The sequence below is a fragment of the Rhinolophus hipposideros genome (assembly GCF_964194185.1).
Source record: "Rhinolophus hipposideros genome assembly, chromosome: 5".
NCBI lineage: Eukaryota > Metazoa > Chordata > Mammalia > Chiroptera > Rhinolophidae > Rhinolophus > Rhinolophus hipposideros.
In genome coordinates this window covers 44,320,272-44,382,302 of record NC_138051.1, presented here as the reverse complement: position 1 = coordinate 44,382,302, position 62,031 = coordinate 44,320,272, and the positions used below count along the sequence as shown (strand labels likewise).

General features: G+C 37.2%; 1 protein-coding gene across 2 annotated transcripts; it reads left to right on the top strand.

The window, feature by feature from the left end:
• Positions 1–7,089: 7,089 nt before the first annotated feature.
• On the top strand, positions 7,090–57,050 carry SECISBP2L (SECIS binding protein 2 like). Of its 2 annotated transcripts, XM_081049959.1 has the most exons (18): positions 7,090–7,474; positions 14,628–14,806; positions 17,237–17,561; positions 18,924–19,059; positions 22,687–22,916; positions 23,179–23,203; positions 23,554–23,669; positions 29,251–29,385; positions 31,345–31,425; positions 31,932–32,099; positions 32,241–32,382; positions 36,256–36,425; positions 37,219–37,351; positions 38,905–39,067; positions 41,697–41,917; positions 42,895–43,049; positions 46,141–46,360; positions 52,768–57,050. In XM_081049959.1, exons 1-18 carry the CDS (start codon positions 7,451–7,453, stop codon positions 53,448–53,450), a joined length of 3,306 nt encoding a protein of 1,101 aa, XP_080906085.1. In that variant the 5' UTR covers positions 7,090–7,450; the 3' UTR covers positions 53,451–57,050. The 2 variants fall into 2 exon arrangements, with proteins under 2 accessions (XP_080906085.1, XP_080906086.1); XM_081049960.1 differs by lacking the exons at positions 36,256–36,425; positions 37,219–37,351 and having other exon boundaries at positions 7,228–7,474.
• The last annotated feature ends 4,981 nt before the right edge of the window (positions 57,051–62,031 follow it).

Here is a 62,031-nt window from a genome sequence, read left to right as displayed (position 1 = left end):
GATTTTCTTGCACCTGGGAAAATATATTAACAGACATATGGACATCTGAGTCTTTGGAGCAGCTGTGCTGCAGTAGCTGCCACACTCTTTGATACCAGTTCGGGCGGGGGGGTACATCCAAAACCACTTTCCTGTGATAGGTGCATGAACTTGCCAGAAGGACCCCTTCCCTGCCCAACACCTACTTCCTCTTTCTGTCCCAGTCTGATTACTTCACTAGGTTTGAGATTGTTTTCCACTTCAGGGCATTTCAGGCTGGAAGGAGGAGCACAGTAAGACCAGCCACGGTCAGGATGAGGGCATTCTTGATGATAGGCACCATTTAGGAGGCCTTGCCCAGCTCAGAACCAAACAGGCTTGAGATCCAAGGCAAACTGTTAAGGGTTTCCTGCATTAGTTTCACCAACAGCAAATAGTGGTCTCCTTCTGTGCAAACTGCTTTGCTTGCTGTATTCAAATTCTAGTTCTGCCACTTTTCTTAAAATTTATTTTTTTTCCTAAATTATAATTGACATATAATACTGTATTCAGGTGTATAACATAGTGATTACACATTTATATAGCTCATAAAGTGTTCACCCCAAGAAGTCTAGTACCCAACTGACACCATATATAGTTACAACATTATTGACTATGTTCCTCATACTATACTTTACATTCCGAAGACTATTTTGTAACTACCAATTAGTACTTTTTTTTTTAAAAGATTTTATTGGGGAAGGGGAACAGGACTTTATTGGGGAACAGTGTGTACTTCCAGGCCTTTTTCCAAGTCAAGTTGTTGTCCTTTCAATCTTAGTTGTGGAGGGTGCAGCTCAGCTCCAGGTCCAGTTGCTGTTGCTAGTTGCAGGGGGCGCAGCCCACCATCCCTTGTGAGACTCAAGGAGTTAAAGTGTCAACCTTGTGGTTGAGAGGACGCATTCCAACCAACTGAGCCATCCGGGAGCTCAGCGCTCAGCGGCAGCTCAGCTCAAGGTGCTGTGTTCAATTTTAGTTGCAGGTGGTGCTGCCCACCATCCCTTGTGGGACTCAAGGAATTGAACTGGCAACCTTGTGGTTGAGAGCCCACTGGCCCATGTAAGAATTGAACCAGCAGCCTTTGGAGTTAGGAGCATGGAGCTCTAACCGCCTGAGCCACCGGGCTGGCCCCAATTAGTACTTTTTAATTCTTTCACTTTTTGTACCCAGCCCCCCAACTCCCCTCCCTTCTGGCACCCATCAAAATATTCCCTGTATCTATGAGTCTGTTTCAATTTTGTTTGTTCATTTATTTTGGTCTTTAGATTCCATATACTGTAAGTGAAATCATATGGCATTTGTCTTTCTCTGTTTGACTTATTCCACTTAGCACAATGCCTTCTAGGTTCATCCATGTTGTTCCAGATAGCAAGATTTCATTACTTTTTATGGCTGAGTAATATTCCATTGTATATTAATAGAATACTAACATACAATATTCTAATAATTAAGTTTGTGAACTTGTTGCAATGACGTTGCTAACCTTTTTTGATACAGAGGGATTATTCATTATGAATCTGTACCAACTGGACAAACAGTTAACCAAGTTTGCTATTTGAAAGTGCTGAAAAGGCTGCGTGAAAAAGTTAGACGACCTGACGAGTCAACAATTCATGACTCTTGCATCACGACAATGCAGCAGCTCACACAGCACTGCCTGTGAGGGAGTTTTTAGCCAGTAAACAAATAACTATATTGGAACACCCTCCCTACTCACTTGATCTGGCCCCCAATGACTTCTTTCTTTACCTGAAGATAAAGGAAATATTGAAAGGAAGACATTTTGATGACATTCAGGACATCACAGTAATGTGACGACAGCTCTGATGGCCATTCCAGAAAAGGAGTTCCAAAATTGCTTTGAAGGGTGGACTAGGTGCTGGCATCGGTGCACAGCTTCCCAAGGGGAGTACTTCGAAGACAACAGGAGTGACATTCAGCATTGAAGTATGTAGCACTTTTTCTAGGATGAGTTCTTGAACTTCATTGTCTATCCTTGTATAGCTGTCTATGCATATAGATGAACAGAGACTATGAAAAAATTCATATGTTAGAAAGGTGAGTTGGCAGGTGATTTTTCATCTGCTTTGATGTTATTTACGCAAAATCATTTAAAACTCAAATAAAAGAATAAAACAAATTCATCTGTAATGTATGCTTCTTTTGATGGTGTTCTTTTGAGTGGGGATTTTTTTCAGAGGCTTTGTCTCTACCAACGTTAGTTATTTAACTAGCATTTCTTATTTTCCCTCCCGAGACCGGTGATACATGTCTTGCTCAGTAAAATTGATTGGAAGCCTTAGGGAAACTTGGTAACATACCAAGGCGAACAAGTGTTATACATTCACAGGTTGAGCTTCATAAATTCCCAGCTCCAAAAATCAGACCCTGTTGATGAAGTGAGCTCCTACTGGTTCAGAAAGGACATTCCAGAAAGAACTAAGGTTTAAGGAACTGAGGATATGAGTCACTGACTTGAAAAAACTAGATAGCTTGTTAACAAAGGTTTTTAAAGGCAGGACATAAACACATTGAGTTGAAGGAGATTTTTCAATTTCAAATTATATAGCACTTCCAAATGAAGGGGAAATGTCAAAGATTTATTGTTTTTTTACTGTCATAAGATAGTGTCCTCCAAAAAAGATTGAGATTTGGAATAGTTCATAAAAAGAATCTGAAGGACATCATATTAAATCTGGGAAGTTATTTCCTGTTTTTAGCTGGCTTGGCCTGAAGACCTCACTGCCATAAAGATGAATGCCATGTCTAACTTTTTATCTGGCTCTCAGAGTCCATTTATTCAATAAACTCATTCCTTTTCAACTCATTCTTCCCTAAACTAGGATTTAACTACTTAGTTAAATCCTAAACTACCATTTAATTATCTCTCTTCTTCTGGTGAATGTCTGATCAGCTACAAAGGCAAACTCATTTGTTCATTCAACAAACGTTATTGAGTAACACTGTTCTCAAGGACAGTACACTCCAAGAATGGAAATAATTGCATAAATAATTACAGACAGTACACAAACATTTTAAGGCAGTATGTGGCACAACAAGCTAGAGGAATTTTGAGGATTCTTTCATCCAGGAAATAAAGGAAATGAGTTTTAAGATGGGAAGAGTATGCTAAGTAGGAAGAACCACATGAGCAAAGTCAGGGATGGAGGAAAGCACGAATACATTTGGAGTAGGTGGTGATTCATCACTGAAGTTTTTTGGCTGAGTAAGGTGCATGCTCAGAGTGTCCATTTGGAATAGCAACCACACATATTTACTAAGGGCTTGTTATATGCTAATGTTCTAAGCACTGGGACTTCCCAGCAGTGGATGAAACAAATAAAACCCCTGCCCTTATGGAGCTTTCATTCTAGTGGAAAATGATAGTCAACAAATAAACCAGACCAGTAAAATAAATAGCATTTTAGATGGTGATTAAGTACTACCCTGTTTCCCCGGAAATGAGACCTAGCCGGACAATCAGATCTAATGCTGAGCAAAAATTAATATAAAACCCAGTATTATATTTTTGGAGCAAAAATTAATATAAGACCCACTATATATCATATCATATATCATATCATATCATATATCATATATATCATATATATCATATATATCATATATATCATATCATATCATATCATATCATATCATACCTGGTCTTATTTTATAATAAAATAAGACCAGGTCCTATATTAATTTTTGCTCCAAAAGATGCATTAGAGCTGATTGTCTGGCTAGATCTTATTTTCAGGGAAACACGGTATGGAGAAAAAGCTGGAAGGGAAAAGGGATTGCACACATGCATGATATGTTAAAGAGAGTGGTCAGGGAAGGCCTCACTCAGAGGTCACATTCCAGCAAAGGCCTGAAGCAAGAGCTTGAGCCATGTGGGATGACTGGGGGAAGAGTGTTCCAGGCAGTGGCAGCAGCAAAGACAAAGTCTCCCAGGCGGGAATATGTTTGGAATGTTGGGAGAACCCCCAAATCACCAGTGTGGCTGAAGCTGACTGAGTGAGGGTGAAGAGTAGGAAACGAGGCGCAAGGTGGGGGTCTGATCATGGGGCCTCAGTTACCACTCTAAGGACTTTGGCTTTTACTTTAAGATGGGAAGTTTTATTGCAGGTTTTGAAGAGAGGAGTGAAATAATCTAAGATTTTGTGGCTGCTCTGGTTGGCTGTACGATTTGCTCCAGAAATTCTGACTTAATTGGTTTAAGAAGGAGTATAAGCACCTTAGTTTTAAAAGTGCTCCAGATTGAGAACAACTCCTCTAGAGCTTGCAGTGTGTTCTCACATTCCTTACTTTAACTTGAATCTCTCAAAAACCCTAGGCCATGTGTAGATGAAGAAACTGAGGCTCAGAGAGGCTTAAGTGACTTTTGAGGACACATAGCCTATAAGGGGTATAGCTACGATACGTTAGAAACTGTGGCTTAGCATTATTCATCTCTCATTTCCAGCCCATACGGGGTGGGGGTGGGGGTGTGGTGACTCATGAAGAGTATTGCTTTGGAGGAGATACCTGATACCTACTCACACCTGCCATGGGAAGAAAAGAGACGCTTCCTTTTACTTCAAGCTACATGAGAGCTTTTAGAGAAACACTTGTAGAACTTGATCATGTCGCCTGGGGTCTAGGGGAATACAGGGACCTGGGATCTGATACTTGCCTGAGAAAACCAGAGGCAAACTAGAGAGAGACAGAGAGGCACTGGAAACAAGTTGCACTTTCACCAACTGTAAATACATAAATGTTTCCCAGGGAAAAGTGTGCTGATATTGGCAATTTACTTTGTTATACATCCAAAATAAGATGAATTGATGGGCTAATAGAAGGATGGATGGGTAGATATGTGATCAATCAAGTGTAGCAAACTGTGGAATTCTGCCATTTTAAAAGGGAGTCCAGCTAAGAAGGCAGCTTAGCTGACCGTCTAAGGGCTCAAGCAGAGGATTGAACCTTCAGAAGCCCAAGGACTGGGGACTAGGGTCATAGTCCTCAGTGGTTACCCTTGCAAGTGGTTGCCCGTAAGTAATTTCATGCATGTCATGCATCTGAGACATCTGAGAAGTTCCACTACCCTCCCCTTCAAAACCCAAACCTCGAGGAATCTAAAACTTAATTAGCAAGTAGATAAGGTGGAGGAGATGGAGATGTAAAAGAGAAAACAAAAGACCACTTTCCCCATTGCAGGCTTCCAGCCTGAAATAGGACTGAGCTTGGGAAAAGGAAAAGCTTTAACTTGGAATGAAGTTTGCATGACCTTCATGAGATTTCATCCAGGGCAGAAAAAGTAGCTCTCAGAAAATGTGAAGACAGTGGGGTGAAAAATACAAGAATTTTGTGCTCGCATCCTACTGAATACCATGCACATGCCTAACAAAACCCAACCCTGGATGAAAGAATTCTGAGTTAATATCATAACACATGTTCATTTATTCAACACATATTTATTGAGCACCTGTTGTATGCTAGGCATTGGTACAGATAGTGAGGATGCAACAGTGAATAAGACAAACCTTTGATATAAGCAGCGAAGTTTTTAAAGCCACTGGGAATAATGATAACACTCTATATCTTGATAGAGATTCGAGTTACATAGGTATGCATTTGTTAAAACTAGAGTTCAGTATTTACAGTTTTCCCCTGTTGATGTAAAATTTACATATGACGTGCACAAGTCTTAAATATATGTTTGCTGAGTTTTGACAAATTCACGATCATCACAACTCTCCCTCCCTCTATTGTCAGCAGATAACCTAGCCTCCTGCTTCACTGAGAAAACAGAAGCCATTAAGCAGGCTATCCCTACTCCCATCTGAGGCCAATTTCTGCCCCTGGCTTTTGTATCGTATCCCCTTCCACCTTCTCAGAGGTCTTGCTCTACTGGATTATCCCTCTCATCCTGAACTTCATTTCAAGAAATGAGCTTGTTTAAGTACTAATGGTGGACTCTCTTCTCTCTTACCTCAGAATCCTCAGACGTGCTATTTCCTTTTCTTGGAACAACTTTCCTACTTCTCCTTCACTTATCATAACTCCTACTTTGTTCTTCAGGTCTTTGCTTGGGTGTTATTTACTAAGATATGAATTCCCTGACGTTCCGTCCCACAGTATGGTAAAAACCTATTGAACTTTCTTTTTCATGACACTCAGTTCACCATAATTACTTGTTCTGTGTATGTCTTGCCCACAAGACACACATGTTCTCTTCTAGTGTCTTGCTAACTGCAATACCTCCCGTACTTAGCATAGCACCTGGCACAGTATATATTTGTTGCTGCGTAAAATAATTAAAATTTAGTCATATCATCTGTAACACATGGTATTTAAAAAATGTCTTCTTTTTCTTCATAGATTTTTAATTTTTTTGTATTCTAATAGCTATTGCAATCTTTTCTAGGGTTGTGTTACAAAAGAAGGGCACTGTGACATTTTGTTACTATACTTTCTTATACTTCTATTCTGATAGTTTAAATAAATGTCCTGCACATAGAAGAATCTCAAGGAGCACTATTTCAGAGTCATAAAAACCCTTTACTCACGGAGCTAATGAACTGGAGATAAAAGGAACAATAAGTAAGTACAGTGGAAAAAGTAACATACCAGGGTATACCTAATTATCTGTTGGGTGGTGTGATGCAGACTCTGGGTAAAAGTAGGGATTCCGAGATAGGCGAGATCGGCCTAGACGTGCGCCTAGGGCCCGGACCCGGACACTGCGTCACCTAATCAACAAGTGTTTGCGGGGCCTCCTGACTCGGTTTCTCTCTGGTGGCCGTTCTGTACTCTTTTCCTTTAAGGTCATGACTTCCTTTTGCTGGGTAACATCAAGAAGGACCATATGGACGGTGGGCAGCTAAAAGCATTTCTAACTTCACTAAGAGGTAGTTTGGGATAATGAGGCGGTCTCGGAGGTCCCTGAAGTGCGGCGCGCGGGGGTCCCGGGTCCCCAGGGGCCCGGCACCCGTCCAGTGCCAACATCCAGGGCGCAAGCGGAGTCCCACGCCGAGCGCAGGGAGGCTGCAGCGCCCGCTGCCCGGAAGCCCCGCTGGCCTCGGCCTCAGGCGAGCGCGCGGGTCCCGCCAGCGCCGGCCGCACTCACTCCGCCCACTGCCTGCCTGGGCCCGTCTCCCTCCTCCTCTCCCTTCCGCGAGCCGCCATTTCCGACTACGCCTCCGGCTCCTCGGGGCCCTCCTCGGCTTCCGTCCCAGATGATCCCTCCCCGAGGGCGCCGCCGCCTCCTCCATCTCCCGAAGCGGTAGCCACCTCCTCGGCCAGTGGCGTAGCCGGACTCGGGGTCGGGACCAGCCAGATAGGGGCGGAGGTCCGGAGCCTGGTCTAGACCCGAGCGGGGGGCCATGGAGAAAGCGGCCCGAGGCGCTGTCCACACCGACTGAGCGGGCCCGTCGCGGCTGCAGGCGCCATGGACCGAGCCCCCGCAGACCAGGTACGCGGGCTCGGGCTGGGCCAGCCGGGCCCGGGGCTGCGGGTCTCCGCTCCCCCCGAGGCGGGCGCAGGTCTCGGAGCGTGGGCCCGGACGGCCCGAGCCCTTGGCTTCCTGGCGGAGCCGACGTCCCTCGCCCCGGAGCCCCGCGGCGCCCCGCCGTCCTGCATTGTTCCCGCTGCTGCCTCGAGCACCGGGACTTTTCCAGCCCCGGTTACCCCCCACGGTTGGGGACTCGAGTTTGCCCCTCCTCCCGGCTTGGTGGAAGGGGCCAGAAGACTCTAAGATTGCCGGTGCTCTCCGGAGAGAAGGGTTTATAACTTGCAGCGAATCTTCTCCCCCCTCTCCCCAAGCCATTGCCTTCGGTTCTGGAATGTGTTTTCAAGGTGGAAAGTCTTTGGAAGGCTTCTCATCCCAGAATGTCAGAGAATGTGTGATAACTGCAGGGGAGGAGGGTTAAGGGCTTTTTGGATCTCCGTTCCATTGAGCGAAGCGTTGTTTGTGCAGTGGTTGTAGGGAGGTGAAACAGTACGGTTTCCCCTTGCCCTTCTACCCAGTTATTTTGCAAAAATTAGTGTGTGCTTTTTTTTTTTTTTTTAAATCGAGCCTTATATCATAAGGGTGTAGGACCCGAAGCATGAATTCATTTCCGAGCCCGTTTTCATATTCACAGGTAGTCCCCATTAGTGTTCTGTCTTGTTTTTAATTGCATCAAGTTCTTGGTTATCCATACTAGGAGGTGCTGGGAGGCAGGGATTTTACTTTGTCATTACAGGATAAAAAACAAACTAAAATAAGGGTTCTTGTCTCCGAAAAAGTTTCAGTCCTTGTGACTTCTGTGAAATATAGTTCCGTTCTTGTGACTTCTGTGAAACAAACTTGATGAAGTCAAAGTTTATTCACTGTCTATGCCCCTCTTCAATTGAAGGCCTTGTCCAGTGATCAACTCGGCTAATAGATGAAGGAAAAAGAGAGATTAGTGATTTGCCTAATTATTTTACAAATGCATAGTTTGCACCTTAGTAAATGAGACAGGATTTCCCAAATTCTCGTACATGACTATATGTAGCTAGTGAAAGCCAGTTTTGATTTTGAAATTGGCCTCTATTAGCAGGCAAAGTAGTTTCCTAGTTGTGTATATTTGTTTTTACAAAAGCTTTAGTTAAAAATAGCTTTATGTGAATATGAGTCTGAAAACACTAATGAGTTTCGTAAGACAATACATGGATTTATCAAAGCAAAATTGATTGGAGCCTCATGGGAAAATATATAAGGCTTTCCTGTGACCCATAGTATTCTACATAAGGCCTATATCCAGTTTAATATAAAACACATTTTTAAGGTATCTATCAAAAATGCCTGAGATTTCAAAGCCTGACGAATAGGAAATTTTCTGTAATGGTTTTCTTGTATGTGTGTCACTAATGAAAGGGTTAAACATTTTGGTCCTTCATGATGCCAGAGCTATAACCAGTAATGCTACCATATGTATACTTATGGTTACTTTCATCCTAGAGGAAATGTAATTAACCATTTGGATGGTAACTCGTGGGTGATTATCTTAACAGCAAGTGCTATGAGCAAATTATTTGAACTGGAGAGCCTCTTCTCCTTTCATCATACACCTTTCCAAAGTCCACAACCTTTTAAAATCTTGTAGAAATCTAAGAATTAGAAAAAAATCACAAACGTAGGTTTTTCCTTTGAAGATTTTTTTTCTCGGGTACCTCTTGCCTCCTTCCCAGCCTAATCCTAAATGACAGAAAAATTTCAGCCACCCTTCTCCCCTCACACACACTCACAGGAAACTGACATCCAAAAAAGAGATGCTACTTTGCCTGGTTCATGCTGTAGGCAGTTAATTCAGGGGTCTCTGGATGACCCGGATGAAGGAGTGCGCTTCATTTTAGATTAGCATTTTTCTGGAGCAGGATTCTATTATTTTCATAATATTCTCAAAGGGATCCATCATTGAAAAAAGCTAAGAACCATTAACTTAATGCTAGATAGTGGCTAGTTGAGATTTCTCAACTTTGTGGAGTTTTCAATTGTTTCCACTATACCATACATAGAGTAATATAATGGCTTTTACAGGTTATCTGGAATATACTTTTATATTTTTACTAATAAAGTGAATTCAGATAAGTAAAAGATGTGAAAAATATGTATAATATGTTAAATTTTCATTTTTTGTACAAATATGTTTTTTTCATTTTAAATCAGAATTAAATTCATAATTTCTGGGAATGCCTACAGCATTATAACTTACTCATTATAATATTCTAATGGTTAGAAATTCAGAGAAGTTTGATTTTTTTTTTTTTTTGATAGTACTTATACAAACTTTCTGCATTCCATCTTAACCTAATTGAAATCCCTGGAGTTTTGCACAAGTATAACTTAAAATAAAATCTAAGTATGTTTTTCCTGCAGGTATTCATGTTGTTGTTATTGGATTACTTAAAAATGTATATATATAATTGCAATAATGACTATTTGAAAGAATGTTGTAACTAGAAGAGAATCTCAGGAGTAATCTCTTTTGGCAACACTGTGTTCAATCAAAACAAATGGCTTAATTTTGACTGCTAAAGTTAGATGTTCTAAGAACAGATACTATTTGGTGTAATGCATTTTTTTTTTTTGTCTTTAAAAATAAAAAGCTGGAGAAAAGGATGTAGAGAATAAATCATGGAGTTCATATTGTTTACAAAGGCTTTAGTGTTTCTATTTTTAGGAAATTTAAGACGTGTGTTTTGAGAACTCATAAAATAAACAATGGCCTTAGAAGTGGCAGAACACTTGAGGTTTATAGTCTCTTTTGTATTATCAAATAATTTAAACAGTGACTTCATTTTTAGTACATTAACATTAGATAGGTTCTTTTAAAAGAATTTACAAAATTATTGATCACTAACATCTTTAATTCATAGAAAAGCAAACATGTAACAAATATATAGGACTTCTAGCAAAAGACTTTTCACCGATAAATATACAAAATTACCTGGCTTATAATTCTTTCCTTTAAATAATGTAAACTTCAAATAATAATCAGCACTGCAAGCTAAACATATTTTAAATAAGTTACTATAAAATGTATATCATACTTAGTTCACCTTTATGGATATGTTAGTGATCTGTCTTAATACTTTTTTTAAATAATACTTTTATAATAAAAAAGAAAGTAAATAAATCTCATTTAGAGAAACTACCATTTGAAAATTTAAAAGGCATTATTCCCCAAGCCTTTAAATCAAATAGGAAGTAAAAAAGTAGAATTATAGGTTATTGAAAAGGTAATGATATTCTACATGTGAAAACCTACGGGATGTGGCTGAAGCTATACTCTGAGGCAAATGAATAGTCATAAACGTTAAACATTTTTAAAGGAAAATAAAAATTAAGCAAGAGAGTAAAGACATGTAAAAACAAATTAATACGTTAGATAATACAAAAACTACTTAGAAAACTGGTTTTTAGAAAAAGTACCATCAGATTTTAACAGGATTAGATGCAGTCTTTTTTAAGAAAAGGGGGAAATGTCTGGATAGCAAAGCAAGTGGGCAGAGTATAAGTTAAATACTTTGATTTTATCCCCCTCACTATTTTCTGAAGTCTTGCAAAACATAAAACTACTGCAGTTTGTTTTGGCAAGTAGTTTGTTTTCAGTATAAGCCATTCCAATCAGAAAACAAGACAGTGGGCAGGTATCTATCTCTTAAACATTAAATTTTTTTTCATTCAGAAGACATTTATTTTACCTTTGGCCATGAGATATAAAATATCTTAGTGTTTGGTATATCATATTTTTACCTTAACATAGAAAAAATGTGGAGGGTTTCCATGGTCGTATTTTTTCTGTAGGTGTGGTACATATTGAAAAATCACTGTGGGAGAGTGCATTATTGTGTTCTAGTTCAGTTTTCATTTTAAGTGTGTGTCATTTTCCTGTTGCTTAATCTGGGAAGATTATTTGCACTCTTCTAGAGGTTCTATCTTGGAAGAGTTTAGTGTATATTTCCTGCTGATGGGTGCTTCGTAGTAATGTTTGCCCATTTTCCCAAAACCTGTCTATACAGTACTCTTTCCAGAATATGTGCTTAATGCGTATTTATTGAATTACATAGGCTCTTAGAGCTCTGAATGCATTTTTTCAATAAACTCCTTTAAACATTATTTTCATAATTTCATGTTTGGATAAATTCTTGGGTTCTCTAGGTTATTCACGTTAAAGAAGTTTTATTAACATTTGCTTTAATATATGCAAAACTTAAGATGAATGTGTAATTTGTTCAAATACAGGTTTCTGGGATTGATTTTTCACTTAATTTGGAAAATTCTGAAATTTCTAAAATATATAGATAATTTTACTGTGTAGTTATTTGTAAGCACATAGTACAGGAATTTGTTTTTTGTAGTTTAGACGTCTTCCGTGTTTATATTTTCTTTAAGGAGACAGTTCCTTGCTGTGTAATTTCTGATTTCTAAAAAATAGATCTTGGCAAAGGTAGAGACTAAGCACAGAATTTCAAACTGAAGCATATTACCATATGAAGTAACTAGTCTAATTTTCTCATAATGTTTTGTTGTCCACTATGTAAGGCGTTTTTCTTTGATTTCTATACTAATATAATTGAAATATTGCCAGAATCTGTTGTTTACTTAACATATTATCTATATGGGCTTTATTATGTGGAATTTTAAGAATAGTTCTGGATCTTAGCATTATTTTTCAGGCCTGAAAACAACAGATGCTGTATTTTGATGTACGATACTGAAGGCCCCAAAGTCACAATAAACAACTTTAAAAACCATACAGAGTTGTAACTATAGGAGAAAGTTTGCCAGTCTGTTCCTACTAGTGACATCTTCTGTTTGTACAGCTGTTGACTACAGCAGCTTCTCTTTTTTGCTAAACACAAAGGATCCATTTCAGTGTTTGTGAATTTTATTGTTGAACTCAGATACCTAGGATTGCACTTAAAATAGAAACAAATACAAACTTTAATATTTAAGGGTATATACTGTGTATATGTGCAGACATTAGTTATAAATTATGCAAGACAGTGTCTGAACAGTGGCTTGCCTAAGTTCATAAAAGTTTTAAGTAAAAGTACAGATGAAACTAAATATAAAAAACTTGTTGCAACTTTTGACTTGAGCTAGAATTTGAATTTGTTGTTACCAAAGCAACTTATGAGTTGGTATTATTTTTTGAGGGGAGTGTCAGGAAGTTATTATTTAAAATTTTTCTTATTTCTTTAGAATTATATTAGTATTGTTCCTTTTTTATATTAGACTGAGAATTTGATGTGACCATATTTCTTGCTTTAAAACAAACCTAATGTCTTCTAGTTCAGATTTATAAAACTGTTCAGAGAGTTCTCATATGTTCAGAAGGACTTTTTGATTTTAAAAAGAAATCTTGAAAATTGCATTTTTAGTATGGTTAAAATGTGATTTAAAATTTTCCTTTTTTGTATGCATATGTATGAACAATACAAAGTTTCCATTATCTGTGCATAATTGTTGAAATCAGCTTTTTTCCCCTAATTGGATAAACTTTTGTTAGGTTGATATTTTATACCTTATTTATAAGTAAGTTTCAGTTCTAATGAGTATCACAGTGAAAATTACTGACTTATTCTATTAGTATTTGAAGGAGTTTTTGCATTCTGTGTTGAAATTCAAGAAACCAAGTTCAGTTCACAATTTCTAAGTGTCATTACTATGTCTACTTCAGATTTGGTTAATAGTAAAAAGTAGACTTCAAAGTTAAATCAGGTAAAGAGAAAGGATATTGAATTAGTACTGCTATGTAGTTCAGATTTGTTCTCTCTCCCTCTCTTTTTTATAAGCATTTCTGAATATTTACAGTGGAATCTTTTTGGAGAACAATTTTTCTGAATAAAACTATATTGAGCACATCAGATCTTCTTTTTAGATTTTCTTGGATTTTTTACTGATTACTTTCGTGAGAAACATGCCTGAAATTTATTCTTAGAACTATGCTTTGATGAGAGCTTCTAATAAATGCCACCCTGGCATGTTGGTTGGGAAAAAGTTCTGGTTAGAATTGTTGCTTTGAGGTCATTGGTTTGAGTGGTTGAAACATGGGATTGCATTTCACTTACTGGTTTCATTAAGAAGTGTTGAATATCTTTTTAGATTATAATATTTATATGGTTTTTAACATTCTGTTTTTATAGAATGCCTTATAATTTTTTTATAATTAAATTTTTAAAATTTGTTGTTAATAATAAGAAATGCACAAAGAAAACTGCCTCAAACCAATGTGTAGCCAAATAAATTATTATAAGGTGAAGGAGTACCTTGGAAATATCACCCAAGTTAGGATGTAGAGCTTTGCCAGGCACCCCAGAAGCTCTCCAGCTATCTCCTCTTTTCTCCCTCTTTTCTAATTCCTATCCTGACTTTTAAGGATCTTACTTTTCTTTATAGTTTTGTCACCTACATGTGCATCCTTACATGTTACAAGAAAAGATACAAAACAAAGTAAAATGGAGTACATATTCTGGATTACTTTAGTTTGCTCAGCTTGTCTATGAGGAAACTGAAGTACTCATTTTTTCCCAGTTTAATTGTGAACTAGAAGTTTTTTTCCTCCTTATGTTGTTTTTGTTTTTTTAATTCGTCTCAGACTTTTTCCTTCCTTTTAATTTCATCATACTAATCTAATTTCCTGAAATGGGCAGAAATAGACTACTTTTTAGTTTATTCAAACAAATATAATTATCCGTCAGAACTCTGTTTAATGCTTTTTTTCCCCTAACGAAATTAGTTAGAAACACATTGTTATGTCCGAAGAGCTAGATTTCTTCCTACCAGCTTTATTTTTGGACTCTGTGGTATGACTTCCTTATACTCTTGATTGTTTTAACAGCTTCGATTACATAAGTGATTTCATTGAAATGTAGTAACCTTGGATAAGTCATTCCCTATTTTATTTAATGGCTTTGTCTAAATAACTTAATCATTTAATTATTTGAATTTGTCATTGGCTGTTTGGATGTTTGGCAAATACTGAGAAGAGATCCAATTACTATTTGCAAAAACAGACTCTTATTGTTAAATTGTTAACTTATTTAAGATTTTTGCTCATTTGTTAATAACATGTTTCACTTTCTCTTTGAAGAATGTCAAGCTGTCAGCTGAGGTAGAGCCATTTATTCCCCAGAAGAAGAATCCCGATGCATTTATGATCCCTATGGCACTCCCAAATGATAACGGAAATGTTTCTGGTGTGGAACCAACTCCAATTCCCAGCTACTTGATTACTTGTTATCCGTTTGTGCAGGAAAATCAGTCTAATAGGTAATTTGTTTATTATTATTTTCTTGGGGGGAGGGGTTAAGGAAATACAGAAGTTGCCAAAGCACACTATTTAATTTTTCCTTTTATAACTTCTAAACGTTAACCATCTCTCTCTTTTTTTAAGAGGAGTAAATAAAACCAGATGATGTGGAAATTTGAAAATTATTAACATGGATTATTTTCTCATTCTTTCTGAGTTCTTTGGCTGTATCTCTTATAATAAGTAATTGAAATTTGTTTGAAATAAATTGACTTAAAAGGAGGAAAAAATTACTCAGAAAGAGGTAATAGAATTCCTTTTTTGGAGATGAGGCATCTAATCATAATTACCAAAATTGGCATAAGAAGAAAATACCAAGAGATCGTCTTTAACTTTGAAGCTTTTATGGTTTATCAGCATATAACTCTAGGCACTGATTCTAGTTTAAGTTTAACTCTGTGCTATTGTCACAGGGTGAGTTAGCAATCTAGATAATGTGTGTGACCTTCGTAACCACTAGGGTATGACTTGTGATAGTTGTGATAGCCTTTCTAACTCTGCTTAGATTGTCTGAATGATTGGCACTTCATTGGTGCAGTTCATTTTATGCCATATAAAAGTAATTTTAGACTCTTTCAAGTTATATCACACACAGAAAATTGTACTTCTGTATTCTCTAGCATTATGGAATAAATGGATGAAGTAGCTGGGCTCTAGCCTCTGCCCAACCACCCCTGAGGACTAAAGCAATATTTCTACATATCTGTAACCCATTGTGGTGCACTTGTGTGCCAAAGCACATTCTTGAGAAATTCTGGATACGTGAGATATGAAATCACTAAACAACTTTCTCAGAAATTAAATATTCAAGTCAGTAATCTGAAGATCAATAGTTTTGGGGATTGGACAAATAATAGAAGCTAAGGGATCCTTCTCGATTAAATTTAGCATTATGTTAAAAATACAGAGGGTGCCAATAAAATGTATACACACTTTAAGAAAGAAAAACTGGGGCTAAGATTGTGAACAGCAACTCTCCCTGGAGCTCGGCTGCCATGAGCTGCTCTGAGCAGCTGACCTACTGCCTCAGTTGGGGGAGCGCAAGGCTCATGATACCAGCGTCCATCAGGGAGCTGTATCCTACACAACTAGACTGAGAAACAACGGCTTGAACTGGAGTAGGGGGTGGGAGGCAGAAGAAGCAAGGGAAATAAATAAATAAAAATAAATAAATTAAAAAAATAAAAAATAGAAAGGAAAACTATTAAAATTGTAATAATATATACTGATAACAAAAGATGAATACAAGTCACGTTTGACTTCTGCAATTCCAAGAGGTGCTCAAGTGATTACCATCAGCATCCAGACACTTCTGATTACGGCGAACTACAGCTTGAGAAACGTTGACCAATGTGTCCACTTGTAGGTATATATTTTTTTGGCACCACCGGTATTGACCTGTATGGACTCTGTTCAAAGTGATTTGTAAACTACATTTAATAATACTATTTTTCTATTTGACAAAGTGACCGAGTGTATACAGTATGGTAAATTAAATTTTTCTTACCTTACCAAATAGTCTTTTGAGAATTCATGAGTAAGCCAGCAGCATATTTTTTAAAATACTTTTAAAATTATGGCAGTAGACATTTTTCCTTTTGCTTTGTCATGGGAGTAGTGAGGAAAAGCCCTATGCTCCAGCTTCCCAGGACCCCTCTTTCGTCAGCAGTAGCCTTCCATGAGCAGTACTGCTGAGACAGGAAAAGTCTTGCTGGTGCTTCACAGGAACTGCACTGGAAGAAGCTCTGATGCTAGGGATAAGATCGCAATAGACAGGCTTGTCTTTTTCTTCTTTCCCTTGGACCTGGAGCCTGCTTCCATTGCCAAGGAAGGGAGCCAGGAAAAGAGCTGGACTTGGCCAAGTAGTGAGGGGAGTGTGGGAGAGGAATAGGAGGCCCTGGGACTGAGCTGAAGAAGGAGAGGTGGAGCAACCAAATCACCCATTGTAATGATCACCTTACACAATGATCACGTTACCCTGCTCTTTTACCCTGCTCTTTGCGGAAGGCTGTCATCATCGTCATTAGCATTGGATGGGAACTTTGGACTGTTGGCAGAGCCATCTGCTAAGTGTGTAACTGTTAGGCAGAAATATCTTGAGGATGTGGAGGGGAGAATTACAAATAGGAATGATATATATACTTTAAAATTTTTGGAATGCAGTGAAACTATCAGGTTGAATTCCCTTATACTGTCATTTAAATTGTTATTACATGTACATAATTCTATAGCAAAGAAAGTTAGATGATAACGTTATCTCCTTTTCCAGAATTATTATGAAGCCACTGTTCTGTACTGTTTTTTTCTTTTATTAAAATGAGAAGAGATTTTGCTTTAGCATTACTTTTAGAATTGTCAATGGAATTGTTATTTTTGATTTGGTTTTACAGACAGTTTCCATTATATAACAGTGATATACGATGGCAACAGCCCAATCCAAACCCTGCTGGACCATACCTTGCCTACCCCATTATATCTGCTCAGCCACCTGTTTCCACAGAGTACACATATTATCAGCTGATGCCAGCACCATGTGCCCAAGTTATGGGTTTCTATCATCCTTTTCCTACACCATACTCCAACACTTTTCAGGCTGCAAGTACTGTAAATACTATAAGCACAGAATGCACTGAGCGTCCACATCAGCTTGGACAGGTCTTCCCATTGTCCAGTCATCGAAGCAGAAACAGTAACAGAGGACCAGTGGTACCAAAAGTAAGTGACTGATTTTGGGGGGCTTTTATGTTTGATAATTTCTGTTAGTGTAAGTAATTTACTACTTGTAGTGATTAGCCTTTAATGCAGAATTTACTATAGAACATTTCATTCACTATTATAAAATAGTTAAGGGTATATAGCATTTATAAAATAATTTTCCCCATGTTTTTTATGGTTCCTCATTTTTAATTGATAATATGATTTACAGTCATCTTTAAGTTCCTTCAGAGAGTTTTGCATAAATGTAATGAATAAAGATTTCCGTATTGATTTCGTGATAAACATTGCCTAGTGACACTAGTGTTAATCGGTGGTCAGGTTGGACCCTGTGCTCGCAGTACTGACTGGCTGATGCACTTCAGGATACGTCAGTCTTCCAAAATCAGCAGGAGATACTGTGGAGAAGAACATTTCTGATTCATTAAGTCCCTTCAACTTCATTGTTTCTAGCCTGTGAATTTTTAGTAGGAATAGCATTTTGTTATTTAAGGGGTGCTTTACTATATGAACACAAGGTCTCCTAGGGTTGAAAAAAAAAAGAGAATGATAAATGTGTGAAACCACCTTTAGTCAGGACCACCCTTTTGACTAAGTTGAAAAAAAAAACACCCCAAAACATGAAGGCCTTGAAATCATAAGAGAATTAAGGTTTGTTCTAGGTAACCCCATGGGTCAAGGGAAATCCTTTTGGGATTCCTGAGAATGAAGAGAAATAAATATTGGATATGAGATAATAGTATATAACTTACAGATGTTGAAATAGTATGATTCTCAGAGTGCATTCCCAGCACTTTAAATTAGGAAATTAAATTCAGAGTTTTGTTGTATAAATTGCTATTAAGCGAAGAATACTCATATTTTTAAAAAATAAAAGAAAGGATTAGCTGTTTTATATTTGTAAACTCTAAAACAGAAATCTTTTGTACTTTGCTGCTATCGTGAAACTATAATTTGGCTTTTGTATAAGTTACCACCCTTTTTATTACTCTTTTAAATAAAAACTTACATCCCCTTATATATGACATTTTACTCCTATTATTTATTAATTATTGATTGAGAAAATTAAAAATGCAAATAACAATTAAAAATGAATTCACATTTTTAAAATTATAGTAGTGTTAATGGTTATTTGAAAAATTTATATAAATCTGTGTAATACCTTATTTAGCCTCTTTGATTGGATGCAGATAATTTCATGAAATCCTAACAATAACCTGTTTCCCCATGGATTGGAAACCATTAATTTGGAGCATACATTTAGGTGTATTTTATAGTGAATGTATTTTTTGTGATATGTAGTACACTGAGTAGAATCTTAATTTTTTGTTTTGTTTTATTTTGTTGTTTTTATTAAATCAGCAACAGCTTTTACAACCGCACATCAAAAGCAAAAGGCCACTGGTGAAAAATGTAGCTACTCAGAAAGAGACAAATGCAGCAGGTCCTGATAATCGATCAAAAATTGTGCTTCTGGTAGATGCTTCACAGCAAACCGGTAAGACAAGGGTTCTTGTATATGATATACATCACTGATTTTCATCTGTTGTCATGCATTGACTTTATAACTGTGGACTGTACCACTTTTCATGATTCTGGATTTTCATCCTTCCATTTATCCTGTCATTTTGTGAAATTCTCTAGGAAGGATGAAACAGTCCATGTCCTTAATATTCTTTCAACTTGCTTTGCTGGTTTATGCACAATTTTTGAGAAGGGTTTGAGGTTTCTTTATAAAATAGTGAAGCAGTTCAGAAATCAGAGATGGAATTTTGCAGACATTGTAGAAATATGAGGGACTCATTTTGGTAGAAATCAGGTTTGTACATGTTTTCATAAGTAGATTAAAACCTTTTATGAAACATCTTAACATCCTATGATACTTACATAGAAAGAATTTAGGAAGTTTTGTTTCATACTTTAACATAAAACTGAACCAAACTTAGGAGTGACAACTCCTAAGAGGGTGCCAAAAAAAAAATGTATATACATGTTAAGAAAGAAAAACTGTATTAAAATTGTTAGTACTAAATATATACCAATATCAAAAGATGAATACAAGTCATATTTGACTTCTGCAATTACAAGAGGTGCTCAAAGTGGTTACCATCAGCATCCAGACACTTCTGATTATGGCAAACTACTGCTTGAACAATTTTGACCAAAGTGCCCACTTGTATACATTTTTTTGGCACTCCCGGTATATCCTGTCAAACAAGTAAAAATTTTGGACCAGTAGGATGTAATTTTGTCAGAAGTGTTCTAGAGGATGGTATAAGCATTAAATAAAAAAGCTTTATCCTGGTACTAGTCTTACAATATTCCGCCTATTTTTCTGTTTATACCATGAAATTGCAGTATGTATCTCTGATCTTAGCCTTATGGCTATAGAATAGGTATCTATCTCTTCTCACCATTGTCTTTGACACTAGTAAAAAAAAAGAAAAATCCTTGTTAATGATCAAAGACCAAGAATTATATCTGTTCAAAGGCACATTTGATTTTTACCCCTTTACTCTCCACTCAAATGCAGTCTGCCTTAAAATGAATTGGATGGCACATACTTTCTTTCAATTGGGCTGCACCTTTTCGTTTCAACATATAGTCAGTTATTCTTTTTACAATTGTTTAAATGCATTGGGACCAAGAAAGGATCTGGGAATGAGTTAAAAAACAATCTTGTTGATAGTACATTCATTGTATGATTTGTAGGGCAAACAGTGAGAGGATTAATTGGTATCAGTCAGAGGTAGAATGAAATACTATAGTTTAAAGGAATTTGAAACAAATTTTTACTCTTGAGCACAAGCTTGTATTATTCAATAAGAATTTAGTAAGATGGGTAGATGTAAGATACTATACAAGTTAACTGCATTTCAGTATGCTCCGTACAAAGTTTAAGAAAAGATGCCATTTACAGTTGCAACAAAAATATAGTTTCTGGCAGTGAAACTTATACAAGATGTACAAGACATTTATGTAAAAAACTAACTTCATTATAGGACATTTAAATAAAATCTAAATATCATGTTCATGCAGGACGATTTGATATTGCAAATGTCATTCTTCCCTAAGTTAATCTGTATATTCATTGAAGTTCCAGTCAAAATTCCAATAGAAATTTTGGGGAACTTGACAAACTAACTCTGAAATAAAGGAGTACTAGTCTGAGAAGAGCCAAGACATCCCTGGAAAAGAACTTTTTCTGTAGATATCAAGACCTATTAAGCCATCTTAATTCCTGTAGACTTATACAAAAATATATATACAAAATGCAGTATACAAAAATGGAACAAGGAGACCAGAAAAAGACTCACGTGTGTGGAGACACATACATAAAAAATGACAGAGATAGCACTACAGATCCCTAACTTATACCCTATGCTAATCTATTCCAGATGGATTTAAATGGGAAAACCACATGTAGAAGAAACCACATGTAGAATAAAATATAGATAGATCATCTTTATGACTGCAGGGAGGGAACTGTTTCTAAAATTCAGAATTTCTACTTATCAAAAGTGAATGAAAGAATAAGCTATAAACTTGGAAAAGATTTTTACCATGCATATAACTGACAACAGATTAGTATGAGGACAAACATATAAAGAATTCATATGAATCACTAAGAACATGATCTCACCTGCCCTCAGGGCTCCTGGGACACAGTGGGGGCCGGGAGGTGGGATGAAATAATTTGGCGGAATTATTGGAATCTTCCCTTCACTCCTGTGAATGTATCCAAATAGAATCTCCCTCTAGAAAGAAAAGGGGCTATTTGATTAAAGACGTGCAACAAAAACACAGAAAACTTCCCAGGGTCCAGTAGCAGGTGACAAGTCAAGAGCAGTACAGGACATCCACTCAGTGGAATAATATAGAACCTTCTTATAATTATGAAGAACATATACATAATATTCAATAGCACAACTGAAAATTATATTGAGGATTTCTAAAAATTATGGGCAGGAACGTGGAAAAAGAAAATTTATGAGTTGTTGGGTTGGGAGGAAATTGTTAAGTGTTTTTTTAATGTCTTGTGATTACAATTTGTGAAATACAAAAATAAGAAACAGATAACTCATTAGAAAAATAGGCAGAAGTCAAACAATTCAAAAGTAAAATTAAAAAGTATTTCACAGAAGGGAAAACATTAGTGGCTAAAAGCATCAGGAAAAAATGTTCAATCTCATTATTAAGCAGGAAAATGCAAATTAAAACTCACAACGAGCCATCTTTTTATACCCAACAATTGGCGAAAATTATAGCCTAGAATACAGTACTGGGTGAGTGTGTGAAGCAGTGGGGATATTTTTATCCTGCTGTTGAAGTGTAGACTATTTTAATCACCTTTGAAAATGATTTGACATTACCAAGTAAAGTTGAATGTATGTTTTCCCTAAGACCCAGCAATATTTACCTTAGAGAAACTCACATATACACATATACATTCATAAATGTCTGTATAAGAATGTTTACAGCAGTATTGTTCTTCATAACAGCAAAAACCCAAAACAGTCCAAGAGAGCCATCAGTGGTACAAAGGGTAAATACATTATGGTAGTCATACACAGGCCGTCTGGATTCCAGGGACATTAATGAATTACAGCCACATGCATCAGAATCTCAGAACCAGTGTTGAGGAGGCAGGGTGGGAAGCAAGTCACAGCAGAATAAGAACAGTATAATTTCATTTTTATAGCTTGAAATTTCAAAATTACATGACTTGTGTTTTAGGAATACAAAAATTCATGGTAAATCTATTTTTCAAAGTGAGGGAATGACAACTCAGAATTCATAATAGAGGTAACCTCTGGGGGGGAATGGGATGCAGCCATCGAGGGGGCAGGCAGTGTACTTCAAAGGATTAGTGATGTCCTCAAATAGGTGATTTTAAGATTAACATATTAATATTTTAATATGCTAGTATCTTACTCACTTTTCATAATAAACATGTTATAAACCAACTTGTCAGGAATAGCTCACCTTTTGATGGTCTTTTCAAAAAGTTTTCACCATTTACAATGTTAGCTATCTTTATTTTCTTACAACCTCAACGATGGTGTAACAAGAATTTATCAACTGGATCCTCACAAAGAGCTGTCATGCTTTGCTCGCCTTGTAGATTTCCCGTCCGACATCGCCAACAGGTCTCTTTCGGAGAGCTCTGCCACGATGCTCTGGAAGTGCAAAGGCAGGAGGAGAAGAACATCTCACCCTACTGCCGAATCCTCCAGTGAGCAGGGGGCTAGCGAAGCCGACATTGACAGCGACAGTGGTTACTGCAGTCCCAAACACGGCACCAACCCGACCCCAGCAGGGGCTTCGCGAAATCCCGATTCTGGCACCATGAATGTATGTGTGGCATTGCTTTGTTTGATCAGTGAGCTACATCAGTATTCTTGTGTCCTGTGCTGAAGCTTAAGTACCTATTTTCATTAACAATTCCTGTAGTAATACGATGGTTACAAACATTTTTGTGTATTTTATTAATATGAAAAATATTTATGAAGTATTTTCTTCTAAGATTGTAATAAGTATGCTTCACGCTAGACTAGATAATGAAACATTATGAAACTTAAGTGGAAAATAATTGTCTTTTTGTTTCTATTTTTAGCATGTGGAATCATCTGTATGTGCAGGTACTTATTTTTCTGCATAGTGTTTTTCTTATACTTTCTTCTTTGTCATGTCAAAGTTTTGCTTTTAAGCATGAAGCTTGTTGATGCTGCATAAAAGTTAGAACTCTTCCAGAGAGATTCAGGTTAATTTGAAAGTATAATTTTGCGGATAAAATTGAGAAAAGGCCAGCCAGAGGTATTCTGCAAATGATACTTTTATTACTAACAACTAGAATATCACTTAAAGTTTATAGAAACATTTCCACTATTACGTTTATAGTGACTGAATTTCAGTCTATGAATTTAGGGGGCAGTTTAGGTTTTGGCATCCTTTATACGTAAACCATATGTTTAAATCTCATTTGTGACAGGTGGTGTAAATTGGTCCAATGTAACTTGCCAGGCAACTCAGAAAAAACCTTGGATGGAAAAAAGTCAGACATTTTCTAGAGGTGGAAGGCAGACTGAACAAAGAAATAACCCACAGGTAATTTGAATTAGGTTGGAGAAATTTGATTAGTGTGAGATGGATTATTGTAAGTGGTATAGTGGTTTTGGAGGGTAGTGTCCTTTTGTAGAGATGCATATTGAATTATTTAAAAGTAAAATATATAACTTTAATATGGCTTAGCCAACAAAATTATTATTTAAGTAATGAAGCAAAATGGCAAAAATGTTGAAAGTACGTGGTATATATATGGGTGCATATTGTACCATTTTCTACTTTTCTGTATTTACGAAATATATTTGGATAGTTCATAATTTTAAAACAGAATACCCTCCAGTCCTGGTTCACCTGCTAACTTATCCATATAAAAAGTTTTAATGCCTTAAATATGGATTCTTGAACTTGTGGACTGCAGCCTTGTCCGTGTGTCGTGACGTGACTGCAGACACCACAGGCCTTAGTGATGCCTTAGTGATGACTGCCTCCTGCCACAGTGTGGCCAGACGGGCAGCTCCCTGGGCGTGGCGAGCGGGATCGAACTGTAGTACTGCAGAGCGACTTCCCTGCTGCCACAAGCTTCCAGTCACTGGCTGTCTGCATTTGGTGGTCTGCGAAATCAGGACCTTTTCATTGGTCAGTATTTTTCCCTTTCCACTTTTAGATAAACTTCCTGGGTTCCTTAAGGAATTAAAGTTATATGATTAGATCTGTGGATGAACTAAAATTAGAGTAAGTTACAAATGGTTTATGTAGACCAAATACTTGCCAGTTCCTTTCCTCCCTAAAATGAAGTATTTCAGATGTGCCCTAACATTAATTAGGGTGTCAGGACAACAAGTAGAAAAACGCCCTCTTCCCTATGGTTATTGCAAAAATGAGTCATTGTTTGTGGCAGGCTTGTGAGACAGTCTAGCTTTATTTGATTAAACACAAAAGAGCTAAAACAAGAATTGTTTAAATAGATTAGATCAGGGGTGTCAAAACTGCGGCCAGTGGGCCAACTGCGGTCTGCAAACCATTGTTAATTGGCCCGCAGCAAATTCCGAAAATATGTTTAATTTACTTAAATACACCAGGTGAGGCAATACATACTTCACCTCGAGTGGAGTGGACCTGCTGTTTGTGTATTTTACCGCATGTGGCCCTTGGTAACAAACATTGAAAAAAGTTTTGACACCCCTGGATTAGATAAACAAAATCTACACAATGTTTAGTTAAGTGCTAAAATTTTATGTTGAAATTCTATTAGAACTGCTAAGTTTGCAGCCTTGCTACTATTGCTTTTGATATCAGTAGCCCACTGGAGAGGAAATACTACTGATAGGGAAAAACATCTCTCTACCTCAAAACTGGTAAGAAATGGGAAAAGAACAACAAAAAAGAAAATTATGAAGATACGTGTAGTACGAGTATGTTAAGTTTTGTTTATTTTGTATCTCTCTTCACTCCAAAAGAACTGGAGCAAGATGTTGAACAATGTGTTTGCTTTCTTTTCTACTTCTGATGTTTTGTTGTAGTTTTCTTAAGCTTGTATTTGTTTGATTTTTGACATGCAGAATCTTTTTATTTTAAGTCAAAATAATTCCCCCTTTTGCAATTTCTGATCATTTTTAGGCTTAAAAAGTCTTTTAGTAATGAAATATTCACTTGTATTTTCTGCCTATTTATAGCATAATGTTTCCAGAATTTTATCTAAGAGTGATTTGATGCCTGGTACAACATAATGTTGTAGATTCTCAAAGTAGTTAACCAGTTGTCCTAACATTGTAATCCATTATTTTCTCTGATTTGTGCAGCCCTTTTAGTCATTTGCTATTTCTAGGCTGTTTTGTTCCATGTATCAGAAATTTGCAGCTGTACCATGCTATTTTAACTACTGTACCATGCAGTGATTTTTAATATTTTTGTGAGTATTTTAACATTTGAAAAGCAGATTCTTTCTGTACCAGATAAAGCTTTAATTTTAAATGATTGACATAATCTAAAACTTAAGTTTTTATAATGGTTTTATTTTGTGAATAGGTTGAAAAATAAAGGTTATACAAAATCTCATTTTCACCCATCTCCTCTTGTCTTCCCCTCCTCCCTATATCTGTCCCCTATATATGTTTCATTTTAATTAGTTCACTGTGTATTTTCCCAGAGTTTCTTTATGTAATTACAAGTACATACAAGTATATATCTTATTTTTTATTCACTCCATTCTGTGCTATGTGCTATGCTTTCATCATCCAGTATTCCTTGGAGACATTTTCATATTATTACGTAGAGAGTTTCTATACGTTTTTAAAAAACAATGCCTGGTGAATATAGATACATCATTATTGATCTCTGTAGTTCTATTGATGGACACTCAGTTGTTTGAAAACGTGCTGTTTAGACATGCTGCAGTGTCATTTAGAAATGTGTGTCTGTATTGCAGTAGAATAAATTCCTAGATATGGGACTGGGTGAAAAGGTAAAGTCATGTGTTATGTGGTAAATATCATCAGATTGTACCATTTTAAGTTCTCAACAATAATGTAGAGAGTGCATATTTATATATCCTAAGAAATCATGTGGTTTCAGGATTTTGGATTTGTGCCAATTAGGTTAAAATGTGTATTAATGTAGTTGAGCATCTTTCCATGTGCTTAAGGGCCGTTTGTGTTTTTCTGTGAATTTGTCCGGTTATATCCTTTGCTCACTTTTTGTGTCTTGATCTCTCTTTTATACATTTTAAAATCTTTTAATTCAAGTTCTTATGAAATATTTAAAATTCTAGGAGACTTTAGTTTGTAATGTCAGTTGCAAATATTTTCTAGGTTTTTATTTTAATTTTTTACTTTGCTCATTGTTATTGCCATGCATGAGTTTATGTTTTAAATGGCATTAAGAAGTTTATTTTTATAAGGATATATATTATATCCTTGACATTGTTGCTGCTTTTTAAAATGGCTCTGCGTTTTAAATTGCAGTTAGAAAAGCCTTGTCCCTACTCCAGGGTTATAAAGGAATTTGCCTGTTTTCCTCTAGTGTGTTTATGCTCTTGGTTTTTTACATTCAAATATTTATTCCATTTGGAGTTTGTCTTGGTGGATAGTGTGAGATATGGATCCTACTTTGTATTTTCCAGGTAGCTACCCAAATCTCCCAGCACCATTTATTGAAAAATCCATCTCTTTACTGATTTGAAATAACCACCCTTGTCACCTATTAAATTAATTCCCACATATATTGAAATCTGTTTCTGGACCTTCTGTTTTGTTCCATTAGTCATGAATCTATCAACTTAGGGAGAAAGAATTACCTTTATGCCGTGTGGCATCCTTCTACGCAGAAAATAGTATGCCTTCCTTTTTTTGAGTCACTTTTTTGTGTTCTTCAGAAGTGTTGTGTAGTTTTCTGAAAATAAATTTGTACATATTTTTCATACGTCAGTTCCTGATACTTTTTTGTTACATATATGGGGTATGAAAACTTCGATGTTTCAGTATTAATTTTGCGCTAGTCCTTGAAGAATCTTAATACATATTTGAAGCTGTGGTTTCTCTGCTTTGTTCTGTATGCCCACTTTCCAGCAACAAAACTCTTTCTCTTAGAACTGAATAAAACACGAGGTTATATATTCCAGGAGATAATTGAAATACTTTCGTGTTTGGTCCTCATGAACTTTGTTGGGACCACTTGTTTGGTGATTTTAAATTGAAAAAAATTTAAATTGGAGCTTTATATCTCCAACTGTAAGAATCAAGTTGCGTTTGTTTTTTTAAAAAAATTGTTTTAGTGTTAGTGACAACATTAATATTTATATATTAATTGGTTTACAAGAGGGCTTAATTTTTTTATGTAATTATCATACTGGTTGAAGGGCAGGTTTGCATTTTTGAGATAATGAAGAGTTGTACTAAGGAATTATTCTCTGTTCATCCCTAACTTGGGGCTTAATTATTAGTAATAATTTCCATGTTAATTTTTGTGAACTAAGTTTTTTTTTTAGTACCTACACATTACAAATTGCATTAATTTCACCACCTTGTAATAGCTTCTTTTTATGAGCCAATTTTAAAAATACTTTATTACAAACATTTCTAAACAGATATTACGTTGAAATAATTTTGCAGAGAACATTCATGTAGCTACCAGCTAGATGCTATCTAACATTTTACTAAAATTTGCTTCATCACGTGTATTCTTCTGTCCATTTCTCTATCCATGTTCATGAGCCTATTTTAAAATGAGGTAAATATTTAAAATTAAGAAATTCTTGTGTATCTGGGAAATCATCTAATTGCTTAACAGGTGCTTATAGGTTATAGGAAGTAGCCAAGTAATAGTAGTGCATATTATAAGGAAGAATTAAATTTGCTGTGTGACTATCCTCTTGGCCTGTAGTTCTGCCATGCAGCCTATTTCCCAAAAGAGTACAAATTCTGTTTCTTAACAACAAGTCTTTTTAGAGCAGTTACTTAGCATGGGAATTGCTAGGTGGTTCTGGTCTTTGTGTGCGTTTTTTTGATTTCATAGTCCAAAGCCTGTATTACCAACACCTTCCATCTAGGTCTGCTTTGAGTTCTGTTTATTGTTAGAATTTTAGGGTAACCGATACTGAACATCATACTTTTCATGTCTTCCAAGTGTCCTGGTTAAAGAGGAATTTCATATTAGCGCCATTGGGTACTTAAGAGGGGGACCTCGAAATGTCTTAAGATTCTTAAAATGCTTAGTTTGTTTTTTTCTTGAGCCTACAACAGTTGAATATTTTATAAATTTCTTAGGAATATAATAATTTATATGATTGAATGAAAATTTTATTCTCTTAAATTTGTTTTCTTGGAAACAAGATTTTTAATTTTTAGTCTTTATTTAGGAATTCTTTTTTTTTTTGGAATAAAACAGCAGATATTGAAAGACTTAACAATAGTTTAATACAAAGGTAATGTGCAGTTTCTTCCAATAGTAACATCTTGGGAAACTATAGTACAACGTCACAGCTCAGATACCAACATTGATACAGTCGAGACACAGATCTGTCACCACAAGGATCCCTCGTGTTGCCCTTTTATAGCTACACTCCCTTCCTGTCCCTTCCCCACCAGCCTTTCCTCATCCCCCTGGAATCCACTGATATGTTCCCCCTTGCCATAATGTTGTCATTTCAAGAATGTTGTGTAAATGAACTCGTACAATCATTTTAGCATTGGCTTTCTTTCACTTGCACGGTTCTCTGGAGATTTATCCAGATTGTTGGGTGTGTCAATAGTTTATTCCTTTTTGTGGCTGACTGCTGTTTCATAGTATATAGATGTATCACAGTGGGTTTAACTGTTCTTCCAGTGAAGGACGTCTGTGTTGTTTCCAGTGTTTAGCTGTTACAAATAAATTCATGTAGAGGGTGGGGGGGGGGAAGTGAGGTGAGGGGGGAAGTAACGTGCATTAATTACCTCGTTTTCATACTTTCCTTTTAATGAGAAAACTTATTTCTCAAAAGTTTTAACCTTTTATGATAAATTATGCACTTTTATGAAAATTCATTGCGTTGTATGCTTGTGTACTTTTCTGTATGTATGTTATATATTTCAATAAAACATTTACTTAAAATAATAAGACATGTTTTTTATTCCCTCTGGGGTTTACTTAGGTTGGATTCAGATACCGAGGACATAGTACTTCCTCAGAAAGAAGACAGAATTTGCAAAAGCGACAAGATAATAAGCATTTAAACCCCAGTCAGTCTCACAGAGGCGACCCAAATTCTGAGTCTTTATATTTGGAGGTATTTTTTCAAACTCTTTTTGTAAACTGTTATAACAAATGTTCCCATTAAGATACTAATTTTCTTACATTATGGTGTGTACTTTTTGTTTTAACATGTGACTATAATTAGATTATAAATTACTTGGAAGTACTGACTCATTTTTGTCTTGGTTATCTATAGTTAGTCTAACATTAACTTCATTAATTTCACTTTTACAAATTTTGTCGTGAGTATCATTTTGAGGTAACTTGTATCAAGTAGTTACATATATTTCACCTAGTACGTATATTGGATGTATACATAGTTTATGCATATTTCACCTAGTATAAAACTTTCTCTGTAATTTTTCTTTCTATTGTTCAGTCTATTTGTTAAGTTTTTCAGATCTGAGTAGTTCAGTCTTCTTAATTTGAGTTGCTAGCCAGGAGAGTTTTGGAGAAGGAAGAAAAAAGGTTATTTTACTTTCTCTAACAGGCAGGCAAGTTTATATTCTAATTGCAGTGATTCTATTGTTTGTTCTTCTAACTGCCTCTTGTTTGGGATTATTTATATGTGTAAAGTAAGGTGCTCTGAATGATACATTAAGGTGAATAAACATACTCTCCTTAGGGACGTTACTATAATTAGAGGACTAATTATAGACGTGGACACTCCTAAATACTTGATTGAGTGTGTTTGGAGGTGAAAGGAGAAACAAATCGCTTTGGATTTGGGGCAGCATAGGGATAACATTTGGAATAGATTTTAAAGAATGAGTAGGATTCGGTTATGTCAAGATGGTAAACAGCATCCACGTACCTCACTTTTAGTTTTATTGGGTTATAGTTTCATAAAATATCATGTTTCCCCCAAAATAAGACCTAGCTGCACACTCAGCTCTAACGTGTTTTTTGGAGCAAAAATTAATATAAGACCCGGTCTTATTTTACTGTAATATAAGACCGGGTCTTATATAATATGGTATAGTATGGTATGCTACGGTATGGTACGGTGTGGTACGGTACGATACGGTATGGTATGGTACTGGGTCTTTTTTAATTTTTGCTCCAAAACACAGAGCCGATTGTCCTGCTAGGTCTTATTTTCGGGGAAACAACGGTAGGTTAGTAGATGGAGATTAAACTGGAAAACACATTTGAGCCCAGGGGCTAGAGATGAATATTATATTAGATATGCTTAGTAATTGACCTGAAAGACTTGACAGTGCATCTCAATTATTCTGTCAGGAATAATACATATGGCAGATTTATTATTTGCACTTAAGCATATGATTGGTTCCATACTAACGTTTAGTTAAAGATATTAGATATAATTTTCAATGTAAAGGAATATATTGGTTAAGAAATTACTTTGAATAGGAAAATTTTTATTTATTTATTTATTTACTTATTTTTTATATTGGGGAACTGTGTATCTCCAGGGCCCATCAGCTCCAAGTTGTTGTCCTTTAATCTAGTTGTGGAGAGTGCAGCTCACTGGCCCGTGTGGGAATCGAACCAGCAACCGTGTTGTTCAGAGCTCACTCTCTAACCAACTGGGCCATCCGGCTGCCCCTTTAATTTTAATTTTTTAACTTTTAACCTATTGACAGGTGTGTGTAGTAATGTAGAATGGACTATATTAATGAAATTCATATTATGCAATCTGTTTAAAATCTTTTCCAGATTATCTGAAATGTGATAAAATCTTTTTTTAATTTCTTTTCTATTAGGGTAGAATTTATTAATAAAAATTGAACAGGGATGCAGAAATCAAAAGGATGGGATGTGTGGCTATGCCCCCATCCTTGAACAATTAAATTAGCAACGTTTTAGCACGTGAAAATGAGATTTCCTTTTGAATTCTGACTTTAAATAATTTAATATTAGAACTAAAAAAATTAATGTCCCCGTATTTCATTACTCTTAAGCATTATAAAAAGTTTTTAAGAGTATTTCTTTGAACTATGTTTTCACTTAAAATGTGAAACTGTTTCAGGATGAAGATGGGTTTCGAGAACTAAATGAGAATGGAAATGCTAAAGAAGAGAATATTCAACAGAAACTTTCTTCAAAAGTAGTAAGTGACTCTTTAAAAAGATAAGCAAAATATTTAAACATCTTTTGAACTATGGCTGTTGAAAAGCAATATGTTAGGTACGTATAAAGACACAGAGCAGAATGGTATAGAAGAAATGGTGCATTTAGTAGTTTGTTTTCTTTTTAACATAGCCAGAACAGCGATACTCTCCTATGAAATCCATAGTTTCATGACAGACAAGAAAATACCATTAATTAAAGGACATCATACAATATACAGTCCATACTGACACTTCCCCAGTTGTTGCAAAAGTTTACTTTGGAGTTATTTTGTTTTTAGTCTGAAGTGCAGACAAACATCACCTTTTGCATTAAGCTGTTTTGTCTATTATTTCCCCCACTGTCTCACCCTATTCTTTATGACACTAAGTTCTTTGAAGAATCTAGTCCAGTTATACTGTATAACATCCCACATTCTGGATTATCTTTCCTTATGATTAGATTTTCATGGAATCACTGACAGATGTTTTTCTCTGGTTATCATAGTTGGATGATTTACCTGAAAACTCACCAATCAATATAGTTCAGACTCCAATTCCTATTACAACCTCAGTTCCTAAACGTGCAAAAAGTCAGAAGAAGAAGGCTTTAGCAGCAGCCCTTGCCACAGCTCAAGAATATTCAGAAATAAGTATGGAGCAAAAAAAATTACAGGTATATACCTTTTTGTGAACAAATGTAATAATTTATTTGGTAGATTTGGGGGGATGGATAGGAGTGACAAATATAATCATCTTAAATTGCCACACTTATATACTAAAACAAAAAATAAATGTTTTCTTTTTTACCTTGTAGGAAGCTTTATCAAAGGCAGCTGGAAAAAAGAATAAAACACCTGTGCAGCTAGATTTGGGGGACATGTTAGCAGCTCTGGAAAAACAACAACAAGCCATGAAAGCGCGGCAAATAACTAATACCAGACCTCTGTCATATACAGGTGATATCATTAGTCTGAGCAATTTGCTATTTGACTTTGGTAATATATTTTGGATATTGTTAGTCTAAATTATATAAATCTAAAAAACTCCAGAGTGTATTCACCAGCTCCTTTCCTGCTACCCTAGTAGCCCCATATTGTACTACACTGTATGTAGTAGCCTCCTAACTATTCCCTACCTTTCTTTCCCCCAAACCCCAGTCTGTTTTACAAGGAGTGATCTTTTGAAATACAAGCTGGATTATATCACTCCACTGCTCAGAACTCTGCAGTAACTTTTCGTCTCACTTGGAGTAAAACCAGAGTCCTGTTAGGGCCATATCTTAGCTGATCCTGTTACCTTTTTGCCCTCATCACCATTCTCTCCTGGCACACTCTCTTGGCCATCTTAGCCCCCTCACTGTCCCCACACACACCCAGAATGTTCCTAGCTGTGTCTCTGTGCTTGCTATTTCATTTTCCTGGAACTCTCTTTCCTCAGATACCAGTATAGTTTGTTTCCTCAGGTCCTCAGGTCTGTGTTCCAGTGTCAATTGATGTACATTTTGAACCAATCAAGTTTTTTTCTTCAAAGTTTGAAATAAGAATCACAAGTAATTTGGATCTATATCTATTAAATTACCCAGTTTAAAACCAAATGGGAAACATGGGAGTTTTGATCAAATTGTGTGTGTGTATGTATGTGTGTGTGTGTGTGTGTGTGTGTGTGTGTGTGTGTTTAGTTGACAGAGAGAGAGAAGGAGAGAAGGAGGGAGGGGGAAGAGGGAGAAAATGATCTGGCTTTCTACTGAAACACTAAATTATATTTTAGCAAACCTTGTCAAATTTAGAGCTCAGGAGCTCTGATGTGGTCCCTCATTTCTTTGATAGTCTTTGTTTTAAACGATGAGGAATAAAATAAAGGGAAGGTAAAAGCACCAACCAAAACACACTGATGTTGAGAGGCAAAATTGAATTTTCTGTTTCTTTGTAAAAGGTCTATTTTTAGACAAAAAGATAACTGTATGACTTGAATACTATGTGCAAAATGTTTAAAATCTATGGCCAGTAATCCATCCAGTTTGAAACTTAGCTTTGAGTAAGTATTAGTAAACATAATACTGAATGCATACTAAGCTTTCGAGTTGCGTGTTGTTGAGCTGGGGAGAGCCCTCACTAAGTAGAGGACTGTAGGGGATGGCACTGAGCAGTGCTCTGGACGTGGTGTGGCCTCATGGCTACAAGCAGGGACTCGACTCTGAATCCGGCTCTTTCATCTGTTTCCTTAGCAAGTCATTCAAAGCTTCCTGTGCTTCAATTTCCTCACATTAAAATGGAAGTAATGATAGTATCTGCTTCAGGATTGTTTTGAATAAATGAGATGATACATATAAAGTGCTTAGAAGAGTATCTGAGTTATAATTGTGCAATAAATGTTAATTATGGAGAAGAGATTATTAATCTGTGATACTTCAAATGACTTATTGTTACAAGTTTGATTCATTTAGCAAATGTTAATACATACAATTATAAATATCTACATGCAAAGCATGATGTCAGGAACTGTGGAATTACAGATAATGATTAAGATATACCTGTGGAAAGCAGTTTATATTCTAGTCACGGAAAAAGTTGTACACGAATAACTAATAAAAAGCAGTGCCTTACGAAAAATACCAGCAAAGTTTATGAACTTGTAGCAAAGAGAGATTTATGTCAACAGGGAGATATGGGGAGAATGTTACAAATGACTTCATATATGATAGCATTTGGACTGGGCTTTGAAGGGGGAGTAGGATTCTAGGCTGATAGAAATGAGATTAACTTGTAACCTATCCGTATTTAAATTGGAAAATGTTGATTACAAAGAAATCAACTTCCTTAGCAAGTCCAACAAGGATGAGATAATAGAAATGTGAAAGAATTGTAAGGAATTGTAGGGTTGTTTTTGTTGTTGTTGTTGTTGTTTTTGTTTACTGACGAAATGTGGAAACAGATCAAAGATGACTGAACTCGCTGGCTTGCAGGATTGTGGTGGTAAGGGCGATGATGATACCTAACAAAATGAGGGTCATGGGAGAATTTTGCTGGGAAGAACAGACTCTGGCCTGTTGTATATGAAATGCTAGTTAGGGTAATCCTGGTGGTTCCTATTTAACTTATAGTTGTGTATATGCAGTTTAGGTTAGAAGGCAGTGAGTTTCAAATAGAGAGGATTGTAGCAGTAGAAATATGTAAGATTGTCAGGGAAAGAGAAGTTAAGAAAAAGATGTTCAAGGATAAAGCCTTGTGGAATGCTCAGCTTCAGAAAACCAGAAAAATAGGTATGAGAAAGAGTAAGAAAAATAGGAGAATGTCATGCCACAGAAGGCGAGGGTAGAGTGTTGGGGAAGAGGATATGGTCTTTCGTATCAAATACTGGGGAAAAAACAAACAAGAACGAGAATAGAATGAAGACTCCAAGAATTAAATTTGGCAATGGCAAGGTTTTATGTGATCTTGACAGTAGCAGTTTCAGGAGAGTGGGTAGGGCAGAGGCCAGATTGTAATGATTTGGGAATTGGTGATGAAAAACATATTCTTAAGAATTTTAACAGGGAAGGGAAGGGGAGTGATGGTACCTTAGCTTGAGGGGAAGCCAGTCAAGGGAAAGGTTTTATTGATTTGCCTGTTTTGGGTTTTTTCATTAATTAATTAGTTAATTAATTAATTCATTTGTTTATTTCCCCCTTCTTCGGCCTCCCCTCTCCCCCACTCCAGTTCAAGCCGTTGTTTCTCAGTCTAGTTGTGTAGGACATAGCTCCCTGGCTTGTGCTGGTATTATGAACCGTGTGCTCCCCCCGCCCCCAGGCTGTCGGTCCCCAGTCATTGGTCTGCCACTCACGGCAGCTCTCTCTGGCTGCCTGCCACTCACTCTGGCCACTGGCCGCTCCTGACAGCCTATAGCAGCACATGGCAGCTCATAACAGTCCAACTTCAGGGAGAACCATGGGAATAGAACCTGCGACATGGGCCTGAGGAGCACGGTGCTCCATCTGCATGGGCCACCGGTCTGGCCCGTCTTTCTTTTAGATAGAAGAGATTTTAGCTTCTCCTTGGGAGTTAGGGGAAAAAGAGGGTGTTAAGGAGGAACTTGAAAGATGCGGGATGAAAGGAATGATCCTCAGGGAATTAATCCTGAAATGGGATTAAGAGCAGAGGTGGTTGGTGAGCCTTGGACAGGAGTAAGGATGCCTGCTGTCCCCTCTCTGGTGGCTTGTAAATCTATATTGGATAGCATGTTCTTAGCATCTTCTGAGGGAAGTAGCAGGAAAAGCTCTTCTCCTAGAGGGAAACTGAGATGAGCGGTTTGGGATTGCTAAAGGATTTGGGGGTAGCCACCGGAGAATGAGGGGATTAGGCATAAAAGAATTGCTTTAGTAGTACTGAGAATGCGGCTGAGGGGGGGTGGAAATCATCATTCTTTACTGACAGACTGAAACATGGAGAGGAGTGATAGACTAGACTACAGATAAGGGTGATTATTATATAAGACAGGAGTTAGAAGCAATAAGGCGAGGTGCAGAGTTTTGAAAGTTCAGAGGTAGAATGGTTCTGATTGGAGACCAGTTCCAAGGAATTGCTGCAATAGAATAGTACTAATTTATATATCCCTATTTTGGATTGCTAAATTAGTTAATTGTATTGGCTTTGTCTTTTTTTTTTTAGGAGGCTAAAAAACTGGGTAAAAGCTGTGTCTGAGCTGGTATTGCATGGCTATATACTGCTCCAACAATTTGATGTCTATTTTTCCACAAGAGGATGTTCTTGTTTTCATAGATTTATCATTAGAAAATTTGAAAGTATGAGGAGTTGGCCGTAATAGTAAAAACGAATGTTCTTGTTTGTTTGTAGTGGTCACTGCAGCTTCTTTTCACACTAAAGACTCTACTAACAGAAAACCTTTAACCAAAAGTCAGCCCTGTTTGACATCCTTTAATTCTTTGGACATCACTTCCTCTAAAGCAAAAAAAGGAAAAGAGAAGGAAATTGCAAAATTAAAACGGCCCACAGCACTTAAAAAGGTAAACCAGAATCTGGGATGTCTGTTTTACAAGATAAATAAGACTTTAAATCTGTTTTGCAAATGTAGTTGTGGCGGTTCAGCCAACAGATTATTGTGAAGTGTTTAGAGGTGTCATCAAAAGATGATGGGGACATCGTCAGCATCATGACGATCTTTTTTGTGTTGAACAAGGCCCTGGAGAATGAATTCTTTCTATAAGATTTTTTTTTAAAAGTTAAACATTTAGCATCCAAAAATATCAGACCTTGGACTCTCAAGCCCTGGATTTGACTACTAACTTCAGCTCTTATGTAGTTTTAGGCAAACCTTTCTTACTCTCATCTTCCTCAGCTATAAGTTGGGGGTAATATCTGCTCTGTTTAACTCAGTATTGTTATTATAAGGAGGAGCAGAATTGAGGTAATCCATGTCCAAATAGTAGAAAACTGCAAAATGTAAATCTAATGGAACTATATGACCTGCTTTCCAAACTTTATTTAATCCATTTGGCGAGACTAGTTTGTCAGCCAGGATTTAAAGGATGAAACAGATGTGATTTTATAGCTGTAGTATTATTTAGCATAATTGCCTCCCTTTATTTTGGATACGATGCTGCCTTCTACTGCAGTACTTAAAATTACATTTGCCTTTTTTGCCAGTCAGGTTCTATGTAGCCAACTAAACACTTAGCCAACCAAAATCTTCATGTCCATTTTTAAGTGAAGTACTGTACCTGTGTAATAGTGACCATTTTAATCATTAGTACATACTTAAAGAGTGATCAGTAATTAAAGACTGGTAATGACTTTTAGGTTATTTTGAAAGAAAGAGAGGAAAAGAAGGGCCGTTTAACTGTGGACCACAATCTTTTGGGATCTGAGGAACCAATAGAAATGCACTTAGATTTTATTGATGATTTGCCACAGGAGATTGTTTCCCAGGAAGGTAAGATCACCTCTTTCCCCCTTCTTCTCTTGGAATGCTTTAGAGTATTTTAATTGGTAGGGAAGCCATCATTCATTATTCTCCTAATTGGATCTAAATTTGTTTAGTTTTGTGAGTGCTGCTTTTATTTCTTTGGAAGATGCTTCTGTAGGGAGATATTTAAACGGAAGCAGCAATGTTATGCGGTAGGTTGATGGCATTTTTGAGACTTAAGTCCTGAATTTGTTGTAAACCCTCATAATTATGATCTCATCAATGCATCCTCTGTAACTGTTGTAGTTCTTCTCATTTGTCTTCTTTTATGTCTAGAACACTATTGTCTCTCCTCACAGGACTAATTTTCTTTGAAGAGTGTTCTTCTTGATTTTCTTTCTTCCTTTTAGGGAATTAATACGTATGACACAATGAATAGAGAACCATATAGCCTGTTGTAGTGCAGAGTCCAGTTGGTCAGTAAGATTCAGTCCCATTCAGTAGCCATCATATCAAGATTCTAATTGTGACCACAGCAAAACTATAGAGTCCTTGTAACATAATACTACTGTGGAAGAAAGATTTTAAGAGAGATCAGGCTAGGTCCCTTTTTCTGCTGGTGTAGAGTATTTATTCCTCAACTTTCTTTAAAACATTTCCATCTGATGTATGTGTAGATTAAGTAGTAGTGTTCTATTGTGTTTAGAAAAATGAGTTTACTTCTAAGGATTGTTTAGCTAGGACATACTTGGTTCCCCTTTACTCTCAATTACATACCATTCTCTTTGTATTTGGGAGTATTTATCCATCGATTCATTCAGAAATTGTTTACTGAACACTTATAGTGTGGGGGTGAGAAGGTCAAGAAATGTAATAAAGATATATAGTTGACTGGTCCTGCTATAAAAAGCTTATAATCTCGTAGTGAGATAAGCTATGTGTGTAACTTCACTAATTCATGGACTGGATATACAAATACTAACTCATTTCCTTAGTTTAGCTGTTTCAGAAAGAAGCAGTAACTTAAGGAGGCAGTTGAGAGATGGAATCTAATGTGGCTGCCTGAGCACAGAAGTGAAGACCAAATGAGAAAGAAATGGGTGGTGCCTGGAGAATCAGGAGTGGTGTAGAGAGAAGCAGTGAGGTAGAATTCATTATTGCCAGTATCAATGGGAATTTTTAGGCAGTTAAAAGTGATTTCTAAGAAATAAGTGGAAAAATAGAGATGAGGGAAGTGGGTAATATGATCTTATGGTATAGAAGTTAATATCCTTGTTTTTCAATTTAAATCTTCTAGGAATACATGCTTTAGATAATTTGGCCTTCTCTCATCTCTTCTGTGGAGACTTGTAGGTTGTGCTTGATTTTTAAGAGTATATTTTAAGAGCTAATAGGAAGACTTCATTTTGTAGTATATGAGAAATGTTTATTTGTAATATGAACAATGTCCAACTTGTTAGCTTCTGGAGAATTCCAAAGTGATACAAAAGACACCTGCCATTCTAAATTGTGTTGATTAATGTAGAGTTTTTCAGCATTTGAAATTTCTGAATTTTTCCCCTCACCTCACATCTCCACAGATACTGGACTGAGCATGCCCAGTGATACGTCACTCTCTCCTGCAAGTCAGAACTCTCCGTACTGTATGACACCTGTGTCACAAGGCTCTCCAGCTAGTTCTGGAATAGGCAGTCCAATGGCATCTTCAACAATAACCAAAATCCACAGCAAAAGATTTAGAGAGTAAGTTTTAGTCTCATTATTGAGGTTGAATAGTTTAAGTACCTTGATTGTAGTTCTGAATATAGTATTGTCATTATTACTTGGTGGGTTGAGCAGACAAAAGCACTGAAGATCTTTCAGTTCTTTGATTTTTTTGTTTAACACTTGTTTCTATTATATTTAAAGCATTTGCCTCTGTTAGATATCAGTGTCCATGTGAAAGTGATTTGACAGTAAATATATTCTTTTTATATTAGATATTATTCATGACTTGGAAATTTGGCTACTTACATCTTGTATATAAAATGCTGTACTATGAAGTTTTCCCTGTGCAAATGCTTTTGCTTTTTTGTTTATATTATTGGCCCTTCAAAAAACTTCTCTAACCAATTAATACCAAGTTTCTAAGACTCTGTTACGTGAAGTGAACTTATTACATAAAGCTTTTTTGAGAAGATATTTCTATGTTTTAAATTGCCCGTCTGTGAATAACTTTTAACTAACAGTTTTTGCTGTGAAGGATTTTAAGATTTTAACATTTGTGTAGATGAATTAATTTTACCTTTAACAATGACATATGAACGAATTACAGGGTGAGAGTAAAATCTGTGTGAATCCAAACGACATTGGTTTGTTCTGTTTCTTTTCTTTATGCTATTGCTTTTGAGTAAACACTTTGTGCCTGGATTTGGAAAGTTAATTAAATGTCAAATGACAGATGTGGCGCAAAGGAAACACTTGGAGAATAAAATGTTACATATGTATGAAATAAACAGCTTAAAGAAAAGCTGTGAAGAAATTTACCTTTTTTTTTAACTTCTTAAATTTATTTAAGTGTGTTTTTCCAGGACCCGTCAGCTCCAAGTCAAGTAGTTGTTTGAATCTAGTTGTGGAGAGCGCAGCTCACAGTGGCCCATGTGGGGATCAAACCAGCAACCTTGTTGTTAAGAGCACTGCGTTCTAACCAACTGAGCTATATGGCCGCCGGAAACTTACATTTTTGATGTTCTCTGATTGCATTTTTTAATTTTGCATACTTTAAATATGATAGTTATTCTTTCCTCAATCTGTCCAGTTATATTTTCTGTTCTGAAGTAGTGTCTTATGCTTATGTAAACATTTTTTTAAATCAACATAAAAATTCCCAAACAGAACTTTTTTTTTTTTTCACCCAAAAAAAGAGCAGGCCTAGATTTTTCCACTATATAATGGAATTTAGAAGTGGAAATTTGCTTGCCTCGTTATTCCTAGATTAGAAATTATACCAATTCTCCTCGTTAAGTACTTGCTGCTTATGGTAGATATTAGGAATGAGAACCAGAAAAGTAGAGTATGTAAGAGTACATAAACTTGAGTGACTTCCTTATCTCTGAAATAGCTGTAGTGACCTTACACTTATTTCCTTTCTGTTTTCGTGTTATAGCCATACATATCACAAAGAACCTCATTCGGTTGCTTTGCCTGATATTAGGTTGGTGCAAAGGTAATTACGGTTTAAAAGAAAAATAATTGCCGGGCCGGCCCGGTGTCTCAGGCGGTTGGAGCTCCATGCTCCTAACTCCGAAGGGTGCCGGTTCGATTCCCACATGGGCAGTGGGCTCTAAACCACAAGGTAGCTGGTTCAAATCTTCGAGTCCCGCAAGGGATGGTGGGCAGCGCCCCCTGAAACTAAGATTGAACACGGCACCCTGAGCTGAGCTGCCGCTGAGCTCCCGGATGGCTCAGTTGGTTGGAGCGCATCTTCTCAACCACAAGGTTGCCGGTTTGACTCCCTCCCACAAGGGATGGTGGGCTGTGCACCGCCTGCAACTAGTAACCGCAACTGGACCTGGAGCTGAGCTGCGCCCTCCACACCTAAGACTGAAAGGACAACAACTTGAAGCTGAATGGCACCCTCCACAACTAACATTTAAAGGACAACAACTTGACTTGGGGGAAAAAAAAGAGTCCTGGAAGTACACACTGTTCCCCCCAAAAAATCCTGTTCCCCTTCCCCAATAAAATCTAAAATAATAATAATAATAATAATGATAATAATAATAATTGCAAAAACAAGTTACTTTTGCACCAATCTAATATGTTTTGGCTTCAATTTAATTACTGAATTCATTCTCCATAGACATAGCTTTTTGGAGTTAGAGGGACCATTGAAACCATCTCACTTAACTTTTTATCTTTATGGTTGAGGAAGCTAATGCCCAGAGATGGTGACTTATCCAAGCATGGAGGATGAATTGTTGGTATTAGGGTATTCAGTTAGCATCTGCAAAGTTATATTCCTTTCCTACTGGAAGTATCTTTAATATTCATTGAAATGAAGTAACTCTGTATTTCCTTACCAAAAGCTTTGTCTCTAATAGCATTTTTTATCTAATAGCAGGCTAACATTTCATTTATATCCTTAGGCATTTCATAATGGGGAGTTTGGATAGTACTTCCCTAAGGCTGACCTATCCTTTACGTAAAAGCCAGCCTGTTGTAATTCAGAAAAACTCTTCTGTTTTTCTAATTGATTGAAGGAATAAGAGATTCAAAGTCTTGTTTTTTTTTTTAAATGAAAACCTCTTGCTAGATCTATTTTTTTCCTAAATTTATAATTCTAGAAAAATAAATTAGAATGGACTTAACTTATTTTTGGTTTCCTTTGTAGGTATTGTAATCAGGTTCTTTGTAAAGAGATTGATGAATGTGTGACTCTTCTTCTTCAAGAGCTTGTCAGTTTCCAGGAACGCATCTACCAAAAGGATCCTGTAAGAGCCAAAGCAAGGAGACGCCTGGTTATGGGCCTAAGGGAAGTTACAAAACATATGAAGTTAAACAAGATCAAGTGTGTTATAATTTCTCCAAATTGTGAAAAAATCCAGTCAAAAGGTATGAACATTTTACTTTTGAAGTGTTTTGATATTTATTTAGTATAATTGTAGGATATACAGTGAATTTTAAAGTGGCAGTCTTAGCAGAGTATCGGTATAAAACAATATTGAGAGCATGAGGAAAGAAAATGAAATCTTTTAGTACCTGAAATTAAGTAATAAAATTGAGATTGGATTGTAAAGAAAATTCTCATCTGTGAACACTAGTGACAGATTTAGGTTGGATCGATCAAATGTGCCTTCTGTTCTAATCAGAGTGGAGACTAATAAGAGTGCTTTCTTTACCTTTGCAAATATATTCTATTTTTTACATTTTTATATTACCTTTCTTTGATGGCCTTCTTCTCTTAAAAAGAATTAGGAAAAAGATAAAGGTCTCTTTTTCCTGCTTATGGTGGAGATTTGTCCCTTAGAGAAGAGCAGTTACATACAGAGGATCTCAGGTGAGCTGGCACTCAAGTACTTTGTACTGTGTCTTGCACACTTCCATGTCCATCCATGAAGGAGGCACTTCAGGTGATTGGAATAGACAGTTGCATCAAGTAGCAGTAATGTATAATCTTACTACATGTGGTAGATTGCTACTTGAGCTGAAAAAACCAGTAATGTATAATCTTACTACATGTGGTAGATTGCTACTTGAGCTGAGAGATTGGATAAAGCAATCAGCCACTATTAACAATTTTAATGAATTTATTTGTAACAAATACTTACTATTTTGAAATTTCTCTCCTGCTATGCTAATCCCTATGGAGAGACAAAAATACTAGCATTGAAGGAATTTGGAATTTAATTGGGGAAAAAGAAAATATGTACATATATACACATGTAATGCAAATTCAAATAGGAAAACCTGTGTCCTAAGAAAATGTGTGGCATTCACAGAATCCTTTGCTCCTGTTTTATGCTTTAACTAAAGTAGCTCCATTTTGGAAATAACTAAATTAAAACCTCTATGTGGATTTACTTTCTCAGGTGGCCTGGATGAGGCTCTCTATAATGTTATCGCCATGGCACGGGAACAAGAAATTCCTTTTGTGTTTGCCCTTGGAAGAAAAGCTCTAGGACGCTGTGTGAACAAGCTAGTTCCTGTTAGTGTAGTGGGAATCTTCAACTATTCTGGTGCTGAGGTAAGGCTTTAGAAGACATATACTCCCTCACTTCCCCCTGCCCACACCCAAATACTACATTTTCTGTTGACACATGCCAGTGTTGTGTTTAAGCATTTGAAGAAGTGAGATGATGACTCTCCAAGAATGAGTGGAAAATTCTTGGGTATTATGTTTCATTTTTTAGTGTTTAACCTTTACATAAGTTGGTTAACTTATGTTAACTTTATATAAGTTAATTGTACAGCATTTCGAAAAAAATTTTAGCTCCCATTTCTGTCACAGTGGTTTTTTTTCTTCTGGGTTCAACTGTGTAGTACTTGATAATTTATTTAATTGCTGGGTAAAGGTTATCTGATGTTATACAATGTAAAATAATTTTCTTCAGTCTCTGTGTTGGTTATATTTTGTGCTACTAAGGGTCAAGAGAAAAGAATCCTTTAATTGGAGAGGCTTTTTCTTTAGAAAATAAAATTCCTAAACTAGTTGTCAGAATAATTCTGCACGCATGATACCTTCGTCTTCCTCTTGCAATCAGCTAATCCAGTATCCTTTCCTGTCTAGTCATTGTGTTTGCATACCCCCATTCCCATATCCATTCAGTTTCTCCCCATCATCCATGAAGTTATCCATATACTCACCTACTCTTTATGAGTATATAATTAATATTTTGCTCCCACAGTAGCCCATGTTTTTCTCCATTACACATATGCTTTGCTGTAGTTGATGTATTTATTCCCCTTTAACTGTGAATTCCTTCAGGGCAGGCCCCTTGTCTTTGTTTCCCTGGCACCTTTCACATTACTTGAGCATTAGTAAGTGAAAGATGTTTGTTTAATAAATTCTGTGGTAAATGTATATCTGCCTGCTGTGTTAAACGACATGTGAGAATTTGGGTGATAAATACCTCTGTGAGAAAGAAGGGTCATATATAAGACACCTGATAAAAATGTACTTTTTTGTTCACTGTTAGAGTTTAGGGAACATGAGTGAGATCAGTCAGGAAAAGACATGTTTGTTTTTAATTGTATTGACTTCCTACTGAATTATATGTATCAGGTTATTTGTATGCTTGTCAGTTTTGTGTATAGATTGTTTTACTTGCCCCCTAATGTTTTTAGGTATGTAAGTTATTGTTTAAACCAAAACATACTGCTAAAATGGAGGTAAAGGAAATACTGATATATTATCGAGTGGATCCATTCGCAGTAATGTTTCCTTAGTTATTTTGCCATCTGATAAAACTAACCTTTGAAGTAAGTAAGCTTCCTGTCCTTACACTGACATTCAAGGCTTTTATTCCCTGATAGCTTCTCTCTTCAATTTCATTTTCTCTCTTTCATATTCTTTTATTCCCCAAAATTTCTGTTTTATTTATATTGTAAAAACAATGTTAACCTCAAAATCACATGTCCATATGCCTATTTTCTTTTTGTTGGCTTCACTTCAGTGCGTGGTTTGTTAAACATTGCAAGCAATTATTTATGAAGTCTGTTACATGTAGTACATAGGGGCTGGTTTTAACAGAATCCATCATCCCTGCTTTTTTAAATTAAATAAATCCTGAACATATTTCTCATATTACTAGTAGTTAGCACCCCACCCTCTTAAAAAAATCAACACAATTAGCAACAGTGTTTATTGTACCTGCTGCTTTAAACAGTTTAAATTGCAGCGGTGTGAAGCATGCTACTTATATTTGTTTTTTGTAAGTTTAATTTTCAGAGACACTATTTCATAGCAATATGACACTTTTTGCCATGCTTTCGTTTTATTACAGTTTATACTTAAATGGCAGTGCCTTGGTAAAAGGAAACAAAGTATACTGTATTTTTTCAATCTCATTGTCTGAAAACATAATTTTATATGTAAAATTGAACATATTTTCACAAATGTCCAGGTCATGTTTACTATCTGAAATTCTTTACTTAATGTATGGGCATGTTGCATTGTGATACTAAATCAGGACATTAAACAGGAGTAGAGTGTTGCTGAATTATGATGTAAGAACTACTAAAAGTCATTTGACTGCGTTTCTGGGCTGTGGAAGCTTCAGTTTTCTTTGGATATCATCAAACATCATTGTTGAAGTACAACTTGAATGCTATGTGAATTTTGCCATTTTTATTGACATGAATATGCTCTATCACCTAATTCACTGGAATTACTAATTCCATTCATGTTTATTTTTGTTTCCCTGATGTAAGAACTTCTGATTATTTAGCTCCACATTCCAGGCTCTTTACTCCGTTTTCATAGTTTGCCTTTCTTTCAATATCTTTGGCTTGTCTATCTGTCATATTTTCGTTATTTTCAAGGCCCCAGCTAGCCATGCCATCACTGACTTCTTTTTGGTCTTCTTCAAGTTTTTCTAACAAGAAAACATTATAGGGAACTTTTCATTTCTATGGAAACCTGCCATCTTCTTTAACGTCCTTGGACATCACCTTCCAAACATTCGTTCCCTTATATTCTAACTCGTAATAAGATTCTTCACTGCTCCCCAAACGAGCTTTGTTCTTTTTCGTGTCTGTATCTTTATTCATGGTTTTGCGTGGTTGGCTCAGAATGCACTCTCTTCATCTCAAAATTGTACCTATCTTTGAAGGCCTGTATCAGCTGTCATATTACTTCATGAATTCTTCACTGATGCCCAGCAGTTAAGATTTTATATTTTCTCCAAAGGCCAAAACACTTTGTACATCTCAGAGCACTTAAGATACCGTACCTTGAATCATAGCTGCCTCGTGTTGTCTCCTTCCAGCCACATAGAAGTTACCTTGAGCGGGGTGGTGTTCCATTGGTCTTTGTACCCACTGTACTGCCAGGTGCTGAAGGGTGCAATTGTTGAATTGATAAACTCTACAAGAATCAATATATCACGGTTAGTGACTAGTATTGAATCAAGAAATTTCCTCAGTTTTGTGAGAATTAAATACACAATATATGTAAGTTACAGAGTATTTTATAAGGTACTGTGCATGGTTTGCATACCATTTGGATTTTGTCCTGATTGAAAGTGTATCTGGTTGTGAAACAGAGATATTTATTGCTAATAATAGGAATAAAAAGTGTAACAAAAAAATGGGCTAATCAAAATATTTCTCTGTAGAGCCTGTTTAATAAGTTAGTAGAACTCACTGAGGAAGCCAGGAAAGCATATAAAGATATGGTTGCTGCAATGGAACAAGAGCAGGCGGAGGAAGCCTTAAAGAACGTGAAAAAGGTGCCACATCACATGGGCCATTCTCGGAATCCCTCTGCAGCAAGTGCCATTTCTTTCTGCAGTGTTATTTCTGAACCCATCTCTGAAGTAAATGAGAAGGAATATGGTAAGTTGTTACCTACCATTTTAAATGACTTAAACTTTGAAATAACTTTAGTGATTAAGATCATTTGAAAATGATTTCCTTTTGTTTTTATCTTAGTAATTATTCAAATTTGGTGAAATTTTTGGTTTAAAAAAAATTGTATTGAATATGTCCATTAAGAATTAGGAGAATATTTGGGGCTGAGGCTTTCTGTGAGACCCTGGAATTTAGTCCCATTTCCAAAATCTTAAAAAAAAAAAAATCTTAATTTTTAAAAAGCAAAATGTATTACACTGTGGCCTATCACTTAGTAAATTCTGGGGAGTTTATTTTAATACTTTATACTCAATTGTTAAAATTTTGTATTTTACTAAGATAAACAAAGACCTGAATATTATTCATTCTAAGCTTTTAAAACTGAGACATACGTTATTTGTCTTGAGTTAAATCTGATTGTAGTCAAAAAGAAATAGAGACAAAAAAGCAGCATTTGTGTGTAATGTTTAAAATAACATTATTTACTGCCGTCCGCGTCTTAGTAGTTTCCTTGCCTAGTTTCTGTAATACTTTTGACCTCTTAAGTTCTCCACTTTATTGATCTAGTTTCCACTTAGTTCCCCCCACTCTTTTTTGTTTTTTAAAACAGTATAGCCACTTCCTTCAACTTGGCTCTTTGCTTTTCCTTGTTTTTCTCTTTTTTAATCTATGTGGGAGTTTACCAAATACCTTGTTGCCACCTCAAACTTCACATGTGAAAAAACGGAATCCTCATTTTCTTCCTTTCTTCCCACACTCCATTTCCAGTCTTCCTGTCTGTAATTATATTAAATATTTGGAATGCCTTTGACAAGCTGCGGACCAGAGACAACGTATCAAGTTATTGTTGGCCTTGAGGAGACTGCTGGTCAGAGACAGGTGGCTCTGGCCTAGAGGCAGGCATGTCTTTTTGGGTGGAGTGGTGCTAGTTGAAAATAAAGAAGTAAGGTGCTAACTTTGTAAATGAGATCATGTGCCAGGTATCAAATGCAGACTGCAAGATACATTCATAAAGCTGTGGATTTGGGCAGATGGCAGTGATCTCATTTGGGCACATAGAAAAGTTATGAAAAGAGTCTCTCAGAGGTTTAAGAGATGTTTTCACAGAGCACCAGATCTAAAGTGTTCAATGATTGAAGCTTTGGCTTTTTCACACTTCGGCTGGGTGATTAGGCATAATTGATTAATTTCTGGGCCTCAGATTTCTCTTGAGTAAAATGAGGAGGGTTTTATCTAAGGTTCCATTCAAAACGAAAGTTCTGTGAGCTAATGGTTGGATCCTAAGGAGGGATTTAGAGCCTTAAAGATTCTGGCCTGATTAGCTGATTTATCAGGACACCAACAAAATCTTAAATAACATTGAGAACAAAGTGTAAAGTTATTCTGTCTTTTATCAGATGCATTCAGCAACAAACATAAAATCTAACTTGGCCTACGAATTTAGGATATTATTACACAATGTCATTAACGTCCCTAGCTCTCCCCTTCTTTCTGTTCTTTCGTTCTCAGCCTGTGGCTTCTTATTTTTGTGCTTATCAGCACATGTTCAAAAGTAGCTGCTATCACTCTGGGCATCACAACAGTAGTCAGAAACAGGAGGTTTGGACAGTTTATCAGTGAAGGAAAAATTTTTCAGAAGACTTTGGTTTTATTCGACCAGAGCTAATCACATGACTACGTTTAGCTGCATGCAAGAGAGACTAGTTGGCAAAGTGATATAGGATAGCCACGACGGTCTAAGAACTATTTTAATTCATCCCCTGGGACTGGGTTCAAGTCCATCCCAAATTTGGGGGTTCTGTTAGCCAGGAAGAAAATGGAGAATGACTGCTGGGTGGACTACAAACAGCGTCTCCCATGCCATCCTTGTGCAAGATTCTGAAAGGTTTTCTTTTGATTTCCACAGTTGAAAGGAAAAACAAAGCTGGGAGAGGGATGCAGGGATGCCAATCCTTGGTAAAATGGAAAGGCTTCTGTGATAGTCCAGTCTGCTTGTCCTTCGTGTGCACCTTAATTGTGTTCTTTGCTTATGTTTTTCTTCCACCTGAGCTGAGTCTCAATTCTGTCTTATTTACATAAAACAAATAGTTTCGAACATAAATCCCAACTAAACTGTAAGTTTTTTGAGACTAGGGACTTGGCACATAATGGGTCCTTGTTATATAATAATAATAATAATAATAGCTCAGTTACTGAATTCTCACTATGTGCTAGGCACTTTCCTAAGCACTTCACATTTATTAAGGCATTTAGTCATCTGAGCAACCCTACGACATAAGAAATATTGATGAGGAAGCTAAGATGATGGCAGGTACAGAAGCTGCCAGTGTCAAAGCTGGTAAGTGTGACTCGAATGTGCACTGTCAGCCACTGTGATGTGTGTTTCCTGCCTGTTGCATGAACTTTCAGTAGGACCACGTAATTGGTGCGTATTCAGCAGCCAGTTACGAGAGGAGGGCAGCCTCAGTTCATCCATCCTGAGTTTCTTGCTTGTGCTCTGCCACCACTCCTTCCTCCGTAGGCTCGTGAACTCATTTGCTTGTTTGTTTACTATATACAATCATCTAAGACGGACGGCGTCTTTATTATGTGGACTGACTAAAGGGAGAAGTACACCTCATCCTCTGACAAACCCACTAGTGACTCGAAAGTTAAAAAGACAATTTCATAAAGAACCAATACACAGAATAGGAACACATTGAAGGGGTTAATAAGCAAAGAAGAGCTTGATTGAATAAGTTCTGCTAAAGTAAACAGTTCAGCAGCAGGGCGGGTTTGGGTCAGTACCGTTGGTTGAGATCTTTGATCCTGCCTTTAACTTGCTTTCTAGTCTCTTTTCAGAAGTGGATTTCTAGATATTCTGTTCTAGCTGTAGATTGCCTGCATTCACACCCCTTCCACCCCCCACCTTCCACCAGATCTCCTCTGTCCCCCAGAGAAAGGTGGCACTTTTATACCTGCTGTGTTTCTCCCTGTCACGTTCATGTGTTTGCATGGTCACCTGCTCTTGATCAAGCTTTACCTGTGACTTTAAGGTGGGAGCCTGGGCCCTCCCCTGGGGATATGTGACCTGAGTAGCCCTTGATCATTGTAACAAGACTCTTGATGGCTGATTGCAGAGTTCGTTGTCTCTGCTTCCAAGGACATTCCCCCTTTCCTTTCCAAAGGACCCATCTGGCTTTCAGCTCACCTACCGCGTAGAGGAGTGCGCAAGGCCAAGTCTGGGGAGAGGTCCGCCTGGCTCTGTCTACTGACCTCTTTTCTTCCTTTGTTCCTGTTCCTTGAGGACGCGGTGGGCCTTTTTCCAGGTCCCCATGTGAATTTTTGTAGTATTTTTGAAGGAGGAAAAAAATTGTTGGAGAGAAATGTAAATGTACATCTGAAGTTTAAAAACTTTTTATGCCTTTGAAAGGTTTTTTTGCATCATATATATATATATATATATATATATATATATATATATGTGTGTGTGTGTATATATATATATATATGAAAAAAATGTTCATTTAATAGGGTTTTTCCCCCCTAGCACTTAATGTATACCAACCGTAGGGACACACAGATGAGCAGGAGTGGGAATGAGGAGGGAAGAAAGGGTGGGAAACACAAAACAAGTGCTTTAAACTGTACAATATGCAGAACGGGCCGTGGGATTTCAGGTTAGCAACTGTCTCTTAGGAAAGTCATGAGAGGCTTCACAGAGGAACTGACATTTAAGGGTGCTTATCAAGGATGAGTAGGAGTCTGAAAGGTAAAGGAAGAAAACACCTCTCCCAGGAAGGACATCTCCCAGCTCCTAGGTAAAGCAAGGAACTGTAAACAGAAAGTGTGTGGCTTCTGGGAGCAATGGGAATTCGGTGTGATCCAGAGCATGGAATACATGGCTGGGGGTCGGAATGATTGGGACCAGAAAGATAGATATGGATCAGATCATGAAGAGCTCAGGTAAGGCAAGCTAATGAGTTTGGATTACTAGGGTAATAGAAAGCCCATTAGACAGTGATGTGATCAATTCACAAAAACCAATTAGGAAACTATTACAGAGGTACAGCGAGATCAAGAAGACCTGAGCTAAGGCGGTAGTGATCAGATGTAGTAGTGTTTGAGTTAGAAGTGACACAGCACAACTATGAGTTCAGTGGAATGAAGGGATATAGCAAGGAAGAAAGATAGGATCAAGGATTACTACAAGGTTTCTTCTGTTTTGAGACTGAAAAAGATAATGTTGCTGAGAATGAGACTATAGGAGGAGGAATAGATTTTTTTCACGAGGTAGGAGTGAGAGTGGAAAGGACCTGTTGTATACTTTGAAGTAGCTGCAGGAAAGAAAGGATTTTTTTCAAACCATGACTTTACCCAAAACATGGTCTGTGTCTATATATATATAGTTGATAGATGACAATTAAATGGAATATATTAATATGAATAGGCTTGCTTATTACTACAGCTTGATCATTATACCTGTAAAATGTAATAGCAGCTATAATACAAAGAGAAGTGTATTTTTATTTTAAAAAAAATAAGCAAGTGGGACTATATCAAACTAAAAAGCTTCTGCACAACAAAGGAAACCATCAACAAAATGTAAAAGCAGCCAGCTGAATGGAAGAAACTATTTGCAAATCATCTATCCAATAAGGGATTAATATCCAACAAATATCAAGAACTCAAACAACTCAGTAGCAAAAAGCCAAACAATTCAATCAAAAAAATGGGCAGAGGGTCTGAATAGACATTTTTCCAAAGATATCCAAATGTCCAAGAGGTACATGAAAAGATGCTCAACATCACTAATCATCAGGGAAATGCAAATCAAAACCGCAATGAGCTACCACCTCACACCTGTTAGAATGGCTGTCATAAAAAAGACAGAACATAACAAATGTTGCCGAGGATGTGGAGCAAAGGGAACCCTTGTGCACTGCTGGTGGGATTGTAAATTGGTGCAGCCACTGTGGAAAACAGTATGGAAGTTCCTCAAAAAATTTAAAATAAAACTATCATATCCAGCAATTCCACTTCTGGGTAATTCCACTAACTCAAAAAGATATATGCACCCCCATGTTCACTGCAGCATTATTTACAATAGCCAAGATATGGGAACAACCTCAGTGGACAAATGGATAAAGAAGATGTGGTATATTTACATATACAGTGGAATATTATTCAGTCACAAAAAAGAATGAAGCCTTAACCATTTACAACATAGATGGACCTTAAGGGCATTCTTCTAAGTGAAATAAGTCAGACAGAGAAAGACAAATACTATGTGATCTCACAAAACAAAACAAAATATCAAGCTCACAGATACAAAGAACAGATTGGTGGTTGCCAGAGGCAGGGGTTAAGGGATTGGGCAAAGGGGGTCAAAGGGCACAAACTTCCAGTTATAAAGTAAGTCATGGGGATATAATTTATAGCATGGTGACTGTAGTTAATAGTGCTGCATGGCATATTTGAAAGTTACTAAGAGTAGATCTTAAAAGCCCTCATCACAAGAAAATAATTTGTTGTATGGTGATAATGTTAACTACATTGTGTGGTTATCATTTCACAGTCCATACAAATACAAATCATGTTGTACACCTGAAACTAATATAATGTAATGTCAATTATACATCAGTAATAATACATAAAATAAAATGATAAAATGGGGGGAAAAGAAAATACAGAGGCAGAGAGCTGTCTTTCGTCTCCCGATTCCTAGTAGAGCTCTAAACACCAGTTTAATTCTAAACTGACTTACTGTCATTTAAAATAATTCAGATTATCACCACTGTATTGTATATAATAACACTTTTTTTGGCTCTCTAAGTCACTTGGTAAGGCAAGTCACATACCTTATAAAGCAAATTTTCACAAATGTCAGAAATTCGTGGATAGCTTCTTTGCTTATGAATGGAAACAAGTCCTGTTAACAGACCAAAAGACAGCTCTTAGATAACTGGCTCAGGGAGCATGGTTCTACAAACCTGTCAAATCAGAACTGCTTCTGCTGGACATCTTGGCTCTGCCATCTGTGACTTGTGGATCTTTGAGCCCAGTGCAGCTCAAAGCCAAAAAAAAAAAAAGAAAAAAGTTAGGCAGTGTGTCGATTTTCATGAACATAGGGATTTTATATCTGAGTGTCAGTGAACTATTGGCATAAGGTCTTATGTATTGTCAAGCACTAATAGACTTATTTTTGCCTCCTTGTTTTTTATTTTAAATGCACATATTTGAGAATTGTTTTCCCTTTATAACATTTAAACTAGTACTGGAATAATCTAAGTTTTTAGTTTTCCCAGTCAGTTGGTGAGCCAACAAATTTCTGTTTGTTTTTTACCTCTTTTACGAGTTGCATGATTCTGAAACAGTGTTCTGGATTTTAAAAATCTGTTTGGTATTTGCAGAAACAAATTGGAGAAACATGGTAGAAACTTCAGATGGCCTGGAAACATCAGAAAATGAGAGAGAGGTTTCCTATAAACACAGCACGTCTGAAAAACCCGGGAAACTTCCTTTTGACACTGCGCCTGCTGATAAGCAGCCCTCATTAGTGGCCGCAGGCGGTACTACCTCAGCTGCAAACCCTGGGAAATCGACAGTGAGTGAGAAAGAGGAAGTGAAGCCAGATGACCTGGAGTGGGCCTCACAGCAGAGTACGGAGACTGGCTCTTTGGATGGCAGTTGCCGAGATCTTTTGAATTCCTCCATCACTAGCACGACCAGCACTCTTGTACCTGGCATGCTTGAAGAAGAAGATGATGAAGATGAGGAGGAAGAGGAAGATTATACTCACGAACCCATATCTGTAGAAGTACAGCTCAATAGTAGAATTGAGTCTTGGGTCTCTGAGACCCAGCGAACCATGGAAACTCTTCAGCTTGGGAAAACCCTTAATGGTTCTGAGGAGGACAATGCAGAGCAAAGTGGGGAAGAGGAAGCAGAGGTGCCTGAGGGGCTGGAGCCAGGGATGGACAGCGAGGCCTGGACTACTGACCACCAAGCAAGTCTGGGGCCGCAGAAGCCCGGCAAGTGCAGTTCTCTGAACATGGAGCACTCCAATTGCAGTCATCCGCTCCCAAACCTTTAACTCAGGAAATGTCAGCTTTCTGTCTCCAGCTGTGTAAGGGTTACAGCCATTATCTCTTAGGCTTCATCTCAACATTTTACACTGTCCAGTATTTAATACATGTTTAATTCCTGACAACATTTTTGTAGCTGTCTTTTTACTTGTTTTGTTATGATCTATAATAGCTTAGCTTTTAATTAGCATAGAAGTGTCTTTCTAAGTACTGTGTGGAAAATACAGAATTGTTTCAGCTTATTTTGTTACGGAAAATAATGATTAAAAGAAGAACAAGAGCACGTTTTAAAGGCAATAAATTTAAAGTACCTATTTAGAGTCATTTTGAAAGTTGAAGATCAACTTTCTAAAGTTGATCTTTAGATCAACTTTCTGAAGATCTGAGGATAGGAGCAGTTATCAATGTTTGCTTCAAGACTATGCTTTCAAATTGTTTGGGCTTCTTTAAGGAAGAACTGGCAGTAGAGTTAAAGAACGAAAAAAAAAGGCTGAGGTTACCAGTCTACAAAGTGTTTTGCGTTAAAAATTGATTCAACTTTTATTTGGTTCATAAATGCTTGTTTCAGAGGTCACTGATCATTGTAATCGATCAGACTTGGGATGGGTAAAAACGGAGCCTTTGATACTTAGGCTGGCAAACAAGCCACCGTGATAGGTTAGAGCTGGCCTTATATGTAGAAAGTGTTAAATATTGTCTTTAATAGTGAAAAGTCACCCATGATAGGACCTTCCAGGTTCTGTTTCCTATTTGCTTCTTACCTCAGGAATGCTTTTGTACATAGTCATAATTACATAGAGTAGGCAAATTTTGACATTGAATAACTGTAACTGATTGTATGACTGCAGCACTTACATGTAAACTATTGAGAAACAAAGTTTTATACTGATGTGTTCTCTTGCATGCTTCTGATTCAGGACCCTCTGAATTTGAGATATGGATTTGTTAGGTAGTTCAAACTTATCCTGAGTGAACAGCCATTTCACCTTTTAAAAATACATATTTTGCCCCTAGCCTCAAGCACCTGCCACGTAACACTAACCATAGTTACTGATAGGAGGTCAGGGAAAGGAACTTTACACAACTTACAACTTGTGTCCTGGTTAGTCAGGGCCTGGAAGAGGAAGTTTTGAAGAAAAGAGAAAGTTGTTCTAATTGTGCTGAAACTATTAGATGATTAAGAGTATGCAGATATACACAGATATTATTAATTTTTGATCAATATTATTTATCTCTACCTTTCTCTAGGAATGTGTATACCTGCTTGGGAGAAATTAAACTTACTAGCTAAATATTTTATTTGCTAGTCAGTCATCACCTGGTAGTGAGTGACCTTTATAAGTTTGTATAATGATGAGAGAATTACAAATTACCTATTATTCTGCCTTCCCTCCAACTGACACACACACACACACACACACACACACACACACACACACACACACACACACACACACCAGCTGTACATTTACAAGCTCCCATAAGCAGGCACTGAACCGAGGAAGGAGGGGTATTTTCCCTGCCCTGGTTTTATGGGGCAGGCTTTGCCTCACTGAGGCAGGCGGGAAGAATTGGACAGATTCTTTACTGAACTCATTGGGACTACTGTGCTAGTTTTGATGTTTTATAATGTTGGTATTTAATTATTGGAGAGATCAGATTTTTGGTTGATGGTTTACAATTTATGAATTGTGAGAGTTTAGGAGCATCGCTGTGTAGAAAATGTCAGTCTCTCAACTTTCTTAGTGTGCTAAAAGAGGACATTATTGTATTGTCCTGTCTAAACTGTTCAGTATAGACTTAGGCACAAAATATCCAGTACTTAAAGGAATACAGCATGTAAGGAATGAAGCCTCTGAAATAGTAATCATGGATTTATATGTGGCAGATCTTACTGTCTATACATCTGGAAGTGTCAGTTGATTTAAAGAAATGATGGAGTTTTTGAACTACTGACAATCTTAAGAGTGAATTTAAAGACTTTTCATACTTTTTAATGGTGTAAATTTTCTTTGCTCTGTGTCAGTGGTTCAGCAACTCTTGATCTTGATTGAGGTAATGGCTTTTCAAAGGTTTCGTATATTTTATATCTCTTCTGAATAAGAATTGTCATTTTAGATTTTTGACATTTGTATCGAAAGAGAAGTTGAGGAAATCTTGCAAACACCAATAACTTTTCCTTTTGCTATAGACTTTAGAAGTGTTCAATTATGTGTTCGATAAATGCTCTTGCACGTGCAGTATCTTCTGCCAGCAAACGGAAGGGACCACAGCCTTTTTTATATGAGACGGGTCACTGACCTCTAGAGGACACACCAAAATTTATTAAAGGAAACGATCCTATGTTGAAAGTATCCTGAAGTAAGTGTGAATAATGTCTTCATAATTTGTTTCCTTTAGATAAATTCTGGAATTTGTGTACATTATATACAAGAAGTGTGAAAATTAGAGAAGTGGCTTTTTTGGATCTAGGGTGAGTGGCTCTTGGGAGACCTAGAGAGAGATCTGATGGTGAGTGTAAGGGTTTATCATCACAAGAAATAAAACCATAGTGATTTTTTTCTAGTGTGTAGAGGTTTTACTGGCAATAATATTAGATTTCTATTTCAATACATAAAGTGTATGAATTGCACTCCCAAAACCAGATTTCTGGTTTAGTAGGTTCGTTTGCTGTGAAGATTACTTCTCAAAAGACAAATGTTCATATTAATTTTTGGTTTAAATATGTTTGTAAATGATGTAATATATTTCTTTTGACTAAATATGGGAAAATAATCTGATATACATTGAAAAGTTTTTAAAGGCTTTGATTGGAGGTCATTTTTGTGGAGATGGTATTTTATATCTTCCAGTATTTGGAAAAGAATTAGTCAAAAGGAATTCACATAGTTTAAATATTGAGAAATTAATATCCAAATAATGTACTTGTCTGATTTCTTAATAAGCCGGGGAGGTTGGGGGGTGGTAATTGTAATGTGCAAATGAGTAGTGAATTCTACACTCATTTTTCAGCTCTTTAACCTAAAGCTGTTGAATCTTAACACATCATTACTTTAATATATGTATAAAGAAGTATTTCTGTTTGTAAAGCTGCTGTTTGCTTTAAAAAAATCTGTCATTTAAGTATTTTCTGTATGTTGTGCCAACAGGTTAGAACATTAACTTATCCATTTAAAAACTTTATCTTTTTTTATTTAAAAATTTTTCTGTGAAATAATTTATTTACAGACATCTTCCTTTTCCTTTGCCCCGTCCAACCTTTACACAAATCACAGAATCAACCAAACTGTTTGCCTGATTGGAAATCTGAATCCTAATTAATCATAAAAATCTAAACTTTGTTGGCACATCACACCTTAAAAGTATGTGTTATTTTGTAATTTAATTTCTAAATATATCACATAAATATATAATTTAATGTCTTAATTGTAATGCTCTAATAAAAAACTAGATAAAATAGTATGCATATAACATGAAGGGATTTTCATCTTGTTCTTTTGCTGTATGAAGGATAATTATTATATCACATTTTAGGAGTAACAACAGCTTTTTTTGCACTATGTAAATACTAGTGAAGATCCTTCTGTAACTAATAAAATGATTATTGGAATGTAGTCTATCATTTCAGAATAGGGACCTAAGGAATTCATGACTTGCCCAACCTGTAAGATAGAGAAAAAAAGCCCAGCTTAGTGTTCTCATGGGTTTGCCAAAGAAGGTTATGAAATCAGCAGGAAGGAATTATGAGTAAAAATCTCCATTTGGGATGGTTGGTGTGATCTGTAGCATGGGCCTAGATATCTAGCCAGAAACCATCTTTGTGTTAGGAGAAAGCTCCTATAGCTTGCTTTTGTGCTACCTTGTTTCCCTGAAAGTAAGACAGCCGGACCATCAGCTCTAATGCTTCTTTTGGAGCAAAAATTAATATATAAGAGTTGGTCTCATTTTACTGTAAGACCGGGTCTTATATGATATAATACCAGGTCTTATATTAATTTTTGCTCTAAAAGATGCATTAGAGTTGATGGTCCGGCTAGGTCTTATTTTTGGGGAAACACAGTAGTTACTCTGCCAAGCATTGTTCTAAGCCTTTTGTCAATATTAACTCATTTAATTCTCACAACAGCCCTTTGAGGAAATACTGTTTCTCACTTTTTAGATGATGAAACAGTCATGGAGACGTTAAGTAACTTGCCCAACATCCCACACAGCTGGTAAATGGCGGAACTGGGATTCAAACTCAGTCCCATGGCAAGGTCCGTGCTTTTACTCACTGTGCTTTGTCGTGTCTCGACACAAAATGCTCAGAGGATGCAAAGTGCTTTCTTCCACTTCCTCAGATGTCTTCTGGACTGTGAAATGTGCCAGGGCGCAACTGATTACCTCAGAGACTGTATTTATTGAGCCTCACCTGATCACTCTTTCCCCAGAGTAGTCCAAGACCTCGTGTTGCAATGTGTCACTGCGTCACAATGAAACGTAGACGAATCTGAAAAGAATAGACTCGCCTGTTAGAAAATAGTAGGATTACTAATTTCCATAATGAAATGAATTTACTGTATTTTAAATTTTATTGGAGAACAGTGTGTTTCTCCAGGGCCCATCAGCTCCAAGTCCAGTCATTGTTTTCAATCTTAGTAGCAGGGGGCGCAGCCCTCCACCCCATATGGGAATTGAACCGGCAACCGTGTTGTTGAGAGCTCGTGCTCTAACCAACGGAGCCATCCAGCCGCCCCTGAAATAAATTTTTGTTGATCACAAAGAGAAAGGCAGGATGCCTCTCAGTTGTACCAGAATATTTCCTTTTTTTTTTTTTTTGACCAATGTTTGTACCACTTCTGATAAAATTCCTTTCCTAACAGTGTTCCATTTTTCTTCTAACTGACCAGAAGAGGGTGTGGTGTGCATGGCACCTGAAAACAGTCTAAGGCTAACATGTAATATTAATAATTTTTTTCAATGGGGAGAGCGGGGATAGAATATCCTGAACTATGGGCTTTGCTATAAATGGTGCTTAGCTCTCAGAACTCAGGAAGCATACCTGTAGTAGGGATTTCATTTTAGAGCACACCATCAAAAGACATTCTGATCACCTATTAAATAGTGCAGTCATTTGACATTTCTAAATAATCTTAGCAATTCAGTTAATATTTTAGCTTGGCTTGGGTTCTTCTGGTGTTCTTGGATTCTTCTGACATGTATGAAATATGACCTCTCGCTTATTACAGAGTAGGTATTAATGGCAGCCTTGTGGATCACAGGGCCACTAGGATATGCCAGTGCAGCTCCCACCGTGCAAAAATGGGAGATGGGCCAATTCTGGACAAAGTCTCAATGCCTGTATTTATTTCTCTCCACCCCATACCTCCCATCTTTTTGACACTTTGAATAATTATTTGGCAACCCTATCGCAAGTAAAGAGACATTTACTCTTGTAGAAATGGTTTAGGTAACTGCATGGCTATAATCTTGCTACCTGTATCGAAGGTTTCAGTCTGGATGCAGAGTTAGAGCAAGTAAGATACTGAGTTGCATGACATTTGGAGCTCCCAGCTAAGCATAGTGTTCTTTATCCAGTTGTGGAGGAACCAAATGATGCAATTGCGAGTTGGTGAGCTATGGTGGAGCCTGGTGTATGGTTTTCTGTGGAAGGAGTGAGTGCTTCATCTCAGGAACACCAGGCTTGGCCACGGCTTTAAATTGTCCAGAGGGAACAGGTTAACCACAGCCTTCCTTTTCTGGGACTCTGATTTGAGACAGTGTTAGTTGCACTCTTATGAGACGAGTGACTTAGTAAAAGTGGTACCTATTGAGGTGTGCACAGATTCCCCAGGTTATCTTTGCTTTTAAGTTTTCTGTTTACTTGAGTTAGAGCACTTGCATTGCTTAGCAAACCTTTGTCTTGAGACTGGGATAATGAATTGAAATTTAAGTAGTTAATTTTGTTAGCTCTGGTTAAGGAGGAATGAGAGAAAAGTTTGAAAAGCATTGGTTTCTCACTTGTAGGAGAAATGTTAGCGGTCATCATCCTTATCATTCTTTTTCCTTGCTTTCCCCTTCCCCAAACCAATGCTGTAAGGTAAATAGTAAGTTTTTGGCAAATGTCATAATATTTGTAATTAGGAAGGTAAGAAAGATCTATGTTGCTACTTTACAAATTCAAACAATAATGGCCAAGAAAAAGGATACAACTATTTCTTTAATTTTTTACTCTTTCCCTAATACTTCAGGTGCACTATTTAAACTGTGTCATAACTTTTAGATAGGGGGATCAGCAAGCTACAGCCTGTTTTTGTAAATAAAGTTTTAGTGGAACAAAACCACACCCATTCATTTACATATTATCTGGTTGCTTTTCTGCTACAGTGACAGGTGAGCCCTTGCCACAGAGACCACATGGCCCACAAAGCCTAAAATATTTGCGAAGATAAGTGTGCCAATCTTTAGAATTGAGATGATGTCCTACAGCACTTCTTTCCTGTGTGATTTTCCTCCGGTTCTTTTATTTCTCAGGACAATACAACTGTCATGGATTTACAGATTAAAAAAATGCATTAAGCTCTGCCTGGTAGAAGGCATGTGGATGCCTGGGAGGCGCACCGTCCGAAGCAAGATATGGTGCTTTGGAAGCATGGGGACTTGGCAGGCTTGGGCTCTTGTTTCTCCATTCTCTGCATGGCTCTGTAACATCGGTCAAGTCCCTTGAGTCTCTGGTTTTTGGTTTCTCCTTTATCAATGAGGGAGGTTCTGGTTGAGTCAGTTACAGGACCCTGAAACTTGGGTCTTCCTTCGGGAAAGAGTGAGGTAGTTCTTTGGTCAAGGATGGTTATGCGTTGGACCAGGGCTGGGCTCTTTGCTAAGGCCACCACAGCCAAAGACTGCCAGTACCCTCAAAGTGGCCTGGAACTGAGAATGGGCCATGGTAATTAAGCCAGTCTCCCTAGTTCCCTCAAAAATTTAAACTAGAGGCCAGAGAAAGCAGGTGGAGTACGTATGTGGAGACAGTACAGAGGCCATGAGAACAACAGAGCAAGGAGCTGCCTATCCTGACAGCTTTGCATTTTTAGCCTGTTCCTAGGCTTTTGATCAATACTGTTTTTTTCTTAGTTACGAGAGCTTATCTGTTTGTGTGTGTGTGTGTGTGTGTGTGTTTACAGGACTTTATTGGGGAACAGTGTGTGCTTCCAGGGTTCTTTTCCAAGTCAAGTTGTTGTCCTTTCGGTCTTAGTTGTGGAGGGCGCAGCTCAGCTCCCGGTCCAGTTGCCATTTATAGTTGCAGGTGGCGCAGCCCACCATCCCTTGCGGGAGTCCAACCAGCAACCTTGTGGTTGAGAGGACGCGCTCCAACCAACTGAGCCATCCGGGAGCTCAGCGGCAGCTCAGCTCAAGGTGCTGTGTTCAATCTTAGTTGCAGGGGCCACAGCCCACCATCCCTTGCGGGACTTGAGGAATTGAACCGGCAACCTTGTGGTTGAGAGCCCACTGGCCCATGTGGGAATCGAACCTGCAGCCTTTGGAGTTAGGAGCACGGAGCTCTAACCACCTGAGCCACAGGGCCGGCCCCAAACTTATCTGTTTTTGACAACCAACAGTCCCACATAGATGATCTTTAAGGTTCCTTCAGATGCACATGGTTTTATGGTTCTTTGAAGGGGAATTCACCATAAATGCATTGAGAACTTGCCACCTTCACGGTGATGTGTGCCAGGAACCTGCACTGTGTCAGGGTGGGTGACTAGGGGCATATAGAATGGCCCCAGGACCCCAGTGGGGACCTGTGCAGCTGTGACACAAGCTGGATCAGGGTCCTTCCTCCAGGCAGGCTGTGGACGTGGAAGCCTTTGAGCAGCTCTCACGCCCACCGCCACCATTACACCTGTATAGCATGTCCAGGCCCGACTGGCCCAGTGCCCTACGATCATCCTTGACCCCTTTTTTTCTTACATCCGATCTGTCAGGAAATTGTTAGTTTCACAGCAAAATAGCTCCAGAATGCAATGACTTTTCAGTGTCCTGTCTTCATTTCTACCTGTAATGTTGCAATCATCATCTCTGGTCATACTGTTTTCACCCTTGTCCTCCTATGGTTTGTGCTGAGACAGAGCATCTCCTCTGTTCTGAATCCTCCAGTGGTTCCCATCTCACCCAGAGAAGAGGCCTTCTTCCTTAGGTACAGTGGTCAGCAGGCACGTGCACTCACACAGAGTTACCCCTCTGACCTCATGTGCCTCTCCTCTCCCCCGACCCTTGCTCACTCTGCTGGCCGCCTTGCTAGGTCTGGAACATACCAAGTATGCTGCTGCCTCAAGGCCTTTGCACAGCCTGTTCCCTCTGCTGGAAAGTCCGCTCATCCCCTCCTGCACCTCCTTTGGGTCTTTGCTCAAATGCACCTTCACCGTGAGGCCTTGGGAGTCACGGACTACCCTATCCAAAATTGTAATGTCCCCTCATCACTTTATTCCCCAAAGTTGCTTTTTTTTTTCTTTTTACCATTTGCACTTATGCCCAAACCTGCTCTCCCCTCACCCCATGTGCACGTATCAAGCTCTAACTTCCTATAGAGCTTATCTTGTCTCTCCCCCACCCCCA

Excerpts from the sequence above, each read along its gene's own strand:
- SECISBP2L (XM_081049959.1), top strand. The coding sequence starts at position 7,451 with ATGGACCGAGCCCCCGCAGACCAG. Across the intron at positions 29,386-31,344 it reads CTGAGTCTTTATATTTGGAG|GATGAAGATGGGTTTCGAGA; the intron begins GTATTTTTTCAA and ends AAACTGTTTCAG. Across the intron at positions 43,050-46,140 it reads TCAACTATTCTGGTGCTGAG|AGCCTGTTTAATAAGTTAGT; the intron begins GTAAGGCTTTAG and ends ATTTCTCTGTAG.